The sequence below is a fragment of the Cynocephalus volans genome, chromosome 16 (assembly GCF_027409185.1).
Source record: "Cynocephalus volans isolate mCynVol1 chromosome 16, mCynVol1.pri, whole genome shotgun sequence".
NCBI classification, from domain to species: domain Eukaryota; kingdom Metazoa; phylum Chordata; class Mammalia; order Dermoptera; family Cynocephalidae; genus Cynocephalus; species Cynocephalus volans.
This window is the reverse complement of record NC_084475.1, coordinates 28,800,777-28,872,865: the sequence shown is the minus strand read 5'-3', so window position 1 is coordinate 28,872,865 and position 72,089 is coordinate 28,800,777. Positions and strand designations below refer to the sequence as shown.

General features: G+C 41.3%; 1 protein-coding gene across 3 annotated transcripts; it reads right to left on the bottom strand.

The window, feature by feature from the left end:
- Nucleotides 1-30,746: 30,746 nt before the first annotated feature.
- On the bottom strand, nt 30,747-62,261 carry LOC134364804 (FERM domain-containing protein 3-like). Of its 3 annotated transcripts, XM_063080967.1 has the most exons (4): nt 61,984-62,261; nt 36,860-37,321; nt 31,165-31,497; nt 30,747-30,969 (listed from the first exon to the last, which is right to left on the bottom strand). In XM_063080967.1, exons 1-3 carry the CDS (start codon nt 62,108-62,110, stop codon nt 31,484-31,486), a joined length of 603 nt encoding a protein of 200 aa, XP_062937037.1. In that variant the 5' UTR covers nt 62,111-62,261; the 3' UTR covers nt 30,747-30,969; nt 31,165-31,483. The 3 variants fall into 3 exon arrangements, with proteins under 3 accessions (XP_062937037.1, XP_062937036.1, XP_062937035.1); XM_063080966.1 differs by lacking the exon at nt 31,165-31,497 and having other exon boundaries at nt 61,984-62,260; XM_063080965.1 differs by lacking the exons at nt 30,747-30,969; nt 31,165-31,497 and having other exon boundaries at nt 36,272-37,321.
- Nucleotides 62,262-72,089: the final 9,828 nt, after the last annotated feature.

Genomic DNA, 72,089 nt, shown 5'->3' with positions numbered 1-72,089 from the left:
ACTCCAGCTCATTTTTAATTTCTGTTTGCATGCTATTATCTTTTTCCATCCTTTCACTCTTAGTCTATGTGTGTCTTTACAGGTAAGGTGAGTCTCCTGAAGGCAGCATATAATTGGGTCCACCTTTTTAATCTAGTCATTTGACTTACTCCTAGCATTTTATTGATTTTTGCTTGGCTGTCTTTTTTTTTTTTTTTTTTTTTTTGTCCTTTTTTGTGACTGCGCTCAGCCAGTGAGCGAACCGGCCATCCCTATATAGGATCTGAACCCGCGGCGGAAGCGCTACTGCGCTCCCAGCGCTGCACTCTCCCGAGTGAGCCACGAGGTCGGCCCATTGTTTGGCTGTCTTAAGTATCCATTGTTCCTTTCTTTCTAATTTACTGTTTGTCTTCTGTATTTGTTGATTTCTTGGAGTGGTAGATAAACTTTTTTTCCTCTTCATTGTTAGAATTTTTATTTTACTAGTGGGTTTTGTTTTTTCTTGAGTATTTATGGCAGTGGTGGTTGTTTTTCAGGTACCAAACCCAATACTCCCTTGAGAATTTCTTGTAAGGCTGGCCTTGTGGTAGTGAACTCCTGTGGTTTTTGTTTGTCTGAGAAATATACTATTCGTCCTTCATTTCAGAAGGATAGCCTTGCTGGGTAATGTATTCTTGGCTGGCAATCTTTATATTTTAGTACTTTTAATATGTCATCCCATTTTTTCTGGCTTTTAGAGTTTCTGATGAAAACTCTGCTGTTAGTCTGATAGAGACTGACTTATAGGTGACTTGATGCTTCTTGGTTGCGACTTTTTAGATTCTCTCTTTGTCTTTGAGTTTTGCCAATTTGACTATTACATGTCTTAGAGAGGACCTTTTTGGGTTTAATATTTTGGGGGATCTTTGAGCCTCCTGAATCTGAAGATCTGTGTCTTTCCCTATACCTGGGTAGTTTTCTGCTATTATTTTGTTGAATATGTTTTCAATGCCATTTCTTTTTTCCTCCCCTTCTGGAATACCCATGATTCAGATATATGAGTGCTTAAGGTTGTCTGTTCTCTCTTATATTTTCTTCAATGATTTTAATTCTTTTTTCTTTTTTTGTGTCTGCCTGTTTTATTTCAAACAGCCCATCTTCAAGGTCAGAAACTCTCTCTTCTGCTTGTTCTAGCCTGCTGGTTAAACTCTCTGTTGTGTTTTTTATTTTGCTGAATGAATTCTTCAGCTCTGCAAGTTCTGCTACATTATTTTTCAGAGCATTGATTTCTTTGTATATTTCTTCTTTCAGGTCCTGTATACTTTTTCTCATTTTATTGTGTTGTCTAACTGAGTTTTCTTGTATCTCATTTAGTTTCCTTAGAATTGTTGCTCTAAATTCCTTGTCAGTCATTTCAAGGACTGTCTGTTCTATAGGATCTAGAGCTTGAGAGTTATTATTACCTTTTGGTGGTGTTGTACTTTCTTGATTTTTCATATTTCTGATATCTTTCCTTTGGTATTTAGTCATTGTGGCAGGGGATTTCACTGTCCACTCATTCGACCCTAATGTCTGGCTAAGATCCTGCAGGGACTGGCAATTTGGCACAGCTGCCACGGTGCCTGTGGGCATGAGGCTCAGGCCTCTCTGGGCTGGAGGGACTGTCCTGGGCTGGGAGTCCTGCAGCAGCGCCTACTTGTTCTGACACGGGTGGCTCAGGGCTCTGTGGGCCTGGTGGGTTTAGGGCCTCTCTGGGCAGTGGCGACTGGCCTGGGCTGGGAGTCCCACAGCGTTGCCTACCTGTTCCAGCGCAGGTGCCTCGTGACTATGAAGAAAAGTCCCATGATAGGCTGTCTATAAACTGGATGCCAGTAGCATGGCTCAGTCCAAGTCCAAAGGCCTCAAAACCAGGGCAGCTGATGCTGTCCTTGGTATAAGTCCTGGAACTCAAAAGCTGAAGAGTCTCAAGCTCTGATGTCCACGGACAGGAGAGAAGAGTATATCCCAGCTTCAGCAGATCAAGAGAGAGCCAGTACGCTCTTTAATGATAGCATTTGTGTAAACATTAGGGATGCATGTATACACACACACACACACACACACACACACACACACACACACGTATAAAATTCTTCTAAGAAGATACACAAATAAAAATGAGAAGACTCTGAATCAGAGCCCTTGTACTTGCTGTTACCCTGTTCACAGGTCCTCCCCAGATGTTCTCCTGAGTTCTTCATTCAGTAATCATCTCAGTGAAATGCCGCTGACCACCTTATTTGAAAATCACAATCCCCAGGCTGGCCAGTTACTCAATTGGTTAGAGTGTGGTGCTGTTAACACCAAGGTCCAGGGTTCAAGCTCTGTACCAGCCAGCCCCCTTCTACCCCTCAAAATCCCTTCAACACTACTATTTCCCTTTGCTACCTTATTTTCCTCCAAAACACCTATCACCATCTGCCACAATTTATGGTTCACTTATTTGTGGGGTTTAATTCCTATCTCACTCCAGCTCCATGAACGGAAGCGCTTTCTGTATATTTCGTTTACTGCTGTATCCCTACTGTATGAAACTGTGTCTGCTCATACTAGGGCCTCGATATGTTTGTTACAGTTACTTGAATTAGGTAAGTCATGTCCTCTGCTTTTGTTCCCTGGAGTGAGAAAAGAGCTAGGAGTTATTCAAGGTCACCATGGCAATGGCACGGAGAAGATGCTGCTCTGGACACCACCTCCAGTTGACTTTGCTCCACAGGTGGGTCCGAGGTCTGAAGGGCATCTCTTCTCTCTTAGGTCTTAGAGCCCAGGATTTTGTACTTAAAGGCTTTCACTATCTGAGATGAGTTTGATCCAAGGTTCTAACAGGTGATTGCAGCTACTCATAGGCCCTCGACTGAAAGAGGGCCTGTCTGTTCCTGGAAAGGCCACCTGCTTCATCCAATGACACAGGTTTGGGAGGATCCTGGAGAAGCTGGGGAAGAAGGATGCCTGCTTGGCAAGTCACACCAGCTTCTCTGTCCTGGCTGTTGATGGGAGGACAACTGTCTCAGCCAGGGGTCACTGTCCCCCTGTCTGGAATGCAGCTCTCCTTCACACAGCCCACCTCATTTAGCCTCACACTGTGCCCCCCAAAAGATGCAGCAGGATGACAAGCAGCAGCCCATCCAGGATTCTTAGCAGGGAGGAAAGGGGATTCCTATCATATCATCCTAGTCTGCTGAGAAAATTTTGAATTGTGCTTCGGAAGCAGAGGATACCTGAGCATGGGTATTCTCTTTGTAGAGGTCTTGCAAATGGAGACACCCCCAAATACTAATCAGATTCTGGGGGCTTCACCAATCTAATCCTGTTTCAGAATTTTCAAAAAAACAAAATTCTAAGAAATGTTTTTGGAGTAAAACATGTATTATCATGTAGACCAATATACAGGTTCATGATTGGGCTAACTAAATATTAATGGGATTTTTTTCTACTTCTCCATTCCTTACTACAAATGAGTTACTTCCTAGAAATCTTAATCTACTTATTATGCAGATAAGGAAAATTACATGGTGCAATTTCATGCTTGGTTTGTGTTCTCGTTTTGTGTATAATCCTCATATACCCAGTGACACTGGACAACTCCCTACTCCCTCAGCAAGATCCGAGCCTCCTACCGCCATGACTGCGCTCGGGCTATTTCCACCCGCTGGTGCTCCCTTTCTCACCTGTTGAACTCCTATCCATCCTCCAAAGCCTCCTTACTTACCATTTGCTAAATAAGGCCTTTTCAGATCCCACCAGCACTGTCACTTCTGCTGTTGCCCAAGCACTTTATGTGCACTTCTCCTACAGAGCTTCATGCTCTGCAGTGACTGTCCCTTCTTCCCTCTGTGTCCAGTATTGCACCTGTACAGTATCTTACACCCAGTAGACCTTCCATATGTAATTAATTTTACCACATTACATAAACTAGAATATTAACTAATTTCTCAGAAGATTGCCAGTGTTAACACTTAGCTATTTAAAATGTTAATATTATATACTAAGCACTCTCATATGATCATTGTACATGGTATGAATGTACTCAACTATCATATGGTACTCCCTAACCATATACAATTATCATGGGTCAATTAAGAAAGATAAATTTAAAAGAGAGAAATGGAGTAGAATAGTGATTACCAGAGGCAGGGAAAGGTCTGCTAGACTGGTACAAAGTTACAAAGTTACAGGTAGACAGGAAGAATAACTTCTGAGGCCCTAGGGGGACAACAGCTAATAATATTATATTGCATATTTCAAGATAGCCAGAAAAGAGGATCTTGAATGTTATATCCATAAAGAAATTATAAATGTTTAGGTGGTAGATATGCTAACTATTCCAATTAGATCATTATATAATATTATGTATCAAAACTACAAATTGTACCCCACAAACATAATTTAAAAAGTAAAAATTATAAAAAAGAACATCTAGAACACCCCAAAAAGAAACCCTGTACCCACTAGCAGTCACTCTCCATAACCCCCCACCTGCCTCAAGCCCTAAGCAACCACTAATCCGCTTTCTGTCTCTCTAGATTTGCCCATTCTGTACATTCCATACAAATACAATAATCATTCTATTTAAAAAAGAAAAAGAAAGAAAGGAAGGAAGGAAGGAAGAAAGAATAATGTTCATGTTTATATTATGTGACAAAACAAAAGAGCACTCACACCTGGGCTTCACATCTCCATATGTGTGACATGGGCACACAGTATCAGACACTTGCCAGTACCCCCCACAGCTGGTCATTCTGTCCGCCATTTTGGACATAGCAGAACATAACCTCTCTAAAAGCATAAAATAAACAGTTATAAACCCTTCACGTTTCATAGTAAGCACATAGATTTTATTTTGCAGACATGCTGTGTTATCTGCACCGATGGAGGGCGTATTCCCAGCTTCCCAAATCTTATAAGAACATCACGAGCAAACTTTAATAATCTGTGTCTTCCACCGTTTCAGCTGTTTCTCAGAATAGCTTTGGAATGGTATATTTTACTACTGTTTATAACAAATCATGTAACCTGGTTCCAAAAAACAAGGAAAGAGAGTGAATTCAAATATGAATTTTTTTGCATAAAGATCTAGCAAGGTGTTTTATATTCCTAACCTGGGTGTAGTCTATGAAATAAAAATGAATTAGTCATTTTCTACCTCCGCAGCACTCAGATTGAAGAGGCAAATTCTATTTTCAAAAATGCTTGGTTATTAAAATATATTTTAGATGAAAGTCATAAAGTGGTTATTTCCATACAAACTGCGAAACAGCAAAATAAATAGAACCATCCCACTCATGGAAAATGCCAGCACCTGAAAAAGATATATTCAACCAGAAGAATGCTGTAGCTTTTGCCTTTCAGAATAACTATTTCCTAAGATTACTTCTAATTAGCTAATAGCTTTTGGTCTGCCAAAATAAAACTAATATTTGCATGGTATCTTACAGTTTATACTTTACTCTGAGAATTATCCCCATTTTATGTTTATGGAAAAGGAAGTCTAGAGGCAACACAGCAAGTACGTGATGAAGTCAGAATCCTGTGCCTGGTCCCCAGTGGCCACGTGACACGTTACACAAGTGCCAGTGCATTTGCTGCTCATGAGACCTGTTTGCCCAGTTCTGGCTTCATGCCGTAGTCGCCCTGAGGTTCCTGCAAGCTGTTCTCTTGAGGAGCTGCGTCCCCGGCCCAGCCTTGTCCTCCCGCTGCACGGCTCCCGCCCCCATCTCTCCAGTCTTCAGTCCTCTCCTCTAGGCTGGCTCCTTCAGACCTGCCTTTGGCTTCTGGAGATGTGATCACCGACTCTATTTGGACAGTCTAGGCCCCCACAAGGGCAATGAGGATTTCTGATCTTCCCAAGAGAGACACTGACCTTGTTCAACACATGCACATAGAAGAAATACGTCTCCAGTACACTGGCCCCCGGCTCTGGCTCACGTGCTCGGTCACTCCTCCGGGGGAGGCTGTCACCAACATCCTGGAGGGGGAGGATCCCTTCAGTGAGATTTTGAAAAAGTCTCTGGAAATGGGGTGACCTGAAGGCAGAGTCTTTTCCTTTGGCTCCTGAGTTGTCTCCCTGTTGCCCACTCAGGGTGTCTGCCCTGATCCGCCATCCGTCCCACATGATGGCAACTGGTCAACCCAAGTGCTGCTGCATGCACAGTGGGTGTCTGCAGTGGGTTTACAGAAGATACCTGGGCCTGAGTGGACATGAAAGGCAACATCCTCCAAGGGGTCCCCTAACACATTCAGTGAGAGGCTGGCAACATGAGGGGCCAAGTAACTCATGGGACGTGCGAGATCAGATTGCCTCTGAGTTATCACAGGAGGGCTGCGCTTAGCAGAACTCTGCACAGGACTGTCCTGACCAGCTCTGGGTTCTCTTCCCATGATAGTCTCCCTTTCTCTCTCTGCGATGGCATATTCCATTCATTTTTATAGTTAGTATTAGTTTGGGTGAACCCTGCATGGTCTGATTCCTTTCTCCTTCCGTTGGAGCTGTCACAGGGGGGCAGTCTCTGCATGAGGTCTTCACCTCTATAGTGGTCAACCTTGCAATATGCTGTGACATCCTTGGGTGTCCCCACGGGCTTTGCTCCTCTGAACTCCACCCTGACCTTCGCCTCCAGGGGTGTCTCCCCAGAGAAGGAAATACCACCTTTGAGCACTGTGGTTTTCGACACTAGCATGCTATTACTGGGACATAAGGCAACTCCTAACAACTCTCTGTGCTTCTAGATTAGACCGCCCCTTCTAAGTGTCCCCTCACCTTCCCCAGGTTCATCTAAACCCTCCTCTGTACTGTCAGTGGAGTCCAGAAGTAAACACTTCTGGGTGGGCTCTGTCCCATCGCCTCAAAAACTGTACTTTCTTCATAGGTGTGTCTGAGTGGTGGCTGAACCCCCAGCTTCTCAGGAAGGGTCTCGTCCTCGCTGTGGTTCTGAATATGTCTTTTTCCTGCTCTGCCAGAATTTTGTTGCGTGGACTCTTCCTGCTTAAGGCTATCAGCAGAGCACAGGGCAGCTCTTCCGTCTTCCCACTCCTCACTGTAGGTTCTTGCCACGCACAAGAATGATTGCTGGGAAAACCCTCCTTCAGGAAGGAATGTGAAAATTCTGAAGACAGGGCCATTCTGACCAGTCACTGTGCAGCTTGAAGAGAAGCTGTGGATATCCGCTTGGGTGCTGACTGGTCTCCTCTGAGCAGTGGGCGAGCATCAGACGGTCTCAGGGGGGCCTTTTTCTTACCTCCCAGAGCTTTTGAACTTTGGCAAAGGTTAGTCCAAGGGAGTCCTAGAGAAACTTTAGGATTCTTCAACCCATGCTCTTCAGGAGGGCCGGACAAAAACTTCTGGGCCCAATTTATAGTGTGTCTCAGCTTCTGTGTCTCAGGGACCACGGCATCCGCCCACACACGGAGATCCAATTCGTCCAGGCGACTCTCTCTTGGGCCCCTCCTGGGCTCTCTGGCCCCGGGATTGCTCCGCTTCCTCATGGAGCAGAGGTTTCTCTCCACTTGCTGGAGAATAAGGTGACGCCTGAAGGCCTCTCCGCTCGAAAGTCTGACAGCCTGAAGGGTTCACTTTGGTGTTCTGGGAAGCTGTTGACACTGGTTGGCTAATGTTTCTGGAAGAATCACCACTGATGAGCCCAATGCTCTTGCAGTAAGCCACGCGCTTGGCTCGTAAGTGCTTTAGCTCACAGGTCTGAGGAGTGTCTACCTCACCGTGTGGAGAATGTCCAGTCAGTGTCGGGGTAAGGGACTCATCTGCAAATAAAGAGAAAGAGACATTTTTAAAAAACACCCCATCAATGATTCTCCTACCTACGATGTGGCCCTACTGTACCCACTAACATCCTACAACCCATCTAATTTTTGATGAGTACGGGAGCACAGTCTTGTAAGTGCAAGAGCAAGGCAATTAAGGTATTAAGGGAAACAAAGGAAAACTTCACCATTGATACTTTATCACATTCAGTCATGCTGTGGGTCTTAGTCACTGAATAAGAAAGGTCAATTTTTTTCATCTTCAGGGGATATGTGACAGTTAAGTCAATATAAAATAAATGACTTTTAAATGAGTGTAACTTGGTTTCTTTCAAGATTTTTCCAATGTTTAATTTTTTTTTTACCAAGCATATAAGTTACTTTGACTTTTATAAATGGGAATTTTAAAAGTACAAAAGGAAGAAAGCCTAAGAAGGTATAGAAGGAGAAAGACAAGAAAAGAAAATTTATTCAGACCCGCTCAGTACAACCATCTCAGACCAATTTACCCTTCCTGTACCAACCTAGGCCAGGACAGGCAGAGACAGGGTTTTGAAGATGAACAGAAAGAAAAGCCAGAAAGTCGCCAGGCCTGATATGAGTCTGAGCTGGAGTGAGAGTATCTGTCCCAGACATTGCTTGATGTTGTTAAATGCCCATTCGGCCTCATCAAAATGGTCCCAATTTCAAAAGAGTTACTTAAAACATTCAGGATCCACTCCATGCCCTGGTCTAGAACCAAGGTTCTTAAGTCAGCAAACATTTTGGGGGGGAAAAACATTACAAATCCACTATGCAACATTCTCATTTTGCAGACGAGGAGACTGAGACTGGGAATGAGTAAGTACCTTGTTCAAGGCTGGCCTGACAGAACGGCAGGGCCATGGCTCGAGCCCCAGCCTCCCCCGCATGGCCACGCCGGGACATCCCGCACTGTGAGGGGTGCCCTGACCGGCAGCACCCCTGCCGTCCCCAGCTCAGTATCGTCACCCACCTCTGACCGTTCCAGCTCACCATGAGCACTTCTGCCAACTACACCACTTAGGGTCTGTACCGTAATCATGGAAAGTAATCATGGATTGCTTCATTATTCGCGTTTATATTGGTCACTTGAATTATTGATTAAATTACCTAACACAAAAATGATTATGTTGAGGCAACTCAAATTTACAGAAAAGCTGCAGGTATAGTACGAATAAAATGGCCAACCGTCCCTGCTTGCCTGGGCCTGCGCGGTTCCCACGCACGACTGTCAATACTAAACCTGGGACTTCCCCAGATAAACCAGGCACCCGACGGACAAAGTCCTTTTATTTTCCCAGAGAGAAAGTTGTCAGCCTGATACTTCATCATCCCTGAATACTCTAGCGTAGATTTTCTACAAAAGGACATTCTACCTCACAACTTACAATACAAACAGCAAATCCAGGAAAGTAATATTATGACCATCTTAGCCTCGGACCCTACTCAGTGTCTATCAGTTACCCCAGTAACACCCTTCCTAGCAGAAGGATTCGATTCCTATGTACGTGTTGCATTTAGTTGTCACGTCACTTCCGTCTTCTTCAATCTGGACCCCTTCCTCAGTCTCTCCTTGACTTCGGCGATGTCATCTAACTTTTAAGGCAGCCACATCTAGTCGCTCTGATGAGGGTCCAAGTTCCTTTAAGGCATAGCCAATACGCCGTGGTTGGTTTTGTTTGTTTTGCTTTTTTTTTGTACCTCTAGAGCACCAAGAACATTTTTATTCATGGAGAAGTGGCTCCATCAATAACCCATCAACAAACACGAAGCCAGCCAGCCGGTGAAGTAGCCGTGATTCCACCGGGACCCTGAACTGCTTGTTCTGAGCCACAACTAAACTCCCAGCCAGCCTGGTTTTCACACTCCAGCAAAGCCAGACAATGAGAGGCCTCTCGTCCTATGTCCAGCTTCTCTCTGTTCTCTTTTGAAACCAAGAACATGTCATTCTGTGCTGGCCCCAACAGCCCCAGCAGACGGGCTAACTCATCGTGGAGGGAGATGCTGGGACTGTGGCCATGAGTCCGAAGTGCATTTATGGTGCTGACCTTTTACCCACTTCTCATCACGTGGCACGTTGCCTTGAACTCACCTAATTTTTGTCATGATGCAGATAAGTGTGTCATTAGGGCCACACTGAGATAAAGATGATTCGGCTCTCGTCTCCACTAACTGTGCCTGTCATGTGTTAGAGATGCACACACAGGTGTAGAGGGAGAACGACCACAGCCGTGCCCACAGGCCGTTATGATGGAACCTGAGCTCTTTCCACAGCTTTCTGACTGTAAACAGTAACCGTGTGAATAATCAGTCAGGAAATTGTATACTAATGACCTCAGAGATCTGGAAACCAGTAACTGAAATAGAAAAAATAGACTCTGTGTGTGTGTGTGTTTGTGTGTGTGTCTGTGTGTGTGTGTGTGTGTGTGCGTGCGCGCACGCGTGTGTACAAAGTCATGGTCCAGTGGGACCTAAGGAAACTATGAAATGACAATAGTAACAACAATAATTATAATAATAATAACTGCTAACACATAGAACTTAATGCTTTGAAAACAGAGGCACGGGTAGGTTAAGTAACTTGCCCAAGGTCACACAGTACATAGGTGGGAGAGCCAGAATTGCAGCCCAAGCCTACTGGTTCCAGAGCTCTTGCTCTTAACTCTTAGATATACTGCCTTTCATTTTTAATTATTTAGTTGCCTCTACACTGAGATAACCAACACATAGCTCAAGTTGTGTTCTTAGATCCCAAATTGGCAGGCCACTATGTCAGTCACAAACCGGTCTGCCCATGGAAAAGAAAATATCTAAAGCTAAATAGAAACAAACAAAAAAGTTTTAAAGCTATGGTTTGCATTACTTAAGAGTACAGAACTGGCAGTGTCAGAATATAGAGAGAAATTGATATTTGCTTAATAAGTCTTTATTTCATTCCTTGCTGAATGCCAAGATTCATTGGACCTCAGCGCTTCATTATGTCAATAGCTGTTCCTTGCAATCCACTGAAAACTTCCAAGAATTAAGCTTCACCTCTTAGTCCCTCCTCAGACTGCAGTCTGCACCTGCCACCTACAGGCACAAACAAGATGCTAGCTTTCTCCAGAGCAGCCAGCAGGATTGCTTAACTGGCTGTCATCCCCAAGGACTCTAGCAGGCAGAGGCAAGGGGTGTGGTTAGAACAAAAACTAGTGATATTGTGTGTGTGTGTGTGTGTGTGTGTGTGTGTGTGTGTGAGAGAGAGAGAGAGAGAGAGAGAGAGAGAGAAAGAAAGTGCACGCGAGCACGGGGAGAAAAATGGCAACCAAATTCGAGAAAAGAAAACATGAGTGTAACCATATAAATTAAGGGCTGGGAAAATGAGGAGACAGGACCAGTTACAAACTGGTAACAGAGGTTGTCTTTTACTGAAAGCCAAACCACATGCACACTGGTAAATTACTAGAACACCACGCAGATTCTTCTCCCAGGAAGACAGACCAGGAAACAAAGCACGGGTCTTTAAAAAGCACTTATATTCCACGGCAGGCCTCCCCCACTCCCCCAATACAACAGACACCACTGTTGTTTCTGGTGCTTACACAATACATTTTTCATCTAAAATAACAACAAAACGACTGTGATTCTGTCTCAGGCGAGCCTAGGAAGGAAGCAGCCGGTGGGTAAAACTCTCCTAGTATTCCCAGCTCCTAATTTAACATGGAAGCTTCGGGATTCCCTGAGCCAGGACCCAGGTGAAAGAACAGTCGCCCCTAAATGAGGAACTCTCTCCCCAGCCTCGATGCTTTGTTATTGCTCTATTCGTGTGCTTTCTGTCCTCTCCTGCCCCTTATATGGTAGAATCTCAACACACTACTGTTCACTGTCTAAAGAATAACACAACCATGAATTTTCACTTTTAATTTTTCACTTAAGGAAAAAAATTCTACCTTCCCCTTGGCCACCACCTCATCCTTCTGGAAGCTCCAGCAGACGATGCGGCGTGTAGAAAATGTGTGGATTCCGGAGTCAGACAATCCTGGGTTTGAATCCCGGATCCACCACAAGCTATTAGTGTATCTTTAGGCAAGTGACTTAAACTCACATTTCTCATTTATAAAAAGGGGGTTGGGGGGTGACTTACACTATTTTCCTATCTCATGGTGCAGAAATAAATGGTGATAAAATATCCCAGGTGCCTGGCCCAGATGGGGTGGTTATAAACGTCACCTGTGTTTCCTTCTCCTCCTAATTTATACAATTTATTCATTCATCAAACTTTCCTGCAGCCTAGTGTGTGCTACATACAGATCTTCATAAAACAGATGTGGCTGCCTCTGTCCCTGTGGAACCACAGAACAAGGGGAGGGGGTGGAAGTGGAACAGCTCACCCATAAGTGAGTGGATGCATTTGGTCAAATGAATGGCGAAGGGGGAGCATGAATAAAAGTTCCATTAAGGCAAAAGAAAATTGAGTTAAATTCAGAGAACTGAGAAGCCTGACCCTGGTTGGGTTTGACTCTGGAGGTCTCCGCTGGGCAAGTTTCTGAAATCTTCTGCACCTCCCTGTCCTCTTGCACATGTGGGGATAATAACAGTTCCCCGCAGTTGCTGTAAAAGTAAAAGCAACACCCCTCCCCAGTGCGCCCCAGTTCTCTGTGGGCTGTCACCCCACCTATCAACCAGCTTTCTGAGATGTCCGGATCCCCATTTAGCCTCCAGCCAGCTTGGGCAGCCAAACTGCCCCCACGAAAGCACCCTGTCAGCCACAGTCCTCGAAGTCCATCCAGAAATAAAGGCCTACAGACCCCGGGATAGGACCTGACCAGCTGAAACATGCTGACCAGCTACGGGAAGCGCCTTTTGCAGTAAGCCCAGGCCAAAGGCTGACAAGGAGAAAAAGCAGCACCTCCAGAGGGTGTCCCTCTCTTGGGGACGTGGATTAGGACAGTTTTCGGGGCTTCTGAGAGCACAGCCTTTGCGCTCCCACTGGCCTGCTGAGAACCTGACTTCTTCCATCTGGATGTGGACACACAGGCAGGACTGGCCAGCCAAGACAGGGACAGAAAGTCCACGGTCTGGGAACCACCTCGGTGTGGTGCTTACACAAGCCACATACCAGTGTCCTGTTCCCAGTAGAAGGACCATGCCAAGGTCCACTGCAGGCGGACCTCAGGGTCTCTCTCAGCCAGGGGCTCAGTCAGTCCCGAGCATTTGAATCTGGAGGTAAAATGTTAAGAAGTACTAGAAACACACGTCGCATATATTGTCCTCCCCTCCAAAACAAACAAAACAAAAACTCTTAAATCTCACTTTTCACAATGGGCACAAGAAGCACTCAAAGTAATCAGCAATAATAATAATCCTGAGAGTTACTTCTTAGCTGACTGTCCCGAAAGAGAATCCCCCTCCCGGGCCTGGCTGTGGGCGCCGGGCAGAGCGGCCCTGACACCGTAAGGAACGCTGGAGGGTCACCATGGAAACCGCAGGGTGGGGAGCGGGGCCGGGGACGCCCCACGAAGGGACCAGCTTGTGGGTTCCCTTGACCCAGACGAGCTCAGCCCCTGCCTGGGATCCGGGAAAGGGAAACAAAAGGTCGCTTCCCAGCCCAGATTTGCCAGGTGACCAGAATCCACAACTGCCAGGTGACCAGAATCCACAACTGCCAGGTGACCAGAATCCACAACTGCCAGATGACCAGAATCCAGACCGGAATCCCCAATTGCCAGGTGACCAGAATCCCCAATTGCCAGGTGACCAGAATCCCCAATTGCCAGATGACCAGAATCTGCTGTTGAGAGGCCCAGACCCAGCGCAGTCCCCACTCCGGCCACTCGATCAAGGTCTCCCAGGCGGGGATCCGGCATCTGGATGGCACCAGCGACTGCTTATCGGGTGGGTAAGTTGGTGGACGCTGGGTTCGCCTACTCTTTTCCCCACGCCTCGCCACCCCGAAGTGGTAAAGGGATCCGCACCCCAGTCCCCTCCCCTGCGGCCCTCGAGGGCGGGTCCTTGGAGCTGGAGTCAGGCGCGAGCTGCTGGGACGCGTCGCTGCTCTTGGTGCGTTTCCCGCTGCAGGGCAGCCTCGTCCTTCGCTCTGGCTCCCTCTGCAGAGCAGCAGCCACCGTGTGGATCCTAGTTAATTCCAGCCGCAGCCTGGTTGATATAAGCACGTCTAGAAAGCAGAGCTCGGCTGCAGAATTGGGGCAGCAGCGGAGCTACGGCTCTAAATGGAGGAAGCTCTTAGCCCATCCTGGTTTACACTTAAGGTTCAGAACGAAGCGTCCTCCCTTTTAAAGGAATGACGTTCTCCTTGAGGGTAGTCCACGTGCACTGGGTGGGACTTCGGGATTGATTTAGACAAGCCCTAGTTCTGGCTGGACCCTGGAGAACCACGAGCCTCATCTGCTCACCCTTCAGGAGGCAGCTCGGTGGTGCATGGGACTTGCCTCTGCACTAGTGGGGAGCCCCACAGCACAGTCCTCCCTGGCTGTAAAATCAGGAGCTGTAAACTTTGCATGGCCTCTCTCAGAGGTTTAGGGGAGGCTAAGCTCAACAGAGTGGGATAATCTGTTGCACCTTACGTGTTTACCATGCCTCATTTTGATAAACTGTTTATAGATCTGACTTCTGTGTATTGCATGCATGACATATAATAAGAGCAGCTTGTTCTGTATTAGCCTAGAATGTACTTTCTCCAATTCAAGCTTCCGGATCATAAATTATTATCGCTAGAAGGGAGTGAGGGGGCCGAGATGGTAGGAGCCAAGTGAGCAGACCACAATGCGTCCCCTCGGATAATAAAAGTTGTTTTACATAAGAAAGGGACCCGCGGTCAAATAATTGTGTAAAACACATATGCAGCATTTCTCACATTTATTTCCCTTGGACCTTTTTTCTAACAGTGACTTGCAGAGAAACTGTTCTGCTGTAGAACATGCTTTGGAAAACTCTAAATGTGAGTAACAACGTCCTCCTCAAGAAGTTTCTGTAAGGTAGAATGGTACAGAGCTGTTGGGCACTTCTGGCTTTTCAACATGGCAAATCAGATTTGGGCTGCCTTCCTCAGGAGAGAGACAGGAGCGGTCTTTTGCAACAGAGAAGATAAAGGGTTAATTTGGCAGGGAGGACACACTGATGCTTCTGTTGCAGGTGCTTGGCGTTCTTTAGTTTATTTAATCCTGACAACCACTCTCTTTGAAAGATGTCAGTTATCCTCATTTTATACACAAAGAAGCCAACACTCACGAATTACTAAATACCACGTTCAAACTTGAATAGCAGGGAAATAATGAGCTGATGGTTGGAGTCAGATCTTCCTTAGTACACTGGAGAAGCCAGGCCCAGCACCAGGGCAGCCAGCAAGGGTTGGGGAGAAGACCTGATTTCGTTTTCACGGTCACTTGAGTAATTAATGGGAAGAGCAGGAGTACGGGACAGTGAGCTCTCAAATTGTAAGCAGAAGAAAGCCCCCAGTGTCGGCTTTCATGGTGGATGGGAAGTAATCTTTCAAAAAATACATGGTCAGAAAGAAATAGGAAATTTATTTTGCTAGAAGCTCAATTGCAAATAAAGGAAAACCTTAGTCAAACAAAGAGGCAGAGATCAAAGGAAGCCAGTCCTGCTTATATAGAAAGGAGTGTCTGAGAGCATAGAGCACATGCCTTCCTCCTGTCCTTGGAACAGATGATGGAGCTATCTATGGAATTCTCCCCTGGAAAAACACAGACTCTTTCCTTCAAGCTAGAATTAGCACGTCTGCAAAAGGATTCAGCCAAGGTGATGGAGTTTGGATGTGTTGTCCCCTCCAAAACTCATGTGGAAATTTGATCCCCAATGTGGCAGTGTTGGAAAGTGACTGAGTCATGGGGGTGGATCCCTCATGAATGGATCAATGCTCTCCCTGGGGGTGGGGGGAGTAATGAGTGAGTTCTCTCTAGATTAGTACCTGCGAGAGCTCGTTGCTTAAAAAGACCTTGGCACCTCCTCTCTCTCTCTCTCACTTCCTCTTGCCATGTGATCTGCTTGTACCTGCCGGCTGCTGCCACTTTCCGCCATGAGTAGAAGCAGCCTGAGGCCTGTGCCAGATGCAGCTGTCCCAGAATTATAAGCCAAATAAACCTCTTTCCTTTGTAAATTACCCAGTCTCAGGTAATTCTGTTGTAGCAACACAAAACGGACTAAAATACAAGGTTAGAGATCTACTCTTGGGGGAAGAGCTGGAGCAGCCCCTGTAGACTCCAATGAAGAGAGCAGTTTGTACCCAATTTAAATATGATCTGGATATTACAGGACAAACTTTTGGAAACTGAATCCTCTGGCAGGACCTGTGGGCTAGAGGCCAGAGATGAAATAGCCATGCCGCTTAGAGAAGCCAAAAATCAACAGTTGAAAAGAGGAACTGACTTTTAATGTGGTTGGGCCAAAGCAACGGACATGCCAGGGGGCCTCTGAGATGGCCAACAGCTTGTCAGGGACAGGATTCCAAGGCTGTGTTTCAGAAGAATTGGATGCCTGTGGCCAACTAGGATGTGTAATAGAATAGAAAGGAGAGAAATCATGCAGCTGGGCAAAGCAGGATCTTCCCAAAATGAGAGCCCTGCTATGCCATGCGGAAGGTGAGCAGCAGGCACACAGTGGAGGCAGAAAGCCCAGGATAAAGACAGATGGGTGACCAGAGTTCTACTCTCTACTTATGTTGCTTATAACACAACATTTGGAACTGGGTAATTTATAGGGGAAACGAAATTTATTGCTTACAGTTTCTGAGGCTGGGGAGTCCAAAGTCCAGGGAACACATCTGGTGAGGGTCTTGATGATGACAACAGTAACCTGGGGGTCTCACATGGCAGAAAATGACAGGGCAGAGAGAGAGACTAACCTCCTCAGTCACTCTCCTTTAAAGCCCTCCAAACCATGCCCATGACCACCATTTTTAATCCATTCACTACAGAATGGTGCTATACAATCTAATCACCCCTTGAAGGTGACCTCTTGAAGTTATCATGATAGGATTTCCCACCCTCTTAACGGTCACAGTAGGGGCCAGGTTTCTAATACATAAAACTTGGAGGACACAATAAAAGCTTCAATGTGTTTGAGGGGGGACATTCAATCCACTGCAACTTCTATAGCTCAACTTTTTTTTTCTTTAGCTTCTGCATATGAGTGAGAGACCATGCAGTATTTATCCTTCTGTGCCTGACTTATTTCTCTTAACATAATGTCTTCCAGTTCATCCATGTTGTGCAAATGACAAGATTTAATTTTTTTCATGGCTGAGTAGTAGTCCATTGTGTATGTATGCCTCATTTTCTTAATTCATTCATCTGTCAAAGGACACCTAAGTTGATTCCATATCTTGGCTATTGTGAATAGTGCTACAGTAAACACGGGGGTGCAGATATCTCTTCAGTATGCTAATTTCCTTTCCTTTACATAAATACTCAGCAGCAAGATTGCTGGGTCATATGTTAGGATAGGGAGGGGTTGGTTAATGGACACAAAATTACAACTAGATAGAAAAAATAAGTTCTAGTGGTCCACAGTAGTTACAGACATCTATCATTAACAATAACTTATTGTATGTTCTCAAATGACTAGAAGAGATGAGCTCAAATGTTCTTATCACAAAGAAATGATAAAATTTTGCAATGGTGAATGTGCTGACTGCCTGATTTGATTATCACACACCGTGCACGTGTGTTGAGGTGTAACTCTATACCCCATAAACATGTACAATCAATGCATGTCAATTAAAAAATTTTAAAAACACAGATGGGTGTCTTTTTATTGTGAGAAAAATAAAAATTGTAATAATGTTAAATCCTCCATGCAGGGCAAAGGGACTAAGCAGAACGTAAAGCAGAAAACACTGAGAGACCCTCTGCTCAGTCCCTTTGCCTACACTTGAGGATGTAACATTATCCCAATCTTGAAAAAATCAAAGTCCACAGTTAGCATGATTATAGGTAATTTTTGTTTTGTTCTTTGTAACTTTCTTTTTCAAGCTTACTGCAATGGATTTCAATCCTTTTTATAATCGATTCTTATAATTGGAAGGAAAAAACCAAATGAAGCAAATTTTAGAGTAAAAATGACAGAAATATTTGTTCTTTTTTTATATGTATAACGGCAGAAGATAGGGAGACAAAGAACATTCTGCTTCTGGAAGACTTAATACAGCCCAAAGAAATGATCCCAAGGGAGAGGAAGGAAGATTCAGGCTTGTTGGACCTTCCTACAAGTGCCAGTGGAGAGAAATGCTTGAAGGTGGCATTGACTGAACTTCCTGAGGTCTTCTGTGTCACTTCTCCCAGTCCTGGGAACCACGTCATCCCACCAAGATACAGAGGCTGAATGTTATTATGTGCTCTTTACCCCCCTAAATTCCTCCTTTTGTGCATCGCCCTTTCCAAAGCCTTCCCTACAGCGCCTTCTACTCAAGGCCACTTCCTCTTCCCAGGGATGTCCTTTACCATGCTCCTTGTTCAAGGCAGGGGACCTTTCTACACTATCCTTCCTCGGCTGCATAGTTGACCGCATCTGTGGGTCCCAGCACCAGCCTTCCAGGAACAATCCTAGCAACACACTCAGCAGCACCGTGGCCACTGGCACAGCAGCCGCTGGCTGTCCCTGCCCCTGTTGTTGCCCTAGCCCAGGCCTTCCTCCCCTCCTTGAGATGGCTCTGCTACCCTCATTCCACCTGTCCTCTGCTGCTCAGCTCTAGGGCCAGAAGCATGTGAAGGTCTGCAGGGGTGGCCCAGGGAATGGATCTGAAAAATGGAGGGTCCAAGGGCTACTTTTACCCCAGTACCACCCACACACCCCACTGCTCACTTTCCCCTGTCTGTGGACGGGAGGCCCATCTGGCTCCTGCAGCTGCCCCAGGACCAGCCACCTCCCTCCTGCCCTTACTCTGGCTCCCTCCTGCTCTTCCCTTACCTGCTCAGTCCACTCCAGCCACACTGGCCCCTTCTGTTCTCCAAACATGCCATCGTGCTCCCACCTCAGGGACTTTGTGCTGCTGTCCCCTCAGCCCTGGCTGCCAGTCCTCCACTTACCGCACAGTTAACTCCTGCACCCCCTGAGGACCTTGCTTGAATGTCCCCTTTTCAGGGAGGCCTCCCTCAGCCACATGCCCTCCACTTCTTTCCCTCTGTGCCGACTTGTCTTTTCTCTTCTGCATTTATCACTATCTAATGTTTTCTTATGTCATGTTTTTCCTGCGTGCTTCCTAGTCTCCTCCGCTGGAGTTTAAGCAGCACGACAGCTGGGGTTTTCGTCTGCTTGTTCACCGCTATATGTTTCTCATGCTGGTAGGCACAGAGTAGGTGCTCATCAAATAGCTGCTGGTGACTGCAAATGAGTGAGTGCCTACAGGGGCAAATGGGTTTGGAGGGCCTGTCCTGAGGATGAAAGCATGTCCAGGTTTAAACACCTGACTTACAAATGAATTTTGCACTAAACTTTTTTGAAGACTGGATACTACAGGGAGTTAAAGAGTTATCCAAGTCTAAGAGGTGTCACGTATTTTCCAGCATTTGCTTATTAGTCCTTGAAACCACACTTGAAAGCAGCAGGCCCCAGGCACTTTTCTTTCAGCAGCTGAGTGTGAACCTTGCTCAGCTTCTGATCTTTGATCCTCATGTTGTGTTTTTACTTCTCACTTGGGTTCACACAGCGACACTGACTGTCGGGTAACTCTCTCGGGACATTTGTGCTTTAAGTCTAACTCTGGGCCAGCTCTGCAGACTAACATATATGCCTGGTGTGAAGAGAAACCCCACACCAGCTGACCTCGCGGCATCCTGAGCCCCAGGGAGCATCTTGGTTGTGCTCAGATGGGCCTCCCGCGTGAGCCCTGCAAGAGGATAGTGAGAGTAAACACTCCCGCGTGAGCCCTGCAAGAGGATACGTGAGAGTAAACACTCCCGCATGAGCCCTGCAAGAGGATACGTGAGAGTAAACACTGAGAGCAGGCGCAATGCACAGACCTTGTATGTTACTGTTTTTCTCAACTTTTGATTCATTCTCTTTAGGGATTCAGCCTGTTTGTGACTATGAACCTAAATGTAAGAGGGAGAGTTTTCTGGGGCATCTAAAAAGTCATAATATTTTCTGGAAACTCAGTCTTAGCACAAAGAAATCCTGCAGTTCTTCTGTCACTTCGAGTCTCTGTTTTGCAGATAAGTAGCTATTGCTTCGTGTCTGTGTAGAACACGGCAAAAAGAGTGGAAACTCAGAAAAAGTTCAAAGGGCCATCTCTGTGGCCTTCAAAATCTCTTTCTCCTGTGGTGTCCTTAAAGGATTCCCCCTCTACACCCCAGAACACTTGCTCTGCAGCGGTTGCTGTCCGTGCCAATGGTTTTGAGTAGCACCTAATGGGTATAATATCCAAATGGGTATAATCCAGAATCCAGCCCCAACTTCACACCTGAGTTTTTGGTGCATCTAAATATCCCACAGGTACTTCAAGTTCACTGTATCCAAAGCTAACTCATTATATTTCCACCAAAACAAAATATTTCAAAAATAAAATTTTTAAAAAATTAATAAATCAAAAACCCTGGTTCTCCTGGTACCAAGCCTGGCTAATGGCATTACATTCTCCCATTTAAACTAGGAATTTCCAAGTCAAACTTGATCCCATATTCTGACTCTACGCAAATTCTCAGTCACTGGGTCAGTACTTGAAGCCTACTCCCAGCCTCCAAATGTCCTGCTGAATCGTGGTGATATCAGCACTGGGTTTTGTGGAGTGTCTAGTACATGCGACACGCAGAGAGGATCATTTGTGTCAATATATTTATCCTCTATACCACAAAATTATTTTCAGTAATGATCATGAATATAAAGATAATTATGTTATTATGTATAATGCACGATCCAATACACAATTGTATATTATATATATTTACGCACGGATATAATAGTGCTCAGAAAAAGAAACACTGTGAAAGACATCTTCTATTGAACTAAATATGAATAATTTTATAATATATATAAAATCACATGTTTAAAAATACTTTAAATAAACAAGTAGTTTTTATATCTACCTAAATGGCTGAATTTTAATCCCTTCATTACAATATTATATATTAGTATTTATGTAAATGATAGTTCAATAGCTAATAAGTGAGTTTTAATAAAATTAAAATATTTGCAAAATATATAGTTTAGGCAATTACTAATGTGAGGTTTTCTTATTTGTTCTTTCATTTTTAAAACAAGTAATTAACAATTAAAAAGAATAAATTTCAATTATAAAATGTTATTTATATTCAGAAAAATACTTCATGTATAAAATGACATCTACTTATGAAACAAAAATATTACATTTCATAGTCTGCAGTGTTTTAAATTTTAAACAATTGAGTCATATTGAATGGTGAAATTAAATTTACTCAAATTCTGCTTCATTTTTACAATCACTGTGCTAAAATCATTTATTTCCGATTTTCATAAGAATATGTCTCACCACAGGGCTTGGAGACTCAACCACACGCAAAGCAAGACCGTGATTCTGAACTTTTAAGAACTTACTCTTAAAACCAATATGTGCAGCTGTGGTTGTTGGGCCAAAGGCCAGGAGTTCTTGGCCAAGAGTTCTGCAAATCAACTTCCACATACAGCACTTATTAAAATAAATAGCTCAGGAAGAGTGCCAGAAAGGAGAGAGCTGCACAGAAAGAAATCAGGAGATCTTGCATTTGTATCTTGACTGCGTGTTTTTGCAACATACTCCCTAACCCAAACAGTTTACCCAAGCATTTCTTCTTAAAGAATACAGTTTCCTCCTGAAAGGAATTTTGAGGCATTACATTTTCTGGTGTATTATTATTATGGATATAATATCCACTTTACAGGCAACAAGATGTTTTGTTTATAAATAAATACAGACAAAAATAGATGCTTGCTTTTAAAAAGCAAGTTCTGGTTCCTGTTATTTCTTCTAAAACTTCCAAGTTCAACTATATTACACATTGCCTGCAAGATGCTGTTACTTTCGTAGAGCAGAATGTTCTCAGTCAGTCTCTTCCACCCTGGAGGTGAAAGACTGTGTACCCCAACTCCCAACATTTCTAAAGCAGTTACTGTTGTGTCCAGGACTCTACTAAAGGATTTGCAAGTACTAACTCATCTAAGTCTCACAACATCTCTTAGCTAAGTGCTGTAATTAAACATCATTTCAAAGAGGAGAAAACCAAGAATCAGAGAGATTAAATGACCTACTCTGGGTGACACCTAGAAACAACAAAACTGAGATTAGAGTCAAGGACATCTGGCTCCAGAGCCTGAGCTCTTAACCACCATAACACACTTGACTTTCTGCTCCAGGTACACCAGCTACTTGTATCAATGTCTTCTAGGCACCATTTTTATATCCTGTCATTTTTACAGAAGCACTAAATAATAATAATGTACAAAATTACTTTTTGGAAAAAAGTAGAATTTTTATTTTTAAATCGTTTTTATAAAAACTACAAAATATTAACATTAGTAGTGACATTATAACAAAATATTAATAGTTACTTCACAATAGTTTAAACATAGAAAGTAAAATTTTATCAGACATACATCTCTTAATGGTATAAATGGGACTGTTCTTTATTCTTTATCCATGCACAAATATAACCTGTTAAAATGAAACTGGGTTAGGTATCGCCTATTTGCCATTTTGAAAGAATTAAGCGCTGACAAAACTTACTGACAAATAAAAGGAAATGGAAAGAATTTTGGTTATAACAAAGCCACTCAATTCATGTACTCTTCCTAAAATATGTTACAAAAATAACATAGTGAAGCATAGACAAATATAATTTTTTAAATGCTTTATTGAGAAATAACTCACAAACCATAAAATTAACTCATTTAAAATTTTTTTTTATTTTTAATTGACATGTATCAATTATTCATATTTATGGGATACAGAGTTATATTTCAATACATATATACAAATTAAGGCAATCAGCATATTTCTCATTGCAAAAATTTGTCATTTTTTCGTGATGAGAGCATTTGAGCTCCTCTCTTCTAGCCGTCTGAGAACATACAACAAATTATTGTTAATCATAGATGCCTAGTACTGCTGCAGACCACTAGAATCTATTGTTTCTATCTAGCTGTAATTTTCTATCTGTTTCAAAGTTCATCCATGATGTAGCATTATCAGTACTTCATTTTTATAGCATAGATACACCAGATTTTGTCTATCCAACTTATGAACAGATGGACATTTGGGTTGTTTGTACTCTCGTGCTATTATGAAAAGTGCTGCTAAGAAAATCATGTACAAATTTTTGTGTGAATATATGTTTTATGTTTTCCTGAGTATATAACTAAGAGTAGAATCACTGACTCATATGGTAATATAATGTTTAAATTTTGATGAATTTCTAAACAGTTTTCCTAAGTAGCTGCACAATGTCTTATTACCATAGCATGTGAGTGTTCCAGTTTCTCCACATCCTTGTCAACACTTGTTATAGTCTGTCCTTTTTTTATTATAGCCATTCTGGTGAGTGTGAAGTGGTATCTCGTTGCAGTTTAGATTTGCATTTCTTTAACAATTAGTGATATTGAGAATCTTCTCATGTGCTTACTGGCCATTTGTTATTTTCTTTGGAGAAACATCTATTGTTATACTTTGCCCATTTTTAAAATTGGGTTATTGTTTTTCTTACTACTGATTTGTGAATATTCTTTATATAGTATACATACAAATTTCTTATCAGATATATAATTTGCAAATTTTTCTCCCCTTCAGGGGGTTGTCTTTTCACTTTCTTGATTGATAGTGCCCTTTGAAGCAGAAAAGTTTTTAATTTATCTATTACTATTGAATCTATTTTTTTCTTTTGTCACTAGTGCTAGTAGTATCTAAGTTTTTAATTTATCTATTACTATTGAATCTATTTTTTTCTTTTGTCACTAGTGTTGTAGTATCTATGAAACTATTCCCTAAACAAAGGTCACAAAAATAAACTCCCATGTTTCTTCTAAAAGTTTTGCAGTTTCAGTGCTAACATTAAGGTCTATAATCCATTTTGAGTTAAATTTTGTAGATGGTGTGAGGAATGGGTCAAACTTCATTATTTTTATGTGAATATTCACTTGTTGAAAAGATTGTTCTTTCCCCTGTAAATCATCCTGGCACGCTTGTCAAAAATTCTGGACTCATAATTCTATTCCACAGATCTATATATCTATCCTTATACTGATACCACTCTGTCTTGATCATGTTTTATATTATATTTTGAAATTGGGAAGTCTGAGTTTTCCAACTTTGTTCTTTTTCAAGATTGTTTTGGCTATTCTGGGTCTCTTGCATTTCCATATGAAATTTTAGCACCAACTTGTCATTTTCTGCAAAACAGGAAGCTGAGACTTTGATAGAGATTGCCTTAAATCTGATCATTTTGCGAAGTATTGCCATCTTACCAATATTGTCTTCTAATCGATGAACATGTGATATCTTTTCATTTATTTAGATCTTCTTTAATTTTTTTCAATGAAGTTTCGTTGTTCACAATATACAAGTCTTGCACTTCTTTTGATAAATTTATTGCTATTTTATTGTTTCTGATGCTATTGGAAATGGAATTGTTTTTTAATTTCATTTTTTATTTTTTATTATTAGTGTATAGAAATACAATTGGGTTTTGTGTAATGATCTTGTATCATGCAACCTTGTTGAATGTGTTTATTAGCTCTAAAACTTCTTACTTGGATTTCTTTAGATTTCGTATTACAAGATCATGTTATGGACAAGTACAGATAGTTTTACTTATTCCTTTCCAATCTGGGTGCATTTTACCTCTTTTTCTTCCTTGATTGCCCTGGCTACAACTTGCAGTACAATGCTGAATGGAAGTGGTGATAGAGATATCCTTGTCTTATTCCAGTCTTAGGGTGAAATCTTTGGACGTTTGTCCAGTATGATAGCTGTGAGGTTCCCATAGCCTTTATCAGATTGAGGACAATTTTTTTCTATTCCTAGTTCACTGAGTGTTTTTTTATTGTGAAAGAGTGCTGGATTTTGTCAAATGCATTCTCTACATCTATTGAGATAATCGTTCAGTTTCTGTTCTTTATTCTACTAATATGGTATATTTCATTGATTTATTTTCATGTGTTAAATAACCTTGCATTTCTGGGATAAATCCCACTTGATCATGGTGTATAATCCTTTCTATATCTTGCTGAGTTCAATTTGCTTATACTTTTGAGGATTTTTTATCTGTATTCATAGGATATATTGGTCTATACTATTTCTTTCTCGTAATGTCTTTGGTCTGGGTATCAGAATAATATTGACTTTAGAATGAATGGAGAAGTGCTCCCCCTTTTGTTTTTTGGAAGAGTTTGTGAAGTATTGGTGTTTATTCTTTAAAGATTTGGCAGAATTCACCAGTGTAGCTATCAAAACCTGCACTTTTATTGTGGAAAGATCTTTTATCACTAGTTCAATCTTTTTACTTGTTATAGATCTATTGCAATTTTCTATTTCTTCTTAAGTTAGTTTGGTTAGTTTGTGTCAAAAACATTTTGCATTTTGTCTACGTTAGCCAAATTGTTGATACACAATTATCATAGCATTTCCATATATTCCTTTTTATTTCTGTAAGGTCTATAGTGACATCCTCTTTCATCCCTGGTTTTAATAATTTGAGTCCTCTTTTTTTATCTTAGTCAAGCTAGCTAAAGTTTTGTCAAATTTATTGGCATTTCTCAAAGAATCAACTTTTTGTTTTTAGATTTTATCTATTGTTTTTCTATTCTCTATTACACTTATTTCTATTCTAGTCTTGATTATTTTCTCACTTCTGCTTGTTTTGGGTTTAATTTCCTCTCCTAAACACATATGCACATGCACACACACACACACACACACACACACACACACACACACACACACACACACACACACATCCTATTGGTTCTACTTCTCCGGAAAACCCTGACTTATACACTAACTTAATAACAGCAGTACGTAAAAACTTTACTCCAATATAGCTTTGCTCACTCCCCCTTGTTATATATCTTTATACATTATAAGGCTGATCAAAGTAGTGTTATACTTATCATTTTAAGCAGTTGTCTTTTAAGTCACATGAGAAAAAGAAAAGAGTAAGAATCAAAAACGAATTTTACTGTCTTTTATGTTTACCTAAGTAATTACTTTAGTGGTGCTCTTTATTCCTGTGATTCAAATTACTATCTAGTGTCCTTTCATTTTACCTTGAAGAACTCCTTTTATTATTTCTTGCAAGGCATGTCAGCTGTCAATGAATTCTCTCAGTTTTTGTTGTTCTGAGAATGCTTATTATTTGCCTATACTTTTAAAGAACAGTTTTGTTGATATAAAATGCTTGGTTACCACTCTGCTACTTTCAGCACTTGGAGTGTGTCATACATTGCCTTCTGGCCTCATAGTTTCTAATCAGAAGTCTGCTCTTAATATTACTAAGGATCCTGTGTACATGAGACTTTTCTCTTGTTTTTTCAAGATTCCCACTTTGGTATTTGACAGTTTGTGCTATGTCTAGATGGGGATCTCACTGAGTTCTGAAATGTGCAGATTAATGTTTTGTGTTTCAGTTTGGGGCATTCTCAGCCATTATTCCTTTAAATACTCTTTCTACCCCTTTCTCTGTCTTCTTTCTTTGGGGACTCCCATGTGTACTTTAGTATATTTGAAGGTGTTCCATAAGTCTCTGAGGATTAGTTCATTTTTTTCACTTTTTTTCTTTCTGTTTCTTGAATTAATCTCAATTGATTTATCATCAGCTTTACTGATTATTTCTTTTACTAGTTCAAATCTGCTAAAAGAAATTATTTTAGAACTGGTTTGTTTTTTGTTATAATTTCTACCTCTGTATTGATCTATTTGGTGAGATATTGTTTTCATATTTTTCTTCAGTTCTTTAGATCTTGTTTCCTTTAGTTCATTGAACATATTTAATATAGTTTATTTAAAATCTTTGTCTAATATGTCCAATGTCTGTGCCAAATCCTAGATGCCAAATTTTCATTTTTACCTATTTCTTTTCAGTTAAAGTGACCTTGTTTAACCCAATCTACCACCAAAGTTTGAGAAAATCAAAATATTAGCAAAAAGATGAGATAGTTCCCTCAGTCCTTATATTCATGAAGAAAGAGGAAATCTTTCCTATGAGATAGACTGTTTATCATTATTTAGATGGTTTTAAATTTTTCAAAGGAAAAAATTAGCTGTATGCATTTTTGCATTCAAATCTAACTCTTCTGTTCTGATGATCAAAGACGTGCCTCATGCCACCTGCCCTCCCTCCCTCTAACCCAATCAGGGACAGCTACATAATTTTCAGGACTCGGTAAAAGATGAAAATGTGGAACCCCTTGTTCTAAACACAGGGAAAAGCAAAGTGAAAGATACTAAGATATAAGCGTTTTTCTTTTAAAAATATTTTGTTACAAAATATAATAAAATATAATAAGAGTAATAGTAATACATGAGTAACAACAACTATGTTACAACATGTAATATTATAAATTGAAAAAAAATACTTTGGTGTTATAATTTCATAATGCAATAAATAATGATACCTTTTTATATCTATATGTATCTATATATAAATATCGTGACTGGATTTTTTTTTTCTCACTTTTCTGAAGATTCATTTATTAGACCATTAAAACTTATTCTTTTAGTAACTTCATACTTAATTGATATAATTGAAGGTAATATCAGTCACTCTTGACAAATAATTACAAATAAGATCACAAATAACTTTTGGTAATTTTTTAATTTTGAGAAGGATCTTTCTGATGATGGGACTGTTACTGGAACTATTAGTATTTTATAGATTCTAACATTGGGATAAATTTCAGAGAAATACTTTGAGATATAATTTTAGTACATCTACAGCTGATGATTCATGTGGAACAATTTCTCTGAAAAGATTTACCTCTTCTTACAAATCAGTTTTTATAAGTCTGAATGTAGTTTTAATTGTTCATTTATATAATGACAGTTCAATGTTTCCTCTCACATTTCACATAACTTGGGGAGGTTTTACAAGAAACTGACAGTAGTTTCATGATTTGTGTATAATTTAGAATGTCTGTTTATGAATTTTAATACAATGTCTTCAATTACAAGGAACATTGAATTTTAAATTGTCTGTTTGTTAATAATTGGTCTGTGAAAGTTTCTGTACGAAAATAATGTTCTTTTCTGTGGAATATGAAGGTCATTATATTTAATTTCTATTTCCAAGCCTGTGGATATTTGCTTTGCAATGCTGCACTGGTTTTCAAAACTAAACTCTTCAAAGAATTCTAACTCCCTGACATCATTTATTGCACTATGTGTGCACTTTTATTTTGTAATAATTTACCGACAAAGTTCACTGCCCGAGTGGTGGCAGTTCCTGATGCAGTGCTCAGGCCAGAGAGTTAATATCTGTTCACATTCTTTGGGGATGGACTCCAGAGACTGATGGGCGAGCAGGCCTTCCACTGAGTTCCAGGGCTGCCCTTCATGTTACTCCTCCTTTCTTCCTGGGCTAGCTTCTGCTACAGCTGCCACCGTTGCCACTAATTTGGGCTCAGGTTCTGGTGCAGGCAGACCTAAGGGTTCTCTGCAGCCTCAGACTTCCCCATGCGTGTGCATGTGCCTGACATGCAGTCCAGCTGCTCAGCACACCTGTAGTCTACTGCTGCCCAGCTCATCTCCTGCACATATTTTATTATTCCATCAGACTTCACTACAAAAACACAAATTCAAAGACATAATTATTAAGGATTTCAAGATAGTGACAGCAGAGCATTAAGCGAAGCCTTCTGAGGGCAGGGGGCACAGGTAACATGCCCTTGAAACTAGTCCTGGACCCAGTGGTTCTCAACCTGGGTTGATTTGCCCATCAGGTGGGCTATCTTGGCTGCTCTTGCATGAGATTTCATTTATACCACTGAAAGAAGAGTGTTAAGATAAATTAGCACCAAAAGTACACCCTAACCCAAGTCTGGCACTTCTAAGCCATCTCCTGTCCTCTGTGCAGTGATTCTAAAACAGACTCCAGTACACGACAGCACTCACACCTGCTTTCAGCTGTAGTTCCCTCTCAGGAGAACTAGCCAACTTGAATACTGGCAGAAGGAATGTTGACAGCAACTGACTTGGAAATTGCCCAGGTAGGGCTTTTTTGCTCAAGGAACAGTCCAAGATGGTCCCAGTTTGGGGTGTATGGTGCTGCACTCCACAAAGTCACTCAAGGATCCAAGTTGCTCACAGCTCCAACATCCTCAACTGTTGGCTTAAAACTCATTGTAGGTGTTGACATCCAGTGACAGATGGAGGCTCATGCCTAGCCCAAGGCTTGGAAGCAACACAGTTCACTCCTCATGCAAATTCCATTGGCTAGAATTCAGGGATACAGCCATACCTAACATCATGGGGGCTGGGAAATGTAGTCTAATTCTGTGCCAGGATGAAGAGGAAATGGCTTTGGTGATCAGCTGCCAGCCTCTGCCACAAGAAATTTGCAAAAATGGGAGATTTGGAGGAAAATGTGTACAATGTATCTCCAACCCTTCCAAGACAGGCATGGCTGTGGGAACATCTGGTCTGTTGGGACAGCTTTCTAGCTGTGATTCCTTATATTCATTGCTAGTATTTGGTTTACATTACAGCATATGTGCTGAGAAGTGTATGGAGCTTCCAGTATCAGATAAGTTCCCAGAAGACTGATGCTTCTCATTATAAATAATTAAGTTGGCCTTCTGTGAAACTCAGTCTCGAGTGTATTTTGTGTGAATCAGTGGCTCACAGTTAAGCTGATCATTAATGTTCTGTATATGCAGATCATATATGTCAAATCTGAGGCCATTCTAACCCCCTACCTGCTTCACATTACACAGGAAATTTAGCATTATTAATGGTAAGCAAATTGAGTGTGTAGCATTAAATATTCAATTATAGAAGGTTCATTTAAAATAATCTCTGTAATTTATAATCTCATACCAAAACACACGCTGTAATTAAGTTTGGTGAATTATCATCTGATTCTTGACCGCAGGTAGGAGAGTTATGACTATAGGGCAAGACTCCTTCCCTGCTTCAGCTTGTCAATATTACAGAGAAACGTGCTAGAGGAGCTGTTCAAAGAAGGCGTTTGCTGATCAGCAAAGTCATACAGGCAGAGTGTATGGAACAGTCCTGGTTAACATAAGTCTGCTGCTGCGACATAATCATTAAAAACACCCCTTTCACTCTCAAAAGAGTCCTGGTTTGGGTGATAAGTTGTATGGTAACCCTATGACCAGGGAGTGGCACCTTTATGTGGCCTCCATTGTTTGGGGTCTGGTTTGCAACTTTGCAGAAGATGTTCCAGGGGGTCAGAAAAGTCCAGTGATTGATGAGGGGAGGGAGCTAATTCACACCCTGGAAACTACAGGACACTGATGCTTACACCGGAACTCTGAGCTTGTAGTTTTGCATGAAGAATGTAGCTGCCAAGCAGAATAGAAACTACCATTGGCTGGTTAGTGTGCTCATAACCGTGGATGAGAATAATCAAGATGACAGGTGTTAGCTGAGGAAGCTGCTGGACTTTATGAGGCATGTTCAATACTTGGGACACACAGAAAGCATGTCCTTGTCCTACTAAGAGTTTCCCTTTACAACCAGGAGAATGGCTTTGGCTTCCTTTCCAAAAAGATATTTTGGGTAAGCATTAGCTAAAGGTAAAGAACAGGGATGTGTGATTCTAGCCAACCCTCTGTTCTCTGCTAATATCGACTCCCAAGTCCCCTCACCCACTGGCGAGGCCTGTCAGGGCCGATGTGAGGACAGACATCCCCTGAGCCTGAGGCTCAGCCACGAACAGCCTTCTCCGGTCCTTCCTTGCTTGCAACATGGAAGCTGCAGGGATCCTAAATACTCACCACCATCCTGCCCACCAGCCCCCCGCCCTGTTTCCAGGGGATGATAGACACGATGGCCACAAGAGGGTTAAAATCAGCTTTATTAATGGGTTGGGGACACAGTTGGGATCTGAGGCCTGAGTGCGGTGTCTTTCTTCCTCTCTGAAGTGACAACAGCCAAGCACGCTGGGTGGGGTTTGCCAAACATGCCCACCCAGTCACACACCGAGGCTGGAACGTGGAGAGCTGAGTCCTGGCTGGGCCCACCCCGGGCAGGTCCTGCAGGGTCTGTTTACTGCATGGAGACTGGAAGCCCAAAAGCAGGTTCAAGAGAAAGAGAGAGAGAGAGAGAGAAGAAGCAGGAGAACAAGTGAGCAGGGACCTCAGCACATTGTCTCTGCCCAGTAGAGAAGGGCACCCCAAGAGCCTCCAGCCCCATCAACCCCAGAGGCAGAAGCCTCTCCCCAGGCTGGGAATGTTGCTGGGAGACCCTTCCTCTACCTGAGCAGAAAATGGAGGAGTGAAGGAAAAGAGTTTCCCCCAAGAGGCGAGGTTGGGTTAGGAGCTCAATGAACTGCTCAGTGAATACGTGGCCAAGAGCCATTTTGTGTGAGCCTTTCGGGTGGGCAGTCACTAAGCCCAACAAAGGCACCAGCTGGAGCTGCAGAGCCAGGGCAACGGTCCATAAGTTGCCTCACATCACCAGCCACTGGATTCCTTTTCTTGCCTGCACTCTGGAGCCTGTACTTCCGAGGACTGCTCAGTAAGGGCTTGGCAGACTTAAGAGACGCCACAGCTGGGATCTGACACCCCTTGACGGCTACAGTATTCCTCCTGTAAAGAGAGACCCCCCTTTTGTTCACTCAAAGCAATTCCTTCTGATTTAACCATTAGGTACAGAGTTGTTAGCTGTGTGCCAAACCTAAGCAGAAGACCTATCCAAGCTATGTTGTGCAGAGGGTAGGATAGAAGCAGAATCACGAGATTCTTCCAGGGCACATGAAGAGACAGAAGGAGTTTAATGGCAAGTGCCACAGAGTTAAGAGTCGGATGCAGCTCTCTCTGGCACAGGAAGTCACCCTTTTCTGGCCAGTGGGATGACATATCAATTTCTAGCAGTCTGAAATCCTTCCTCCTACCTACCTGTCAGGCAGAATACCTGCTTCTATTTTTTCTATGCTTTTCCATTTATCTAGTTATCTTAATATGATATCATTAATTAACAAGTACCGATAAGTAGACCATAGCTTTTTTTAATACTTGAGCACATTCCCAGTGCTAATATTTCTGCTTTGAGCCTGGGTGACTACCGCAGGGAGTTAATCTCATCCATTACCTAGCATTTTTTTCATACCATCACATTAAAGGGTGACATTTCATGGTCCTAGAGGACATCCTTCTGTAGCTTCCAACCAGCTGACTATACAACTTTCCTTTAAATAAAACTGAATGATTGAAAAAATATTTTACCCCAGAGTATTTTTATTAGAGATTCCTGCTACCATATTAACATATAAAACAATCTGGATGTTGACACAGAAATTCAAATTTCACTATACAAAGATAAGGCTCCAATCACAATAACATGGTCCCCATATCGCTAGTATTTTAATGAAATCAACTCAATGTGAATTCTTCCCAGAGTTGTGTTTATAAATATTAGACAAACCACAAAATATATCTAAACACATGACATTTTACATATGTTCCAAGCACGAATAGAAATACATGCTTTACTTACATTGTTTTCATGATCCAACTTGCACTAGCACTAAAGACAAGATTGTATCATGTACATATGGTACATGTATTTGCCATATGTGTGTGTGTGTGTATATAATCCACAAATGGACACAGTGGTTCTCATGGAAAATTTTAAACTTTGAGGTTGTGGGTTTTACCCACCACGAATATGAGAGGCAAAAAGAACAGTAACATGTCACAAAGTCCTCAGTTGGGGCAAAATAAGCACAACTATGTATGAAGGCCACATCAGTTGTGTCTGTACAAATACTCACATATATGAACACAAGTGTATCAACAATATGGGATATACATATACTCACACACTTGCTTTGCACTTTGTGTCTCCCTATGTTACATCTCCACCATGTTTTCCTCATTTGATTCAGGCAACTGGTGACTATCTTCTGACAAGACTTAAATAGATGTTTCCCAAAGGCTCTGACTCTATGCCTTTCAAATGGCATTTCAAAATCCAGATTTGCTTTTGTTATCTATTGCTTAAATTCAATAGATCCTATTATGTCAACTCTTTCACTTAAAAACAGTTCTATTCAGCAGTGAAGTTTCTGCCTAAGAGAAAAAAGATGTTAGCTGGAAGTGTTCAAATAATATATTTATGACTCCCTACCATAAATCTGCATGGTTGGATGACATGCGATATTTATCCTGTCATATTTTTCAAATATTTTATAATGGAAAATATATTTACTTCCATAATTTAAAAACTATGAGTATTATTTAATATTATTTTTAAAGGGTGAGGGCTAGATGACTTGTCATGGTTAAAACTTCAAAGAAAATGATAATGAAGCACAATTAGAAGGGGAGTATTTTGTGTGGACCATGTGGGAGCACCCCCATGTCAGAAAATATGACTTAGGAGTTCTGGTCAAGATGGCGGAATAGACGGTCCCCAGTGTCACTCTCTTCCACAAATCAACCAATTTACAACTATAAAAATGTAACATCAGAAAAGTTGGGGCTGCTGGAGCTCAGGGGAAGAGGAGGAGAGACCTACGGAGTTCATGAAGGTGGGAGAAACCGTGATGAGAGAAAGAAAAAACTGCTCTGAGCACTTCAGGCTGTGACCGCTTTAAGGCTGTGCCCTTTGGATAGAATTGCTTGGAGGCAGCAGGGGAGAAGAGGGCCTTGGTGGCCTCCAGGACAGCAAGACCATTAATAGGGATCCCATGGACCCATGCAGGAGTGAGGATGCAGAACAGCTGAAAAAAGGGAGCCATTCAGAGGCCAGTGAGTCATTGCAATGGACTGGCACAGGGCCCATCCCACAGGAAGTGTTTGGAGAACAGGTAGTAGGGGACACAGGCTCACTGGGAGAACACTGGAACACAGCAAGGACAACCAACCCACTCCCCAATCAGCACAGGACCATGCAGAGGAGACGGGTCAGGAATGCAGAATTGCATGGGGTACAGTTTGATGAAAAAACTCAGGCCAAGATCAGAGTTTCTATACAACCCAGGAGCACCGGGTCTCTGGAGAGCCAGAAGTACCTATAAAGTCAACCATTAAACTCTGAGCTACACAAAAAGCCTTCCCTAGGGAAAAAGCAGCAAAGCAGCTATTTAGCTCAACCACACAGCTTGAGTACTGGTGCCCACAGGAAGTTCCCCCATTTTAGAAGTAAGCAAAGGACAAAAAATTAGTTCTGGCCCAGGCACACTACCAGAGCTTTGGGGCCTGCATGGGAACAGGAGGGTTGGAGCAGGGGACCGGAACCCCCTTCCACAACCAGGCACACCATGCCAGCACCTCAGGGCCCATCCGGGGAACTGAGTCATGGAGAAGGGGACCAGGCCCCCCTCCCACAACCAGGCACACCATGCCAGTGCATCGAGGCCCACCTGGTGACCTAAGGCATGGAGCCAGGGACCAGATCCCCCTCCCACAACCTGGCACACTATGCCAGCACCTCATGGCCTGCCCAGTGACCGAAGGTATGGAGCCAGGGACTGGACTCCCCCACCCACAACCAGGCATACCATGCCAGTGCCTTGGGGCCCACCCAGGGACCCAAGGCATGGATCCGAGGACCAGACACATCCCACAACCAGGCACACCACCAGCACCAAGGAGCATGCCAAAAATATCACCTCCATGTGAATAGCCCACCACAGCCACCACGATAACCATGGCTGGAGTGCATTGACACAAGGAGAGTCACCAGCAGAGATAAAGAAAAGAAGAGGATGTCTCTCTCCACAAAGCCCATTCCAGAGTGACAGAAGAACCATCTGTTCTATGATAATGTTGGGGGACCTGATCACACCTCTCAGCATTGGACAGATCATCTAGGCAACAAATCAACAGAGTAACCATTATTCTTTCAGAAGCAGAGAAGAAATCTAGGGTTATCAGAGGGGGGAGGGGGGAGGAAGAAGGGGATGGGGAGAGATTGGACAAGGGGCAGAAAGAATAGTTATGATTCGTAACAATATATATGCTAGTAATACTGATTGGTTCAACATATCTCAATGTTGAACCCCAAAAATATGTATAATCAATTTTTATTCAATAAATAAAAGAAATTAAAATTTAAAAAAGAAGAAAATACGACTTAGATGTCATGACAAAAGAGGGAAAAAATAAAACTTCCATTTCAAAGCTGGCCATTTACAAACTTGCAAAATAAATTGTTGAGTGTTCCAATCCTAGAAAATATATTTCTACATTGGTATCAAATGTAAGGTATTAAACAGTCTTTGTTAAAAAGCAAAATAAATCACTGAAAGCACATGAGAAAAAAAAACTCTGCAAACTTAATAGCAAATATTACGGTTTGCTCAGCTGAAGTCTTCACGAACTGACTTTCAAAACTTAATTTCAAAATTAAATATCTAATAAAGCTCTCGGAGCTCCATTGAGCAAGTGGAACTGGAATGCTCAATGGAAGCCCCAATTATGAAGAGTTAGGATCTTAAGAAAACTGAAAATTAAAGGAGTATAATGACCACCACATAGGATGGTCACTGGCCTTTATCAAAAAGCCGTTCACATTCTCTCTCTCTCTCTCTCACACGCACACACGCACACACACGCACACACAAACACACACGCGCGCGCACACACACACACACAGACACACACACACTTGTGAAGTTTCTTTCACAGAATCACAACGAATGGCATAAGGGACCAGAAAATTTACCTTAAAGTTTCTCCACTGTTATTTAGATCTAGTTAAACATGTTCATGTCAACTCAGACAGTGGGTGCCCTGTCCTTTACATCATCCACCGCCTTGTGTCACCATCACTTTCATAAAACAGACCCTGTGACTGCATTCACTTGCCTGGCAGCCTCGCCAGGACTCTTTCTGGCCACTTTCCATTTGTCCAGTTCCTGTTGCTTCCGCTCTTGGGTTAATGTACAACAACAGGCAGTTAACTGGCACATCTTTTACCTTTTTTCCTTTAAAGTTTCACTTTCTTGTAAAAACATTCTGCTCCCCCAGCCAAAATATATGAACAGAATACAAATGAAAGTAACAAGTCATCTTGTCCAGATACTTTGAAAAACAGATCATCCTGTGTCCACTTGATGCTCTTGGCTTCTACAGACTCCAGATCCATCACCTGTTTCAGGAGTTTACCTGCTGCAGTGTCTTTCTACCCATTTTCTATCTCATATGCAGGTAACGAATTATGGAATTGTTCTGCCCAAAATATTTTAAAAAACAAACCCATGCCAAAACATTAAAAAATTCCTAATACATCCTTCATGCATTAGTTTTGCAATCCGTACACTTAAATAACTCCAGAAGGCTTTTTTTACTAAAAATTTACCAAAATAGTTTGAACACATAAAAATATTTTTTTTAAAAAACTAAAACAAAAACCCAGCATAAATTTAGTTGTATAGGCGTTGGTTAGAGGACATTGTGTTCACTAAGGATTATATTCAAAACCTTTCTCTTGGGTTTTTACTAAAATTCTGATTCTGAATCTTATACCCTGTAGTGGTGCCAACTATTAAAAGCAGGAAAATCTAATTCAGTCCAATGTGTTATGTATCATGATATAATAGATAATGAGTATGTGTACACTATAATAAAAAATAAACATATTTTGGTTATCTACAGGCCATCTTCCTGACCTGTAACTAGAGTGACTGTAATTGATCTAAACTTATTTAAGTGCAGTGAGTTATGGAAAGCTAGCTTAAGGGTCCGAACAATCAGTTATGAGTACGGGGCACCTGCCGACGGCCCCGTGACCATTCAGAACCAGGCATTTACTGGGGGGAAAAGTCATGAGTATTGAATATAGCTCTTAGTCACATGAGGTATTAGCTTCATGAGCAGCCCAGCATGTAGAGGAGGACGCTGACTTTCCCAGCCACCCACTCCTTGAGGGGACAGTAGTACTCATAGTGAAACTGCTCAAACTCTGGTGTCTGGCGGATTTCACATAAGAAGGAGAGATCAATACCTGACTCCAAAAGGAGGAGGAGCAGGGGAAAGACAAAGAGCAGCAGTCCCAGGCCCAGCACAAGGAGCCTGGAAAAGCTCTTGACCAGTGGGTTCACCCGAATATGGCCGGTCAGAAGGTCATAGCTCCACGACAAAGCTCGGCGAGCCTCCTTCAACTCCTCTTCTTCAGCAACCAAAAAGGCATTTTCATCTGCGTCCAGCTCCTCAAAGGAATCCGAGTCTTCTCTTTGCAACTCAAGCCTAGAGGGACAGTCGAAGAGCATGTCAATCTCATCGTTGTCAACAGGGGTGGGGGGCAGGCTGGCACTTGGGTCACAGGCTAGTTCAGAGATGGTTAAGGGCTCTCCTTTTGTTTTATCTTCCTCTTCGCTTGGGGGATCTTCATACTCCCGGGCTTCCTTCACTGGAGAGCTGGAGATGAAGGGAGCAGAAATGGCATCCTCTTTAGGCAACGGGACACCTGTAAAGAGACATTTTTAAAATTTTTTATTTCAGGTTTTCTTTTTCCACAAAAACCTATAGATAGAAACAAACAAACAAACAAACAAAATGAATGGAATTCAAGGAATCTGTACATCATTCTGGGAAATCCTGACTTTTAACAAAGTCCTGTTAGTAACAGATTCTGTACCATAAGTTCCAAGGTCAACATGTTAAAATAACCGACACTTCTCAAGTGGTTGGCAATGTTTGCAACATTTTAGTATGTGTTCAGGTCTGCAAACCTCCAACTCTCATCATGTTTGCAAGAATAAAATGACAATAAATCACTATTATAATTATGAATGGTGTCTTTTAGAAGCCAACACTATCACCCAATACAGTATTACAATAAAACTGTAGAATCGACCATCCAATGATAACCACTTTATTATTTTGATGTTTTGCTTTCCAGTCTTCACTCGAGGTGCAATGTTGTGGTTTCTAATTTTATATAATTTATATAATTAAATATTGTATCCGCAAACTTACATCTCGCCCCTTAACATTTTAACTTAATCATTTTTACGTTGAAATAAACTCCCACTGGTATTATTTATAAGGGCTGCCAAATTTTCTATTTAGTTAATACAATAAATTATTTGTTACTGTAAAACATTGAGATTGCTTTGCAGTTGTAAAAAAAAAAAAAGATGCTGTAAGAGACATTTTACATGTAAAGCTTTACATATAAAGCCTCTTGCTTCAGTTCATTTGTCATAGATAGATGTCTAGAAGGGAGATTGCTTCATCAAAAGGTATAAACATTTTTTTAAATGTTTATTGGAGAAAGGCCCAAGAGCTGCCAGGACCATGTGCCTGAGCTGTGCCACCCATGCCAGACCAGGCAGGCACCACAGTGGGACTCCCTCAGCCCAGGCCAGTGCACATGGCCCAGAGAGGCCCCCACAGAGAGGCCTGAGACCTGCTGAGACCGTGCATCCCAAGCTGTGCCACCCATGCCAGACCAGGTAGGTGCTGCCACGGGAACTGCCAATCCCAGGCCAGCCCCTGGCACCCAGAGAGTCCCCCCAGAGAGGCCTGAAAACTGCCAGGGCCATGCACCCCAAGCCGAGCCACCCATGCTGGACAAGGCAGGTGCCACCGCAGGACTCCCAGTCCAGGCCAGTCACCACCGCCCAGAGAGGCCCAAGCCTCCCACCCATAAGCACTGAGTCAGCCTGCCAAACTGGCAGTCCGGGCAGGATCATAGCCAGACATTAGAGTCAAATGAGTGGACTATGAAATTCCCTGCCACAACAACTAAACACCAAAGGAAAGATACCAGAAATATGAAAGTCAAGAAAGTGCACCACCAAAAGGTAATTAACTCTCAAGCTCTAGATCCCACAGAACAGGAAGTCCTTGAAATGACTGACAAGGAATTTTGCATGATAACTCAAAGGAAACTAAATGAGATACAAGAAAACTCAGTTAGACAACACAATGAAATGAGAAAAAGTATACAAGACCTGAAAGAAGAAATGTACAAAGAAATCAATGCCCTGAAAAAAAATGTAGCAGAGCTTGCAGAGCTGAAGAATTCATTCAACAAAATAAAAAACAGAACAGAGAGTTTAACCAGCAGGCTAGAACAAGCAGAAGAGAGAATTTCTGACCTTGATGATAGGCTGTTTGAAATACCACAGGCAGACAAAAAAAAAAAAGAAAGAAAAAACAATTAAAAACATTGAAGAAAATTTAAAAGAGATAACAGATAACCTTAAGCACTCAAATATAAGAATCATGGGTATTCTAGAAGGGGAGGAAAAAGGAAACAGCATTGAAAACATATTAAATGAAAGAATGGAAGAAAACTTCCCTGGTATAGGGAAAAACACAGATCTTCAGATTCAGGAGGCTCAAAGATCTCCAAAAATATTCAACCAAAAAAGATCCTCTCCAAGATATGTTATAATCAAGCTGACAAAACTCAAAGACAAAGAGAGAATCTTAAAAGCCACAAGAGAGAAGCATCAAGTCACCTATTAGGGAGCCCCTATCAGACTAACACCAGAGTTTTCATCACAAACCCTAAAAGCCAGAAAAGAATGGGATGATATATTCAAAATACTAAAAAAGAAAAAAAAAAAAGATTGCCAGCCAAGAATACTTCACCCTGCAAGGCTATCCATCTGAAATGAAGGACAAATAGTATATTTCTCAGACAAACAAAAACTGTGGGAGTTCACTACCACACAATCAGCCTTACAAGAAATTCTCAAGGGAGTACTGGGTTTGGTACCTGAAAAACAACTACCACTGCCATAAATATGCAAGAAAAAACAAAACCCACTAGTAAAATAAAAATGCTAACAATGAAGAGGAAAAAAAGTTTATCTACCACCCCAAGAAACCAACAAATACAAAAGACAAACAGTAAATTAGAAAGAAAGGAACAATAGATACTCAAGACAGCCAAACAAAAATCAATAAAATGCTAGGAGTAAATCAACACTTTTCAATAACAACTCAATGTAAAAGGATTAAATTCCCCACTCAAAACACACAGACTGACTGACTGGATTAAAAAGGTGGACCCAACTATATGCTGTCTTCAAGAGACTCACCTCACCTGTAAAGACAAACACAGACTAAGAGTGAAAGGATGTAAAATATATACCATGCAAACAGAAATGAAAAATAAGCCAGAGTACTATTCTTATATCTGATAAAATAGACTTTAACCCAAAAACCATAAAAAGAGATAAAGAAGGCCACTACATAATGATAAAAGGATTGATCCATCAAGAAGACATAACAATCAAATATATATGCACCCAGTGTTCGAGCAGCCAGATTTATAAAGCAAACTCTATTAGACCTAAAGAATGAGATAGACACTAACACCATAATAGCAGGGGACCTGAACACATCACTCTCAATATTGGACAGATCATCTAGGCAAAGAATCAGCAGAGAAACACATGATCTAAACAACTCTTTAGACCAATTGGACTTGGCAGATATCTACAGAACATTCCATCCAACAACATTACAATATTCATTCTTTTCATCAGCACATGGAACATTCTCCATGATAGATCACGTTAGGTCACAAATCAAGTCTCAGCAAATTCAAAAAGATTGGAATTATTCCATGTATTTTTTCAGGCCACAATGGATTAAAATTAGAAATCAATAACAAATGAAACTCTAGAAACTATACAAACACAAGGAAATTAAACAGCATTCTACTTAACAACATATGGTTCCAAGAAGAAATTAAACAGGAAATCAAAAAAATTCTTGAAAATAATGATCCTGTGGGAAACCTGTGGGATACTGCAAAAGCAGTACTAAGGGGGAAATCCATCACATTAAATGCTTATTTCAGAAGAAAGGAAAGATGGAAAGTAAATAACCTAACATTTCACCTTAAAGAACTAGTAAAACAAGAACAATCCAAACCCAAAGTTAGCAGATGGAAAGAAATCATTAAGATCAGAGCAGAACTTAATGAATTAGAAAACCAAAAAAAGATACAAAAGATCAATGAAACAGAAAGTTGGTTTTTTGAAAAGATAAATAAAATTGACAAACTATTAACAAGACTTACTAAAAAAGAAAGGAGACCCAAATAGTAAAAAAGTAGAAATGAAAAAGGTGATATTACAACTGATGCCTTAGAAATACAAGAAAGCATTAGAGACTACTATAAATAACTATATGCCTACAAATTTGAAAATCTGGAGGAAATGGATAAATTTCTGGACACACACAGTCTACCAAAACTGAGCCAAAAAGATGTCGAAAATCTGAGCAGAACAATAACAATAAAAGAGACTAAAGCTCTTAACAGAAGGCTACCAACAAAGAAAATCCCAGGACCAGATGGGTTCACTGCAGAATTCTATGAAACCTTCAAAGAGGAATTGATACCAATTGTCAACAAAATATTCCAAAAGTTTGAAACAGAGGCCATTTTCCCAAACTCATTCTATGAAGCAAACATCAGCGTGATACCAAAACCTGAAGACAAAGATACAATGAAAAAAGGAAACTACAGGCCAATATCCTTGATGAATATAGATGCAAAAATCCTCAATAAAATACTAGCTAACAATACAGAAACACATACACAAAATTATACAACATGATCATGTGGGATTTATCCCAGGGATGCAAGTTTTGTTCAACATACGCAAATCAATAAATGTGATGCACCACATCAATAAAATCAAAGACAAAGACCATATGATCATCTCCATAGATGCTGAAAAAGCATTTGATAAAATTCAACATTCATTCATGATAAAGACTCCCTACAAGTTAGGTATAGATGGTAAGTATCTCAACATAATTAAAGCCATATATGATAAGCCCACTGCCAATATCATCCTGAACAGGGAAAAGCTGAAAGTTTTTCCCTTAAGAACAAGAACTAGGCAAGGATATCCACTCTCCCCACTCCTATTCAACACAGTGTTGGAAGTACTAGCCAGAGCAATCAGAGAAGAGAAGGAAATAAAGAGCATCCAGACTGGAAAAGATGAAGTCAAAATGTTCCTGTTTGCAGATGATATGATCATGTATATTGAACAGCCTAAAGCATCTACAAAAAACTCTTAGAGTTGATAAATGATTTCAGCAAAGTTGTAGGATACAAAATCAACACAGAAAAATCAGTAGTGTTTCTATACTCCAACAGTGAACATGCAGAAAAAAAATTAGGAAAGCTAGCCCATTTACAATAGCCACCAAAAAAATGAAATATTTAGGACCAAAGTTATCCAAGGATGTGAAAAATTTCTACAATGAGAACTACAAACCGCTGTTGAGAGAAATTAAAGAGGACACAATAAGATGGAAAGATATCCCATGCACTTGGATTGGATGAATTAACATTGTGAAAATGTCCATACTACCCAAAGTGATTTACAAGTTCAATGCAATCCCCATCAAAATTCCAATGGCATTTTTCTCTGAAGTGGAAAATATTATCCTAACATTTATATGGAATAAGAAAAGACAACACGTAGCTAAAGTAATCCTGAGCAAAAACAATAAAGCTGGAGGCATAACACTACCTGACTTTAAACTATACTACAAAGCTATTGTGACCAAAACAGCATGGTACTGGCACAAAAACAAACACACGGACCAATGGAATAGAATAGAGAATCCAGAAATTACCCCATACACCTACAGCCATCTGATCTTTGACAAAGGCTCCAAGTCTACACTCTGGGGAAAAGACTGCCTCTTCAGCAAATGGTGCTGGGATAACTGGGTATCCATATGAAGGAGAATGAAACTAGACCCATATCTCTCATCACATATCAAAAGCAACTCAAAATGGATTAAGGAATTAAATATACCCTCTGAAACAATAAAATTTCTTAAAGAAAACATAGGGGAAACACTCCATGAAGTAGGACTGGAGACAAACTTCATGAATACGACCCCTAAAGCACGGGCAACTAAAGGAAAAATAACCAAATGGGATTATATCAAACTAAAAAGCTTCTGCAGAACAAAAGAAACAATTAACAGAGATAAAAGACAACCCACAGAGTGGGAGAATATATTTGCAAAATATACATCTGACAAAGGATTAATATCCAGAATATACAAGGAATTCAAACAACTTTACAGCAAAAAACCAAAAACCCAATTTAAAAATGGGCAGAGGAGCTACACAGGCATTTCCCAAAGGAAGATATACAAATGGCCAACAGACACAAGAAAAAAATGCTCAACATCACTTAGCTTTCAGGAAATGCAAATCAAAACCACACTGAGATACCATCTCATACCAGTTAGGATGGCTAATATCCAAAAGACCGTGAATGATAAATGCTGGTGAGGTTGCGGAGAAAAAGGAACTCTCATACATTGTTGGTGGGACTGCAAAATGGTGCAGCCTCCATGGAAAATTGTTTGGTGGTTCCTCAAACAATTACAGATAGATTTACCATATGACCCAGCTATTCCACTGCTGGGAAGATACCCTGAGGAAAGGAAATCATCATGTCGAAGGGATACCTGTGCTCCATTGTTTACTGCAGCACTATTCACAATAGTCAAGAGTTGGAACCAGCCCAAATGTCCATCCTCTGATGAGTGGATAAGGAAACTGTGGTACATCTACACGATGGAATACTACTCTGCTATAAAAAAGAGTAAAATACTACCATTCGCAGCTACATGAATAGAATTAGAAAAAATTATATTAAGTGAAATTAGCCAGGCACAGAAAGAGAAATACCACATGTTCTCATTTATTGGTGGGAGGTAAAAATAAATAAATAAATATACAAATGAACGGGGGAGCAGGAAAGAAGACACAGCTACAAATCCTTGAACTTAAGACAAGCAGACAGATATGATGTTCATGGCAGCAAGGAAGAAGGGTTCAGTAAAGGGACATGAAAATCAACTACATTGCATATTGATAAAATAAAATTTAAAATAAATAAGTAAATAATTGAAACATTAAAAAGAATGCTATAGCTATAGTTTGGGGGTTCTTTTGTTTTGTTTTGTTTTGTTTTGTTTTTGAAAACTGTCTGCACATATAAAACCAAAAGCAATAATTACTTCTTCCCAAAATGCTGCACCATTTTTTTAGCTTTCAGAATAAATCAAGTCATAAACAATTTGTCTTTTCTCTGCTGCATCATTTGGATGTTTCTTTTCCTACATGGTTATATTAAGTTCTTGAATCATTTAATTTTGAATAAACCAATTATGTCAGTTTTCAAAATAAATAAATAAATGTTTATTGGGGGAGAGGGGTTTCTCAATGCCTCATTTTACAGATGGTAAGTCCAGTTACCTACTGTCAAGCCTAAGGCTAGCTATCTTAATTTTGAGTCATGGGATCTTAAAGGGAAATAAAGACAGCATCAAGAAAACATCCACTAGGCTGAATCTACAGTACAATAACAAGTTGGCACTGGGTGCATAAGATAAGTATAAATCAGCTTTTAATGAATATATTTCAGGATTTCTTTCCAATGAAATGAATGAATTACTGGTTTTATCTTTCAAAAATCAACAGATATTTCCTAATAGCTCTGGTCCAACAGCACTGAGCAGTTCAAATGAAAAGTACCATTAAAAATGCCATGTGTAAATGACCAACAAGCACATGAAAAGATGCTCACCATTGTTAATCACTAGGAAAATGCAAATCAAAACCACAATAAGATATCACTTAATGCCTCCTAGGATGGCAATAATTTTTTTTAAAATTGAAAGTGACAAGAGTTGGTGAGTATGTGGAGAAATTAGAACCCTGTTCATTACTAGCAGAAATGTAAAATAGCTCCATTGCTATGGAAAAAATTTGGTGGTTCCTCAAAATGTCAAACACAGTATTACCATATGACCCAGCAATTCCACTTCTAGGTGCATACTCTGAAGAATTAAAAACAAGTATTCCAACAAGTATTTGTATGCAAACATTCATAGCACCACTATTCCAACAGTCAAAAGGTGAAAACAACCCAAATGTCCATCAGTGGATGAATGGATAAGCAGAATGTGCTCTAGCCATACAATGGAATATTATTCAGCCATACAGAGCATATTGATCCATTGCACAGCACGGATGAACCTCAAAAATACATGCTAAGTGAAAGAAGCCAGACACAAAAGGTCACATAAAGTGATCATGTCATTTATAGGAAAAATCCATAATAGGCAAATCCATAGAGACAGAAAGCAGATTGATAGTTTCCAGGGACTCGAGGAAGAGGGGAAAGGCAGTGACTGCCTAATGGGTACAGGGTTTTCTTTTGAAGTGATAAAAATGTTTTGGAACTAGACAGAGGCATTAGTTGCATGACTCTATGAATGTCCTAAGTGTCACCAAACTGTTCACTTCAAAACGGATAATTTTATGTTATGTGAACTTCACCCCAATAAAAATAAAAAATAAATGCAAGCAATAAATTGCCTACCACTGTATTATACTCCATGAAACCTGAAGGGAGAGAATATTCACAGTGTAGGACAGATGAGAAAAGCTGTGACTTTGGGGGATGCTTATCTTTCCATCCGCAGGCTCTTCCTCTCCCCAGCCAGAGGATCACGTGCCAGCCTCTTCTGGAAAGCAGTGACAGTCACAGGCTACACACGGGTGGCGTCACTGCTCTGCAGAGACCACTTCCACCCCTTGTGCTGATTTCTCTGCTCCTGTGCCCACACAGATCATCTGTGCTCTCTGTTCCTGCCCAGCAGCACTCTCTCATATACATACATGACCTTTCTTCCCTGAGTCTCCTCCTCTGTCCTTGCAGGAGTGTCTGGGCCCTGCTCAGTGTGCTGTCCTCAGCCCTCCTAATCTCTCTGACCTTGTCCCCTACAACTCCCCCTTGCTCACTGCACTCCAGCCACACAGACCGCCCTGCTGTCCCACAAACACGCCAGTCACATTCCCACCTCAGGGCCTTTGCACTTGCTGTCCCCTCTGCCTGGAGCACCTTTCCCTCATGTATATCCCCTCCCCCTTGGAAGGTCTCTAATCAAATGTCTCCTTCATAATGAGGTCTTTCCTAGCCTCGCTACGTAATATTTCAATCCTTATCCCCAGCACTCCTTACTCCCCTATTCTCATTTATTTTTCTTCCAAGAAGCCCAGAATTTAAGGAGGAAAAACAGAGCATACCAGCGGCTGAAGCCAATAGCTTCTGCAGAAGACACAATCACAGTAACTAATCCAGGGGCATGAAGGCCAGGACCTCCACACCACAGGCAGGGGCCTGATGTGAATGGGTGTGAGTCAGGACTGGGACAGAAGGGAGCAGTGGTGACTGAGAAGAATTGACCATTCTGAGCCCCATCTAAAAGCTTTAAAATTCAAATTTCAAAGAACATCTGTAGAATCCACACAAAATGCACCTGCGGGGGGCGGAGGTCTTTTTAGGCACGTGCGCTGTCAGTCTGTAAATGCTGCTATAATAAAAATCACCTAGATTTATAGTATTTTCAGTCACCTAGCATTCTAGTACTTTGATCTCGATGACAGAAATATTCACGTATTTTTCTGGAAAGGAGGAGGTAGGCAAAGAAATAAATGCTTTCCTCCCCTTCATATTTGTTCTAACCACGAGTGCTAAGTATGCTGGAGATTCATGCTACTTTGCCTTCATCTCTGTGCCCCAGCCATAAAACAGCTGGGGTAGGGTGGACAGGGACCAGACAAAGGTTGGACAGCCCCCGGTTTAAATCCCAGCTCTGTCATTACTTTATATTATGAGACGTTAGTTATTAAGTAACTGAAAGTTACATAATATTCTTGGAGCTCAGTTTGCTTAACTATCAAAGAGGAGCAACTCCTATTTGCTCAGGCTGGGGTGAGGGTTAAATGAAATTGTGGATGCGTAATTGTTATCTACAGTAAAAAAAAAAAAAAAAAAAAAAAATCCTAAACTACAGAAATTAGATGTTACTGTCCTTTTGGTTTTGTTTGGTTTTTTGTTTTTGGTTTGGTTTTTCTGTTTGTTTTTTTGGCAGCTAGCCAGTTTGGGATCCAAACCCTTGCCATTGGTATTATAGCACCGCACTCTAACCAACTAAGCTAACTGGCCAGCCCGATGTTACTATCTTAACAAAACTGTCTTAACAATAGACTACTCATAAATCATTGCCCAGTCCTAAACCCTGGAGCATATCCCCTATGTTTTCTTTTAGGAGTTTTAAAGTTTCAGGCCTTATATTTAGGTCTCTAGTCCATTTTGAGTTGATTTTGGTGTATGGTGAAAGGTACAGATCAAGTTTCATTCTTCTACAAGTATATATCCAGTTTTCCCAGCACCATTTATTGAAGAGGCATCTTTTCCCCAACGTATGTTCTTGGTGCCTTTGTCGATCAGTTGGCTGTAGATATGTGGGTTGATTTCTTAATTCTCTATTCTGTTCCATTGGTCCATGTGTCTGTTTTTATGCCAGTACCATGCTGGTTTTGTTACTACAGGTTTATAACATAGTTTGAAGTCAGGAAGTGTAATGCCTCCAACTTTACTTTGTTTGCTCAGGAATGTCTTGGATAATAGGGGTCTTTTGTTGCTCCATATGAATGTTAGGATTGCTTTTCATATTTCTGTGAAAAGATATCATTGGTATTTTGATGGAAATTGCATTGAATCTGTAGATGGCTTTGGGTACTATGGACATTTTTACTACATTGATTCTTCTATTCCACAAACAAGGAATGTCTTTCCATCTCTTAGTGTTTTCTTTAATTTCTTTAAGAAGTGGTTTGTAGTTCTCATTGTAGAGATCTTTCACCTCTTTGGTTAGATTTATTCCTAGGTATTTTATTTTTTTGGAGACTATTGTAAATGACCTTGCTTTCTTGATCTCTTTTTCTTCTAGTTTATTGTTTGTGTATAAAAATGCTAATTTTGTATGTTGATTTTGTACCCTGCAACTTTACTGAATTAATTTATCAGCCCTAAGAGTTTTTTGGTAGAATTTCTTGGGTTTTCTATTTATAAAATCATGTCATCTATGAACAGGGACAATTTGATTTCCTCTTTACCTGTTTCAATGCCCTTTATTTCTTTCTCTTGTCTAATTGCTCTGGCAAGTACTTCCAATAAATAACTCCCCAAAAGCACAGGCAACAAAACTAAAAATAAACAAATTGGATTACACCAAACTAAAAAGCTTCTGCACAGCAAAGTAAACAATCAATAGAGTGAAAAGACATCCTACAGAATGGGAGGAAATATTTGTGAAATATGCATCTGACAACGGATTAATATCCAGAATTTACAAAGAGCTCAGACAACTTTATAGCAAAAAACCAAATAATCCAATTAAAAAATGGGCAAAGGTGCTGAATAGACATTTCTGAAAGGAAAACATAGAAATGGCCAACAGGTATATGAAAAAATGCCCAACATCATTAATCATCAGGGAAATGCGAATCAAGATATGAGATATCACCTCACCCCAATCAGACAGGCTATTATAAAAAAGACAGAGAATAACAAATGCTAGTGAGGATGGGGAGAGAGAGGAACCCTTCTGCACTGTTGGCAGGACTGTAAATTAGTACAACCACTATGGAGAACAGTATGGAGGTTCTTCAAACAACTGGGGATAGAACTTCCATATAATCCAGCAATCCCACTCCTGGGGATATATCCAGAGGACTGGAAAACATCAGGTCGAAGGGATAACTGCACTCCCATGTTTACTGCAACTCTATTTACAGTAGCCAAGTGATGGAACCAACCTAAATGTCCATCGATGGATGACCGGATAGGGAAATTGTGGTATATATACACCATGGATTACTACTCAGTCATAAAAAGGAATGAAAATCTATCATTTGCAACAACAAGGATGAGCCTGGAGAAAATTGTCCTAAGTGAAACAACCCAGGTGCAGAAGGAGAAATACCACATGTTCTCACTCATAGCTGGGAGCTGAATCCATAAGTAAACAAATGAACAATAAAGAGAGACAGAGAGAAAGAAAGAAAAAATAAACAAGAATCACAGTAACACGTTGAACTTTTAGAAAACTAGAGGTGGAAAAGGGGAGGGGAGGGTGAGAGGGAGGGAGGCTAATGAGGAATGGGTCAACGGACACAAAAAATGATTGCATATTGTAATGACGACTAAGCTAACTATACTGATCTAACCACCACACATTCTACACAATTATTGAAAATCAACATTGTAGCCCACACGTATGCATAATAAAAAATAAATTTAAAAAGAGAGCATTAGGCTACATGTGATCTATTATTAAACAATATCATTTTATCAACACATCCATTAGTTTTCTAACAAGTCCACTATACAGAATACAAGGTGAAATTTATTATACTTGGTTATCCATATCTTCTTAATTTCATGTATGTGATAGATGCTTAAAGTTTCCTATATACCTTTTCTGATGAATTCTAACAAAACTGCCCAAAGGGACCAGAAATACTAAATTAGTAAGATTATCCACATTGCTTCATTAAATTCATTTTACTTCATCCATAAATAAGAAGCCTCCTGAATATATTCACAAAGCTCAGTAAGACTGAGAACTTTCTGGGTTTAGAAGTGAAATGACAATGATTTAGGAAAAGGAAAGAGCTTTCCAATTTACGTAACCATGCAACACAACAAAACCAACTCGCGGGCAGCTGACAGCTGATGTTACTAGAAAAGCTGTTCTTCATCTTATTGCTGAAGGCAAGATATAGAGGCCTTTCCCGTGCACAGCAAAATCAGCGACAGGTGAAGACAGAACGAGCGGGGTGCACATTTACGTGCAGAAGCCAGCGTCTCTGCTAACTCTAAGCGTATCTGTGAGCAAGTCCAAATGCTACAGCGGAGGTTTCCAGCAGCTGTGTGTGCACAAAACAGCCACAGAGCCTGACCAACGACCCTCGTCCACTTCACCTGGGCACGGTGATCTTTATGAACACAGCAATGCAACAGTAGGTATCACCAGAACAAGTGCCTTCCAAAAAGGACACTAGTAGTAACCCCCAACTATCTCACAAGGTTGTGGAAAGGATCAAAAGTGCAGAGAAAAGAACACTTGAGAAAGCGCATTGGGGACAGTGCGGTGATATCACAACTAACGGAACATCTGCAATTTGCATTTAACTACGCTAACCTCCTGAGCGACAACTTTGGACTTTGGGTGCCTTGGGGTAACTCTAAACCCACTTGGCAACGTCTCTCCTTTTAGGAATCTGCAGTTGTCGTTGCTGTCATTTGGCTGAAACCAAACTGGCTCACTCTGCAGGAGACACTCCTTCAGCCTTCCTTCCTGCTGCCTCTGTCACGGCCACCTGACGCTCACCCTGTGAGCGTGAGGCCCTTCTCCGTGCTGGGAGGCTGTGTAAATGGCATCACTGGGACCCACCGTGCTGGTTTCCTCGGAGGCGCCCCGCCCTGACACCACCGTGGAACGCCCATTCAACCTCCAGAGCTGCGGTACAAAAACAGCCATAGCACCATCCAGCTGGGACCAGGCTGTTTTAGAAAATCATTGAAGCTTTTGAGATGTCACATGATTGGAGGGGCCAGCGTCATTTAGTGAGTGGACGTCTGGGATGTCAGACATCCTGAAATGTGTAGGATGGTCCCACAAAATGAAGAATTATTGAAACCCACGCAACTTTCTAATGTCAAATATCAGAGACTATCCATATAGCTGAAAAACCTACTTAATAATGATCTGAATCTAGAACCTACCTCTGTTTTATATTTAAGCCTGAGGCACTTGGGGTATGCTTTCAACACAATTTTGAATTTTTCAGGAATATAACCATGGGGTAAATTGAAGGAAGATTTTTGCTAGGAGTCATTTAGCAGTTCAGAATCTCACACCATGGCCATCAGGGATGCCTAAGGTATCAGAGTGCACACACTACCGCCCTGCACCTGTTGGGTGACTCCTGTGACGACCCTGTTTCCCCTACTCCAAGCATCTCACTTCTTCATTCTGCCTCCTGGTGAGTCATGCTTGGGAAAAACCGTGGAAATTCCTTTTTTTTTTTTTTTTTCTGAATGTTTATAGGTATTTTTTTTAATTTATTAATTTATTATTGGAACATAGTTGATTGTACATATCCATGGGGTACAGCATTGAACATTAATACCTGTGTGCAATATGTGATGATTAAATCAGGATAATTAGTGTATTCTCCATTATACAATGTAATCAATTTTTGTGGCCCTTTACCAATTCCTGCCTTTCCCCCTCCCCCTCTGTCTCCCCCTTTTCCACTTCTGGCAACCCCAGTTCTGTTTTCCTCTCTTAAAAGTGCAATGTATTATTCTTCCTTCCTTCCTTCCTTCTTTCCTTCCTTCCTTCCTTCCTTCCTTCCTTCCTTCCTTCCTTCCTTCCTTCCTTCCTTCCTTCCTTCCTTCCTTCCTTCTTTCCTCTCTCCCTCCCTCCTTCCCTCCCTTCCTTTATTTTTATTATCTCCTACAAATTAGTAAGGACATGAAGTGTTACTCTTTCTGTGCCTGGTTTATTTTACTTAGAATAATTTTCTCTTAGTTCATCCATGTTGCTCTGAATGGCAGACTTTCATTTCTTTTTATGGCAGAGTAGTATTCCTCTGCATAAATATACCACATTTTCCTTATCCAGTCATCCATTGATGGACATTTAGGTTGGTTCCAACCCTTGACTATCGTAAATAGATCTGCAATAAACATGGCAGTGCAGGTTTCCCTTCAGCATGAGGATTTCTATTCCTTTTGATATATATCCAGCAGTGGAATAGCTGGGTCATACAGCAGTTCTATCTGTACTTGTTTGAGAAACCTCCATACCATTTTCTATAATGGCAGCAACATTTCACAGTCCCACCAACAGTGTAGGAGGGTTGCCCTTTCTCCACATCCTTGTCAGCATTTGTTATTCTGTCTTTTTGCTAATAGTCAGTCTAACTGGGGTGAGATAATATCTCAATGTGGTTTTGATTTGCATTTCCCAGATGGTTAGTGATGAGCATTTTTTCATGTGTCTGTTGGACATTTATGTATCTTCCTTTGAGAAATACTAATTCAGCTCCTTTGCCCATTTTTTAGTAAGGTTACTTGTGTTTTTACTGTTAAGTTGTTCGAGTTCCTTGTATATTGTGGATATTAATCCTTTGTCGGAGGTATAGTTTGCAAATATTTTCTCCCACTCTGTAGGTTATCTTTTTCCTCTGTTAATTGTTTCTTTTGCAGGGCAGAAACTTTTTAGTTTGATATAATCCCATTTGTTTATTTTTCTTTTGATTGCCTGTTCTTTTGGTGTTGTATTCATTAAGTCTTTGCCCAGTCCTATTTCCTGAAGTGTTTCTGCTATGTTTTCATTTAGGAGTTTTATAGTTTCAGGATGTATATGTAATTTTTTAATCCATTTTGAGTTGATTTTGGTATATGGGTAGAGGTACAGGTCTAGTTTCATTCTTCTACATATGGAAGTCCAATTTTCTCAGCAACATTTATTGAAGAGGCACTCTTTTCCCCAATGTATGTTCTTGGCACTTTTGTCAAAGATCAGTTGGCTGTAGGTAAATGGGTTGATTTCTGGGTTCTCTATTCTGTTCCATTGGTCTGTGTGTCTGTTTCTATGCCAGTACCATGCTGTTTGGGGTACTATAGCTTTGTAGTATAATTTGAAGTTGGGTAGTGTTATGCCTCCAGCTTTATTTTTTTGTTTTGTTCAGGATTGCTTTGGCTATTTGGGGTCTTTTGTTCTATATGAATGTTAGGATTGTTTTTCTCTATTTCTGTGAAGAATGTCATCGGTATTTTGATGGGGATTGTGTTGAATCTATAGAACACTTTGAGTTATATGGACATTTTCACAATGTTAATTCTTCCAGTCCAAGAGTGTGGTATGCCTTTCCATCTTTTTGTGTCCTCTTCAATTTCTTTCAGCAGTGGTTTGTAGTTCTTGTTATAGAGTTCACATCTTTGGTTAACTTTATTCCTAGGTATTTATTTTTTGGGTGACTACTGTAAATGGTCTAGTTTTCTTGATTTCTTTTTCTGTTAGTTTGTTGTTGGAGTATAAAAATGCTACTGATTTTTGCATGTTGATTTTGTATCCCACAACTTTGCTGAAATTGTTTATCAACTCTAAGACAGTTTTTTGGGTTTTTTTTTTCTTTTTGTAGAGTCTTTAGGTTTCTCTCTATATAGGATCATGTCATCTACAAATAGGGACAGTTTGACTTAGTCTTTTCCAATCTGGATGCCCTTTATTTATGCCTCTTGCCTGATTGCTCTGATTAGAACTTCCAATACTATGTTGTCCAGGAATGGTGAGAATGGGCATCCATGTCTTATTCCCATTCTTAAGGGAAAAGCTTTCAACTTTTCTCCATTCAGGATGGCATTGGCTGTTGCTTAACCTCCCATGGATTTGTCACCCCTTCTCCCCTGGGTGACGGAGCCACCAAAGATTACTCAAAGCCCACCTCTTCTGAGCAGTGAGAAGCCCCCAAAGGGGTTAATCTCCCAGAACCCTCAAGAGAGAGGCATCCTTCCATTTGGGAAATTAACCCTGAGGGGTTCTCTTCCCACATTTATTCTCCAGACCAGGAAGTTACAGGAAGAGAACATAGGTAGGGGTTTTTCTAAGTACAGTTTAACAAATTTAGCAATAGAAGCTGGTAACATTCAGTAAGAAAAGCAATGTGACATCCCATAATGCAATTAAGTCAATCCACTAACAAAACCTTGATTTTAACAAACATTCTCTTCTTACAGCAATTTCCCAGTATCTTTACATATCAATCAGTAACCTGTCTGTCTTTGAGCCAGAAATCTGCTGTGCTACAATTCTTTTCTTGCAACAGAGACTGTAGCCTGGGGAAAATTTCCTGTCCCTTGCAAGGTCAATATCTGAAACTGCAAGGCTTTGGAAAACCAGGCCCTGTGAAGTACATTTGCTTTATGCATACTCCACAATTGGCAGTTTGTCATAAATGGCTTTTACTGTGTTGAGACACTTTCCTTCTATTTCTCATTTGCTGAGAGTCTTTATCATGAAGAGATGTTGAATTTTGTCAAATGCTTTTTCAGCATCTATTGAGATAATCATATTGTTTTTGTCCTTGATTTTGTTGATGTGATGTATGACATTCATTGACTTTTGTATGTTGAATGATCCTTGCATCCCTGGGATGAATCCTACGTGATTGTGCTGTATACTTTTTATGATATGTTGCCATATTCTATTTGCTAATATTTTATTGAAGATTTTTGCATCTATATTCATCAAATAAATTGGTCTACAGTTTTCTTTTTTTGTTGTTGTATCTTTGTCTGGTTTTGGTATCAGAGTGATATTTGCCTCATAGAATGAGTTTGGGAGAATAGCCTCTGTTTCAATTTTTTGGAGTAGTTTGAAGAGAATTGGTATTAATTCCTCTTTAAAGGTTTGGTAGAATTCAGCAGTAAGCCCATCTGGTCCTGGGCTTTTCTTCATTGGAAGACTGCTGATTACTGCTTCAATCTTATTGCCTGTTACTGATCTGTTCATGTTTTTGATGTCTTCTCGGTTCAGTCTTGGTAGTTTGTATGTGTCCAGAAATTTGTTCATTTCCTCCAAGTTTTCAAATTTGTTGGCGTATATTATTTATAATAGTCTCCAATGATTCTTAGTATTTCTGTGGTATTGATTGTAATGTCTTTTTTTGTTTCTAATTTTTGTTATGTGTGTCTTCTCTCTTCTTGTTTTAGTTAGCCTTGCTAATAGCTTGTTTATTTAGTTTACCTTCTTGAAAAACCAACTTTCTGTTTCATGGTTCTTTTGTATCATTCTTTGGTCTCTGTTTCATTTAGTTCTGCTCTGATCTTAATTATTTCTTTCCATCTCCTAACTTGGGGATTGGATTGTTCTTGTTTTTCTAGTTCTTTGACATGTAGCATTATGTCATTTATTTGCAATCTTTCTGTTCTTCTTATTTAAGCATTTATTGTGATAAACTTCTCTCTTGGTACTGCTTTAGCAGTATCCCACAGGTTTTGGTATGATGTGTTTTTATTTTCATTAGTTTCAAGAAATTTCTTGATTTTCTGTTTAGTCTCTTCTTGGACCCATGTGTCATTCAGGAGAATGTTGTTTAATTTCCATGTATTTGATAGCTTACAGAGTTTCATTTATTATTTTATTATAAATGACTTTATTTCTCCTCATATTACAGTTAGCGCATTATTTTGACTTTAAAGTTATGTACAGGAAGACTGTGTCTTCTATGAGTTGCATCTCAGGATGGTAAAGAGAACATTACAAGATTTTTGTTATTAAAAGATGACACTGGATCTGACAGTGTTGACAATCACAACTCAAGCACACGTGAAATTGTCAGGTCTCTACGGAGGTCACATATGCATTGTATCTGAGCAGAACCATCCTTCTTGGGGTGTGCTAAACTCTGATCTGCTCATGCTGATCAGCATAGCAATCCCAGCTCTGGGAGGTGGGCTGCACTCTTGAATTGAGGGTAGGGAAGAGACAGGAGAAAGGAGAGTGGGAGAGGAAAGCAGAACAGGTCCTCACTCCACTTCTGGTAAATACAATGGGGTGGAAAGAGGAGTGGCCTGGGAGCCAGGATGCCTGGGCTCAGTTCCCCAGCTCAGCCTCAGCTGTCTGAGCAACACTGCATATGTCACTTCAGTTCTGTAGTCCTGGGCTTTTTACCTGCAAAAATGGACTAGACCCCTTCCAGTTCCAGCGTTTTGTGGTTCCATCTAGACTATGTCTGTCAATAAGCTGTTTCACTTGAAGTTATATATACAGAGAGAGGGGGGGAAGGAGATAAGGACACTAAGATTTTTAATGAAGTTCTACAGGGCTGGATATCTTAAAGGACAAAATCATGCGAATATGTTTTTATATTCATAAGAGCAGATGAGAAAACTGAGGCTCAGGGAAGTTAGGTAACATGCACAAGGTCACGAAGCCAGGAAGCAACAGAGCAAGGGTTTGTACCTGGCTTGACTCCAAAGCCCATGTTTTCTTCCAACCATGATATTGCCTGAAAAAAAGGGGAACTGAGAGTCCCAGAGAGACCCTCACTTTTTACCTAAGGAGGAAGCGGCTTCTCTGTTACTGACCCAATTTCATTTGCTAAATCCATAGTGTCATATGTAGGGTGACCATTCATCCCCATTTGCCTGGAACAGTCCCACTCTGTGCCTGTTGCCTCAACAGCATTGTTAAAAATGCCCCTTTCATTCTCAAAAGGTTTGTGTAATAAATTTGCAATCACTTAATTACATGTCTGCTCTCCTGTGAGTGTTTCACAGTCAACATGGGAGTTGGAAGAATAACATCACTTGCTGTTGTGGGGATTAACAATTTAGGTCAAACATAAAATAAACTTTTAAATTTACTATATCCTGCATGTGCTATCAGCCCCTAAAGTGTCTTCTATCCACATTAAGCAGTATGCAGACTTCCAAAATTTACTAAGACATTATGCCCTTAACCTTGCACGTTACTCCTTTATCTCTCCTTTCTTGGGGATAAAGTTTAATCCTTCAAGTGAAACTCACGTCCCATTGTCTAAAGAAAAAATCCTAAGAATGAGACTTATTTTTTCCAGTTAAGGGTTTTCAGTTTCAGGCATGTATACTGCAGAATATCTAGCAGTACAAATGATCCTACTGTCTCTGAATATCCTTGGGCAGCTGCCCATTCATTCCATTTAAAACCTATGAAGAGTCATCCCAGTGGCTCAGGAAGGTATTCACATGCATGGAAACCTAGACACAGACACAAAGAGACGCACACAGCAGATCCTGATGTTCTCCCCATCTCTGCACCCACCTACACCCTGGGACACTGCCTCCCATGTAAACAGTCCCCTCCCGACACCCAGGGCTGGCAGCATGTGATGGCATACTCCTTGCACCCCTGCCCTATCCTTAGGTCCAGACTGGACCACCGACCTTGTGCCACCATCTGCCAGCCTCCTGGTTTTGCCTCCACTCTCACTGACTATTCTGACACCCAGAGTCTTTCCATCTTCTTGAGAGACTTCGATGTCTAGAATCACAAGGTTGATTCATGCCATCCTTGTCCTTGCATTTCCGTGGTCAAGCCCCTGCCAGCCCACTGAAATGGCTCTCACCAAGGCCTCCAGTGACCCCCATATTGCTAAAGCCAACGTGTATTTTTTTCTGCTCTCTCTCTCTGAGACTCCACAGTGTCTTGGTTTTCATCCAATGATTCTGTGTCACCTCTGCCTCCATGGTCTCCTGAGCTCTATTTGTGGTGGCCTCAACTCTCTACTCTTCTCGCTCTGTACCCTCTTCCTTGGAGCCTCAACCACATGCATGGCTTCAGTGCGCTGCTGCGGCACTGCACAACCTGGTACAGCAGGTCGCTGAAGCTGCTGCCAATTCTTCCTTGAAAAGAGTGTTCCGGTCAGAGAAGTTTGGGAAGCTGTGCACAGCCTATCAGCCTTTGGGGCTTTACCATGAAGGTTAATAGTAGAAGCTCTGAAGTCACCTTTCTGGGTGTGAACCCTGACCTTGTACTAGTTGTTATGGACAAGTGACTCAGTTGATCTGTTCCCAGTTCCCTCATCTGTACAATGGCAAAAACTCTGGGACATACTGCATGGGGACATTGCGTGGAGAGGAATACATGAGTTAACACATGTAAAGTGCCTGACACAAGGTAAGCAGCAGTAATATTACTATTGGCACATTAAGATGTCTGAGAGTTCATGAAGAAAAGGAAACAGTTTTGCTTTATTTAACTCAATATTTCCAGATTTATTTGCCCAGAGAACTTAGGACACCACTTAGTTTGGGAAACACATGTGATCTTTGGTCCACCTCAGCTCAAAACCCTCCAATGAGCTCCAGATCCACCATGCAACTGTAGGTGGGCATCAACCTCAGTGTGTCCCAAACCAAACACATCATCTCCCACCCAAGCAGGTCCCCCGCCCCCCACTCACTGTAATAGTACACGGCACCACCTTCCATTCAGTCTCCCAAACCAGCAATCCACGGGTTGGCCAGGACTACTACTCACTCACTGCTCACATCTGTCACTGACTTCTACAAACGCTGCCACCTTATTCACTTTCCCAGCTGTTCCCATCTCTCCCTTCTCCCCCCTCTCAAGTGACAGATAGCAATGCCATAATAACTGCTTTCCTTGACTTCAGTCTGGCTCCTTATGATCTTTTTCCAGAACAATCGTTTTAAAATTCCTAATTAGTTATATCAATCCTTTTCTTTAAAGGTTTCTCATGCCTTTCAGGCTAAATATTAAACAAAAATCCTCAGCTTAGCAGACAAAGCTCTCCTGCCCCATGCGCTTCCACCATGCCCATCTATTTTGAGGTGTCCAAGCGTCTCATACGGTATCATGTCTTTGCACAGACTGCTGCCTCTTTCTGGAATGCCCTTCTGCATCTGGATGGCTCTTACTCATTCTTGAAGACCCTAAGTGTCACCTCCTCTGGGAAGGCTCTCCTATCCCTCACTCCTAGTCTAACAGAGATGGTGCTTATCTGGTAGTTTCCATGGTTGACTCTTTATAATCTATTTTTCCCCAAATTATTAGTCTAACCTAATTATGGTATTTCCAGTCTTTTGGTCACATCTGGTTTAGAAATGGGCACATGCCAACCCTAAAAATAAAAATTGAAGAGGGGAGAGAGAGAGTAGAGCATAAGATGGGGGAGGGGAGATTGTGTCTAAGAAAATCCTGGAAAAATACAGGCTCTTTATCTCTTGACGTTGTTGTAACTGAAACAGACAGCAGACACTCTGGTAGCCGTCCTATGATGCTGAAGCAACTGGTCTGAGGGTAAGCCTGGCCACTGGAGAAGAGCAGTGTAGACATATGATATGAAACTGCTTCTCAACCCTGGAATCCTCCCTGACTCTGGACTTGTCTTGGATGACAAATCACCATACTGGGCCGGCCTGTGGCTCACTCGGGAGAGTGTGGTGCTGATAACACCAAGGCCCCGGGTTCAGATCCCATATAGGGATGGCCGGTTAGCTCACTGGGTGAGCGTGGTGCTAACAAATCACCATACTATTTAACCCGTGGTAGTTAGAATTCTCCATTACTTGGTGCTGATGGCATCCTAACTGATGCAGCTGTCACCCCATCATGTGGATCTTTTTATCAGCACAGTCAACACACTGTGCTCAAAATAATTATGGAATTTTCTGTTAAACCTTTTCCTCCTGATAGACAGGAATTTGAGATATCTACTACAGAATTGCAGAAATCACCATGTGTGATGGCAAACATGTGTAATAGCAATACATTAGAGGAAACCCCACCAAAGTCAGGAATACAACAAAAAGCTCTCACTACACATCAGTATTATTCTGATGGCCCTAAATAATGCCATATGATAAAGACAAAAAAGTAAAAAAGTATAAATATTGGAAAGAAAGGCACAAAACTCACACTATTTCCAGACAATATAAAAATATGATAATGTCATATCTCATTTAAAATAGCTAAAAGCACAAATTAAAATAGTCATGTAATATCCAGGAATATCCATAACAAGAAATCTGCAAAACTTGCATGAGGACAATGTTAAAACATAACTGAGTAACATAAAAGGAAATCTCAATAAATGAAGAAACACAATGATGTTCCTGAATAGGAGGCCTCAATATTTTGAAAATTCAGCTCTCCTCTCATTAACCTAAAATTCAATGCAATTTCAATACAAAGCTAAACACATTTTTAAAAAAGACAAACGGAGAAAGTGCACATAAATAATCAAGAAGTTTTGGATAAAAAAAAGCAATGAGTACATCCTGACAATGGAATATTATTCAGTTCTAAAATGAAATACCGTGAAAAGACATGGAGAAAACTTAAACACATATCACTAAGTGGAAGGGCCGATATGAAAAGGCCACACGCTGTATGATTCCAACTATATAACATTTTGGAAAAGGCAAACTATAAAGACAGTGAAAAAATCAGTGGTCACCTAGGATTGGCAGGACAGAGGGATGAATAGGTGGAACGCAGAGGATTTTTAGGGCAGTGAAACTACTCTGTATAATACTGCAGTATAACGGTGGATACATGTAATAATACATTTGTCCAAACCCACAGAACATACAACACCAAGGTGAACCCTAATGTAAACTATGAACTCTAGATAATCATGATATATCAATGTAGGTTTATCAATTATAAAAAAATGTACCACTCTGGCAGGGGATTCATGTGTGGGGCAGGGGATAGATGAGAAATCTCTGCACCTTCCTCTTAATTTTACTGTGAATCTAAAAAGTGCTCGAAAAAAAACTCTTCAAAAATAAAGCAATGTGGGGAGAACTTGGCCTACCCAACATAAAAACTACATTATAAAGTTAGTCATGGAGCAGGAATACTAAAATACACATTTCAGAAATATACCCTTGAATATAATGGAAATTTGTTTATAATTACTAATTTTGCAAAAAATTGCTAACCAATTGAGAAAAAAAGTTATAACCCTACATGATGGCATGCACACATAAAAATTCCAAAGAATTTAAAAGTTTAAACAAATGTTAGATTCCCCATTAAATTGCCATTTTTGTAAGTCGAGAGCAGTTAATTACCAGCAATCTCATTTTGGTGAAGCTAATGCATTAATAATTAAGCAGAAAACACTTTTATAATCTTGGCATGAGGAAAACTGACTAAAAAAGAAAAATTAGAACATACAAAAGTTAAGTAGTCTGCAATATGTAGAAGTCATCTGTACATACAAAAAGTACCTGTGTCGCCAAGTTAAAACACAAAAAGTTGAAAGCCAAGAACCAATTAGGAGGAAAAAAAAGTTACCATCTGTAAAAGGCAGAGAATTAATATTCAGATTATGAAAGAATTACAATCTATAAGGAAAAGCCAAAAACACAACAGAAATGTGCAAAGTAAAGAAAGAGGGGATTCTCAGAAGAAGAAACGCAAGTAGACAATTATGAGAAAAAATGGTCACTCTCACTAGTAAGAAAGGATATGCAGGTTAAAAGAATAAAATCTTATTTTTCTTTCAACCATTTTGCAAAATTTTAATAAATTAGTTACATCAGGATTAGTGGTTATGTGGGGAAGTAGACATTCTCACATCACCTTGTTAGTGAGCATTTATCTTTAATAATTTGTCCATTTCCAACAAAGGTTAAAATTTGTATATCCTTCAACCCAACTATTATACTTTTAAGAATCTACCATATAGAAATGCCTGTGTATGCACATTCATCACAGCACTGTTATAGCCAAAAAAAAAAGGAAATATCAATTTCCAACAGTAATTTGGTGATTACATATTATTCAACTAATTTTTAGAAGGATGTATATTCATATGTATTGATACGGAAAGTTCAAGTCATAAGAAAAAGTGAAAAAATGAATTATAAAATAATATACCTGGAACAATCCCACTCATAAAAAAACCCTGTATTCTTTGTGTCACTATTCATAGATTGGCTACTAGAAGTACTAGGGTAAAGGAAAACATTCTATATATTTGTGCTTTTAAAAATCTTTTAGAACAAAAACACATCATGTATACTTATGTCATTATACAACCACTATTAATTTTATCTAACTCACTTAGAAGTCAGTTCCACGCGTGTGCAGGAGATATGGCCAATTCCAGACATTTCCCAGAATGTACTTTGTTTTAGTCCAATGGTGAAAACCACATATACACATAACTGCAGCTTTGACTTTTTCAATTCATATTTCCCTCGAGGACCATATAAAATAACCTAAAGCATGCTATTTACAACGAAAAGAAAGTTGGCAGACCATCAGTTTGATCCCAGCTCTTTATTTTATTCTATCTGAGGTCTGATCTGCAGACACTGCAGGAGGAGGTGTCTGACCGTCCATCCGCCTTCCCTATAATCCTGTCGTTATGGCGCCCCCTGAAGGAACAGGCCGGCACTGCCTCCTCCCACCGCGCTGCTGGGCAGGGCGAGGCCGCCTTTACCACCATTTTACACCGTCTTCATTGAAGTGGGGACACGTGCCCCCATTTCTCTTGCTCGCTCACTCGCTTGCTCACTCCCCTTCCTGCGCGTCTCTGCTTTGCTCCCACCTTCTCTCTTCCCGTCCTTATCAGAAACCTCCACCACGAGCTCCCCCTGGGCTCCTCTCTTGAGTCCCAGCAGTGGGCACAGGGTGACAGCGCAGGGCATGGCACCTACCACCTACCGGCGTTCCGAGCTGTGACCTTGGAGCTGTGTCTCAGCAGACGGACAAACACATTCCCGCTGCAGTGGTTTACCATGTGCAAGTGGAGGCTGCGTCGAGTCTGGATCTTGACCAAGCATTTTGCCATGCTGGTGACTCCAACCTCCCCCGGTCTCCTCTGCCTGTCACGGCCCGGGGAGGCCACCGCCAGCCATAGCGGCTTTGGCCTTTGGCTGACTGTCCATTCTGTTTTAAAGGACCGAGTCAGGGCCTGCTGAATGAATCAAATGTCAGGTTCCTAATGCAGCCAACAGAAATAGCTCATGAGAGATCAGTCTCCGGTGGGGACGAGGGGGACGCTATTTTTAAACTCGGTACTCACCCTCCCACAAACAATGAAATGTTATGCACCGTCCCTACCCCTGCCTTTCTAAACCGTCCAGACCAGAGGACCCTGCCCAAATGCCTTACAGTGTCCTCAGAACCAAATCTCCCCAGAAGGTACGACAGCAGCTGGTTAACTCCGTGATGGAGAAACAACCCACCCTGCTTTCTCTTTAAAAATATTTATTGAGCCTTTGTGTTCCAGAACACTGCTTTCCAACAAAAAAAATAATGCAAGCCACTTTATAGAAAGGAAAAAGCACTTTAAAAGTAAAAGAAATATATTATGACTAATTTTAATAATGTGTTTTATTTGAAGCCAACATATGCAAAATAGGATCTCAACATGTAATGACATAAAAATTAAATAGTTTACATTTTGGGAGGGCGGAATATGTCTCTGAAATTAGTGTGTGATGCGCGTTCAGCGCATCTCAGTTCGGCCACATGTCAGGTGTCCGCAGCCCGTGGGGCCCCAGCGCTGGGCAGCACAGCTCTAGACAAAGGCCAGCCGCTTACTCGCAGGGTCCACATCCGCACCACAGCACTTACATCTCCTTAACAACAGCTTAGTGAGAGTAATTGATTTGACCAAATTCACTGTTAGTAAAAGGCAAAGCTGGGATCTGAATCCAGGCATCTAATTAATTTCAGTTGACCAAAAAACCACCCCAGAATGAAGCCGTTAGTGTTTTCAATGCAGGAGCCGACTGGCACGTTAACTCTTAGCACTTTGAAAGTCCTGCACTTGGACATCTGAGGCATTAAATGTGCTTGCATCCCAGTATGAGTGCTCAGGGATCAAACCGTTGTCATGTTTTTTTAGGATATACTATATTTGAAAAAATTTCAACTGCTGAATAACTGGGCCTCACATACTACGTTACAGTTATATTTCTTTGCTGGTACGTTTTTCTCATCCTGACTTTCAGAAGAAAAACTGTTTCTCACATAATTTCATCATGCATGCATACATTTTTCTACTTTAAATAGCTACTGCCACTAAAAGATGACTTTCTAATAAAAATATTATTTTATTTCCTGATGAAACAAAGGGTTATATCCAGAGCAGCCAGCTGAAATTCTGCACTGTTATGCTTCACTGTGGAAATATAAGGATTTATTTTCTGGAAATAAGTTCAGCAAAATATATGAAGTTTTTAGGTGTGGTGTTCTTTGTTCCAGAAATTCTGCTTTTAGGAATTTACTATGAGGAAATAATCAGAAATGTTGACAAAAATTTTGGACAAAGGTGTTCATCTAAGAGAGTATCATTTATTATAGCAAAAAAAAAAAAAAAAAGTTAATCTAAATTTCCAATGGGAAAATGGTTAGGTACCTGTGATGGAATATTGTACCAACATTAAAATCCATGTTTAAAGGATTTTAATGATTTAAGAAAATGCTTGCAATATACTACTAAATGAAAAAAGCATGTTTATATAAGCAGTGTGTCCTCAACTACGTAAAAATGCACACAGGAAAAAAAAATAAGACCAGAGAGTAAATCCTAGAGCACAGCCAGCTGATGCTGGGACCTGAGGTGGGGGTGGGACACTTCCGAGACCCTGAACGCCATCAGTCTCAGGTATGGCTCAGCGGTTCCTACTCTCATGGGGGCTAGTCCATTTTCAGATGTCAAACTTGAACCTGAAACTGAAACCTGAAACCTAAAACTGTCAACCTAAAGATTCACAAGATCTTTAGCACTCTGCAATTCCCCTTATGATATAATTCTGAGAAGAATCCCCATATATAACACAGATATACTGACACAGAAGTGACACCCTAGAATGGTACCTACTAGGTCTTCCCTCACTAGTCACCAAAGAAGTGATCTGAAAATCACTGTTCTAAATGAATCCTGCTTTGGAGCAACACAGATGAAGAACTTCAGAAATGAACGTGGGCTCGTTTGCAAGGCACAGGCCAGGGTTCAATCCTGAGGAAATCTCCCTTTGGCCTGTTTGGAGAGAATCTAGATAAATCTTTATGCTTATCATCATGTCAAAACAACACATGACCTGGTAGTTCACTCTAAATAGACAGGCCTTCCAAAACAAAACAGATTGCACGTAAAAAACCCAAAACAAAACCACCAGCCTTGATTTCCATTCTTTTCCACCAGGACAGTTGCTTTCCGTTAAATCTCAAGTTTAAAATCTCACCATAGTTTCAAATCCTTCCTTCCTTTTATTATTTTAAAATTATTATTATTTATTGTTGCTGTCATTTATTATTATCATTTTAACTATAGCCAGTCATAATATTTAGCATTTCATACGTTTTTCATTTTTCCTTCCCTTGACCCTATTCTTACTGTCTATGCTACTATTCAAAGACCCTAATTAGGTCCCCTTATTCCCTTCCTTTTTGGATCTTCTGCTTTTAGAGAAAGGAAACCAGCAGGACCAGCACTCTGGATGGTCCCAGCCATTTCTGTCCACCTTGACTGACTCTGCCTGAAAGGATCAAGGCAAGCAGAGATTTGGAGCCAACCCAAAGACTCTGCACAATACTGCACTGTGAGTGTTGATCTTGATTGGGGCACGTGCTCAAGAGAACAGTGTCAGCAGCACAACATGCAGAGGCCCTTGCCTACTTGTCCCGTCCTGCGGGACAGGTAAGAACGTGGGCTCGAGGAGGACTACCTGTAGCTGGTGAAAAGAGGAAGAGACAGGAGACACGCAAAATGGAGGCAAGACAAGATTCTGATCAAGCCTCAAAATTTTATTATTAGGCGATTGCTTATATACATAGTGAAGAAGGGGCGGGCTGTCACAGAGTGTGGCAGCTTATGATAGGCGGAAAGGCAGGGGGGTGATAGTGGCGTGGTATGAGAAGAGGAGGTGGGAGGGGTGTTGGCTTGGCGAGCGCCGGCTTTTCTGAGGAGGAAGAGAAAGGCTTACATAAAATAGCTGTTATTTGTTAAAAATGGCGGCTATTGTTAAATATGGCTCCCGACATCTCCTCCCTTTCTGTTTAAAGACAGAAGGGAAGGCGAGCATTAACCGGGCGAGGGAGTAGGGGCCTGGCTCCCCCGTGGATTGATTTTTTGAATCCACCATCGTTGGCTCTTGGTATCTTTTGGGGGGAGGGGCAGAGCCGAAATTGATTTTTTGATAGATTAGATACCAACCCCTATGCAAGCCAGGCGTGCTCACAGGGAAACCCAGAGGAGGTCGGAGTTCTGTGACCTTCCCTTGCAATATTTGTTAAAAATGGCGGCTATTGTTAAATATGGCTCCTGACACCTACTTTTCCTCTTTCAATTCACTTGTATATTTGAAGAATTGGGGGTGCATGTCTGTGCTGTGACAAGAGGCCAAAGAAATCAGAGGACGTGTGAAGAGGGGAATCGATTTTCCATAGTGAGACGCAGGGAACACTGATAAGTCAGGCAGAAGCCAAAGAGGAGGAGAGAGTTCAGTGGCAGGAGCTGCTCACGGGCCTGAATTCCGTGTCTACCGCTGCCACAAACTCCCTGACGCAGATCTGGGGCAAGGTAGTAAACCTGCCTCTACTTTGTGAGTGACCGGAAGTCATTAACTTGGGCGACTCGGAGCCCTGGTGCCTCCACTGTAAAATGGAGACGATAACTTCTCTTGTGGTTGTTATGACAAGGAAATGAGATGTGCAGATCAGGTGCCGAACCTAGAGCTGGTTCCGAGCCGAAGAACCACAGCTTAGTAAGTGGTGCAGAAAGCCAGGCTGAAAGCACAGGTGCTGGGGCAGTGCTTGGGTTCTACACCTGGCTGCACTGTTCATACCTCTGAGCCTCAGTGTCCTCGTCAGTAAAATGAGCATCGTAAAGACAGCATGTACCTCCAAGGCCGTGGCAAGGATCAGGTTAGCACACGGCCTGCTCGGATCAGCGTCTGGCCCAGCAATTACTCAATAAATGCGAGCGATTTGTTTTTTCAACACATGCTCATTCCTCAGTCTCTTTTAACTGCTCAAGAGCAAGATAGTGAGGATTTAAAGTCTGAATTCTCTTCCGTCAACCGTCTGTCTCTTTAACATGTTATTACTAGTGACTTCTCCCCAAACACTGGGGAAGCAATGTAGGTTGTTAAGAGTTTACCTGGCCAGCCCGTTACCTGGGGAAAGTTAGAATTTCTATCTGTAAAGTAGTGATGATATTGATGCTTACATGACTGGGTGTCTGATATGCAGGAGACACTTAATAAATGCTAACTATAATTATGTCACCATCAATATCATGTACTTTGTTAGCTGTTCTGTTAACAAATAGATTTCACAGGTGTAATAGGTTCAGCCATTAGTCAAAATAGTTATGAAGATTCACTGAAATTTTAGCTAACGGCCAACCCAAGTAGATAGTAAATATAAAATATTATTATATCTATTAAATGTTCTTTGTAATAAATTTAGACTTTAAATATCTATTAAGAGTCTTTAGGACTATCATATACGTCAGAGGACTTTACTAATATTTTATTAATGCAATAATAAATATAATAGTACAAAATATTTTCATAATATATTTGTGACAGGATGAATATATTCTTGGGTGTACACTAACGGGAAACGGAGGCAGCTCCCAGCACCACTGAGGCAGGACCACACGGCCGGTGATCAGCCATCTGGATAATTCAATTTCCTCACCTGGAAAGTGAGGCAGCAATGTCTGTCCTATCCACTTCAAACTCACGGTCATGAGTGTTAAATTATGATAAGTTACATGAGAGAAAAACCTGGAAACGTGTAAATCGCTTTGTCACATGGAAACTCTTCCTCTCCTGGTTCCCCTTCTCAGATCAAGCCTTCCTGAGGCCTCCTGCCTGTAGGTGAGAGCGCTGCTCACTGGGGATGGACGTCACCAAGCGGTGGTGGGAGAAAGGCCCTTGCAGACCCTCTGGGGAATTACAGTCTCAGACAGAGGGTGACTCACACAGGCCAGCTGGGCTCCCTTCAGACCAGCGTTGGGGAAAGAGACTGACCTAGCACAGGATCCCCACTGCTGCACAGTGTTCTCACCCAAACGCTCATCTGACTGTCCCCTGGGTGTAAAGGGCATCTTTCCATGTGCAACATGGACAGTCATGCCACTAGAGAGATGCCAGGCTGCCAGGGCGTCGTTGGCACCCTCCTCTCCCTGACCCTTTGCCTGGACAGACACCCCCGGTCAGCTCCAGCCCTAAGTCCTCCTTCCTGACCACCCCCCTCGCCCCTGCACTCCCGGAGCTGCTGTCGCCCCGTCACCTTCTCACACACTCGTCGCAGAGCACCTAGACTCCAGAGCGAGGGAAGGCACAAATCCTGTCGCTTCACTCCTTTCCTAAAACTGTCAGGTGGCTTCCTTCAAACATACCCCGTAGGGATTTTCTTGGCTCTTTTAGCTCATATATTTAGAACAAAAGCCTACTGATAACTGCTCATGGCCGCAGAATCCTAACAAATAGAAATAGATGCCACATGCTTGACAGAAAATTGAAGGGTAGAGAATGATACAGACGATTCGCTTAAGCAAATTTCTCAATGAAGTCCCAGAGCATACTGCTGGAAACTTCTCTGCAGCTATACAAGAAAGGCGGTAAACTAATTTCTGAAGTGGATGTTGCTTAATGCTTTGTCTTCTGGAGTTTTTTTCTTTCAGTTTTCAGGTAATCCAGAATCAAAGGGAGGAAACCCACAGCGGGGTGAAGGGCAGGACCAGCCTAACCCCATGAGCGCCTTAGAAACAGCATGAGATGCTCCAGCTACAAGGGACTGGGAAACTCAGTCTCTACTTCCAAATCTCTTCTGCCAACCAGAACGGCCATGGAAAGGACCCACGGAGACCAAAAACCATGATGCCTATTGATAGCTCACTGTTAGTTTCTCGTATTTTCCTGACTCTCCAATTTATTTATAAACCTATGATTTCAAGCAGTCAGCTTTGGGTAAGATAAGTCAAAAGCGTGTCTGTGACTCCAGATAAATGTTTTTGTTGAGTCACTGTCTCTGTCTTCTGAAGTATGCATTTAGCCCCTCATCCCCTCCCCCAAAAAACTGACTGTGGAATTTCTGCACAAAGTGCTTAAAATTATCATATTCTGATCCAATAGGGTAACATTTAAATACTTTAAAAAATAAAGTTAGAGCAAAGAATATAAAAGAGCTACTAGCTCTTTTTAAATGATATAAAAAGCCAAAAGCATTATAAATATGCATAGTATTTATTCTGATTTCTGAATGGAAGTAAATTAGAATTCTAAATTTTGTTTCACTCCATAATACAGGATGTATATTTAATCTTAGGGCTTAGAGTCAGGACCAGAAAAGTCACCTAGAGTGACTCCCCATCCTGTGCTGGGGAGGTGGTACCCAGTTAGACCAGACAAGTAAAGTGATGGTTAGAAAGAGATGTTTAAAGAACCACAATGCGAGAATGAACAGAAAGAAAGCTACTCATGTCACTCCAAGAGAAAGAGCCACTTGAGAAATCAGTATGGCTTTACCTGGTGAAGCATACCTGTCCATAGGTGAAGCCAATTGAAACTCTCCCACAGAGATCCAACAGGGACTAGGAATTTTGTGACTATAATGCATTCTTCAGAAACATGCATGAGGAATTCCCCTGAAGTGAAATTTAAACCATCTCGCTGAGCAAGGCTACCTATAATTCAGATTCTTCTTCCACATAAACAGTGTTTTTCCTCTCCACTAGTTGAACCTAGGGCTTAAAAGTTCCATGTTGTTCCATGACTTAGATACATCAAGGCAATGTATTGACAGTGAAGTTTGGTCAGATGCCAATGTAGTCTCCCAGAGGGTTCCCTGGAAGAAGAAATGCTGTCCTTACTGGCTCTGGCTGGAACAGCTGCCTTTAGTTTGTGTGTAATAGCCTCAAGGAAGAATCTACTTCCTCTGTCTCTATCCAGGATGAGTGAGTTTTCCCATCACTTCTGAAGAAAAACCATATTTCTCTGAGTAAAGGAAATTAAATTAGACTGCATAAATAAATGGAGCTCTAATTTTTTCTCCATAATTCTCAATAGCTCTGCAAATAATATTAGGAAATGGGGTACATGTGTCTCCCTGTGGAAAAATCCAGGCTCTTCTGGAACTGTGGTCACCCTGTGCTGCTGCTATGTAATCAAGAAGCTAGAGGTGGCAGAACACAATCCTTCCCCCTAGCGCCCTAGCCAAGGCCCTCTATCTCTTGCGTACTAGTGGCATACTCAAAAAGAGAAAAGCAAGTGGTCAAAAATGCAAGAAATATGTCCAACCACTCTAGGTTTTGCCTTTCAAGTAACCAAAGATTTTGAAAAATTGTTATAGCCAGTTTCAGCAGGGCCACAATGAGAGACATTCTTATATATAGTTTAAAGGAAAGTGAGGGGAGTGAGAGATTTTGTATATTTATGTGATGAAATAACATATGTCCATTAAAAATAAAATTGTAAAAGAATATATAATATCACAGGAAATATTCATGTTATAGTGTGAAGTAAAAAACAGCTGATGATAAAATAGCACCTCTAGTGTATTTTTGTTAAATTAAAAAAAAATTTTGTTGAAAATATTTAGATTGATTACACACATTCACGCCACACAGTTTGAACGTGGAGGACTGCAGGTGGTTCTTAAATTTATTTAGGTTTTTCTGTATTTTCCAAATTTTCTACAATGACTATGGTATTGCTTTTGATTGCAGATTAAGAAACAAAATGAAGCAAAAAGAAAAGAATATGCTTGGGTCCTGGTCAACCGTAGTCCAAGGAAAATATTCTATGTATATGCTTTTCTTTCTTTATATACAAATAAATGCTGTCCTAGTTACATTAGAATTCATATTCCCTCGTACATTTGTCCACTAACTCAGCAAGTATTAACTTAGCTCCTACTGTGTGCCAGGACATCTCTAAGTGCCAGGGATGGTACAGGGGATGAGGCGGGGACAGCCCTCATTCTCATGGGGATGATGCATGAGTCACGGGAGACAGTCAGCAAACAGGAGGGGAAATAAATGTGAAAGGGTTTGATGGTGCCAAGTGCTCTGAAGAAAAGAAAACAGGGTGATGGCAAACAGGTAGGTTGGGGGAACTGCTCAGAATTGGGCACTTAGGAAAGATCTAAGGAGCTGAATTTTGAGCTAAGACAAAGAAAAGAAACAGGCAGACAAGGACCAGAGGGGAAGCCCTTCTGGGTAGAGGAAACAGCTTGCACAAAGGCCCTGAGGTAGCAATGAGGATGGCATAGTCAAGAGGGTGGGAAAGCAAATGTGGTGGGAACACAGCAATTCAAGGGGAGAGAAGCAGGAAATGGCCTGCGTGGTGGGCAGAGGCAAAGTTCACAGGGCAACTAGATCTGAGTTCCACTTATAAATAAACCACCATGGCTGCAGTGTGGAAAATACTGGTAGGAAGAGAGGCTAGGAGTGGAGGCAGAGGGCTCCCAGGAGATAACTACAGTATCCAGTAGACAGAGGGAAGAGGCTGCAGCTAGGGTGGGGCTGTGGAAAAGAATCTGGGGTATATGGGAAAAGTTGGAGGGAATAGGATTTTTGCTGATGGCTCTGAAAATTCAATATCTTATAACCACTGAACAATAGGAGAAGCTTAACCAGGGAGGGTGGGCATTTAAAAATCAGGCTCCCATATTCAGGCAAGCGCTGGGAAAGAGCCTGCTCTGGGAGGCAACGGAATGTGGCTCCAGGGGACACAAGATAGGAAGGGAGCCCGAGCAGACGTCAATCAGCCGAGCAGGGGCAATGTCCACTGTCACGCCTGTGATGCTGAAGTGCACATCTGGGGGTTAAAATGTTCCCAACTGGTCTTCTCTTCTGAGAGGAGACAAGATGTTAAAGGAAGTGAGGGAGAAAAACATTCATCTCAAATTCTCTTTTGGGCTTAGCTGTTATTAATTTTCCATTTTATGCTGGAAATATGCAACTCAGGAAAAGAAAGGAAAAAACTTGAACCCCACTTTCCTAGATCTCTGTGCCATAGGCTCACTGTCTTGTTTACCACATCTGAAAAGAAGATGGCTGCACCTTCGCTTTCGAAGGCACTGATGGAGGGTCCAAAAGCACGTATTTACGAACAGCAGCAACTTGGGGGAAGAGTGATTACAGAACGGTCAAAGGGGGAGGAAACTTAGAAATCATCTCACGTTGTTTAACAAAAGAGAAAATAAAATCTAGGCAGGGTCAGTGTCCAGAATGCTCCCGATAAGAAGTAACTTTATCAAATGAGTGAACCCCAGCTGCCTCACTGTCCCCTTTTCCCAGCCCAGAGAATCCCCACCAGTGCTGTGTCCTGTGTCTACCCAAGCTGAGTCCAGCACCCATGCAAACTGGGGTCTCAGGGGCCCCCACAGGATGCTTAAGTGGGAGTGACACAGCACCTACCAACAGCTTGGCAAATGCCTCAACCATGCTTGGGTGACTCACCCGGGTTTACCAGAGTGACAGACCAGCAGCATGTAAAAATGCTAGAAAATAGCACCCCATGCTGACTGTGGGATGCATCTAAAACTCAGAAAGTTCTAGCTTTGCTTTCTAATAACAATTGGTTCAGTAGTATTTTCACTTTCCTGCGGTTTCTTGGGGAAGTGGTGGAGTGTTTACTTGTCTAAGCTCCAAGCAAAACATTGTCTTCGCAGATCACACTCTGGTGGTCACAGCTGGTCCCACTTAGGACACTCTCCTCTGGCTGGAATCCCAGCCCTTAAGGACTGTGACTGGATCGCTTCACAGGACACTTGACTGGCATATTTTTTTCTCCCCAGCCAAA

What these genes read in the sequence shown, in the direction of transcription:
- LOC134364804 (XM_063080965.1), bottom strand. Translation starts at nt 62,110, where the DNA reads ATGGCAAAATGCTTGGTCAAGATCCAGACTCGACGCAGCCTCCACTTG. An exon ending in GGTCACAGCTCGGAACGCCG is followed by an intron (nt 37,322 to 61,983) that starts GTAGGTGGTAGG and finishes GTCTCTTTACAG; the next exon opens with GTGTCCCGTTGCCTAAAGAG.